The 70,928-nt window shown below is 45.9% G+C and overlaps 5 protein-coding genes across 5 annotated transcripts; 2 read left to right on the forward strand and 3 right to left on the reverse strand.

Annotated features, from left to right (window-relative positions):
- Positions 1-1,164: 1,164 nt before the first annotated feature.
- LOC131258775 (cilia- and flagella-associated protein 58-like) lies at positions 1,165-4,494 on the reverse strand. Its single transcript, XM_058260155.1, has 7 exons — positions 4,372-4,494; positions 3,947-4,296; positions 3,256-3,882; positions 3,064-3,191; positions 2,407-2,984; positions 1,620-2,336; positions 1,165-1,523 (listed from the first exon to the last, which is right to left on the reverse strand). The coding sequence occupies exons 1-7, from the start codon at positions 4,492-4,494 to the stop codon at positions 1,335-1,337; spliced, it is 2,712 nt and encodes a 903-aa protein (XP_058116138.1). The 3' UTR covers positions 1,165-1,334.
- A 504-nt stretch (positions 4,495-4,998) lies between these two features.
- On the reverse strand, positions 4,999-21,363 carry LOC131272236 (lateral signaling target protein 2 homolog). The gene is made up of 4 exons (XM_058273903.1): positions 20,582-21,363; positions 10,193-10,333; positions 7,867-10,124; positions 4,999-7,642 (listed from the first exon to the last, which is right to left on the reverse strand). The coding sequence occupies exons 1-4, from the start codon at positions 20,615-20,617 to the stop codon at positions 6,727-6,729; spliced, it is 3,351 nt and encodes a 1,116-aa protein (XP_058129886.1). The 5' UTR covers positions 20,618-21,363; the 3' UTR covers positions 4,999-6,726.
- A 705-nt stretch (positions 21,364-22,068) lies between these two features.
- LOC131261510 (DNA repair protein RAD50-like) lies at positions 22,069-26,311 on the forward strand. Its single transcript, XM_058263564.1, has 3 exons — positions 22,069-22,137; positions 22,208-22,983; positions 23,053-26,311. Exons 1-3 carry the CDS (start codon positions 22,069-22,071, stop codon positions 26,117-26,119), a joined length of 3,912 nt encoding a protein of 1,303 aa, XP_058119547.1. The 3' UTR covers positions 26,120-26,311.
- A 1,702-nt stretch (positions 26,312-28,013) lies between these two features.
- On the forward strand, positions 28,014-29,007 carry LOC131258834 (pro-corazonin-like). Its single transcript, XM_058260217.1, has 2 exons — positions 28,014-28,201; positions 28,270-29,007. Exons 1-2 carry the CDS (start codon positions 28,014-28,016, stop codon positions 28,556-28,558), a joined length of 477 nt encoding a protein of 158 aa, XP_058116200.1. The 3' UTR covers positions 28,559-29,007.
- Positions 29,008-35,521: 6,514 nt separating this feature from the next.
- Positions 35,522-53,675, reverse strand: LOC131259027 (T-cell leukemia homeobox protein 3). Its single transcript, XM_058260436.1, has 4 exons — positions 53,512-53,675; positions 51,704-52,056; positions 43,805-44,030; positions 35,522-35,723 (listed from the first exon to the last, which is right to left on the reverse strand). Exons 1-4 carry the CDS (start codon positions 53,673-53,675, stop codon positions 35,522-35,524), a joined length of 945 nt encoding a protein of 314 aa, XP_058116419.1.
- Positions 53,676-70,928: the final 17,253 nt, after the last annotated feature.

The following is a 70,928-nucleotide window of genomic DNA, read 5'->3' on the forward strand; positions in this document are numbered from 1 at the left end:
TGTCGAGGAGTTACAAATGCGCTCGTAGAAGTATAATTTTACATTCGATAAGCCGCAATCGGAGAACTACAATCGTTTGCTTGCGGTTGAGGTACAGGTTTTTTTGCAACCCGGAATGATAGCACGGCCACTTTCATCCGATTGGTCCACACACATTCTCAACTACATGCTCACCGAAGGGTGCCTCTTTAACTGGCAACCCCGTCCCTGGGAACCTGCCAACCCACAACACAACAATTGACGCAAGCGAGTCAAGGCTACTTACATCGGGCGGAACGCGGAACGTCCCCAAGAGCGAGGTCCACGACGTCGCATCGTGTGCTTATTTATGACGGGCACTATGACGAATGATATTGCAGGCACTATCTCTTCCGCGAGGACCGTAGTTTGCGCCAGTGCACCAGCAGAGACCTTCGCGAGGGGCAATGAACCGTGGACTTTTCCAAGACGTTCTGGATGCAGCATAAAAAGGAACCTGTTCAACCGGGTCTAAAGCTGGATTTTATTTGCTCCCTGTACCGAATCGAATCCCGCGGTATGGTTGATAAACAACTTTTACTACTTCCACTGCAATCCTTACAATCAATTTACCTACAAGAGGCCGGATAAGGTTAAGAGAATTGCCCTTTTTTGTTACGTCTGGTATAAAACTAAAATAAAGATTTAACTATTTTAATGTTCTCGTCAGGGGTTTTGAAAAAAAAAAACGCAAGGAACAACAACAAAATAATAATGGAAACTTTAGATGACTTCACTACGCAAATGTCAGGATACTACAAAATTGCATTTTTAGATTGTTTGAAAATCCTTCAAAACCATTGCATGGTTAAATTTCTCAATACTTCAACCCATATGCGGGAACCACGTCTTGCATCACTTGGAGAAATGTGCAGACCCGGTATGTAATACTCGAGCGGGACGTTCTAATTTGCATGCAAAAAGGCCGGTCATGTCGGTCCAACTACCGGAAACTCAAGCGACATCACTCCATCGACCACGTGGACACGGCGTTTGACGATTACCACACGGCAGAGCTGACTGGGCATAGTTCTTTCGATTTTCAACTACAACCACTTTTTTGTAGGGTTGGTTACTATTTATTTTTCACACTTCTTGCAACCAAACGGCACACACACACATAGTCAGGGTAGAAGGGATGAAGGCAGGGGGGATGGAAAAATGCAAACAAAACGTAAGTCAATAAAATCAAAGTAAACTGTCGGGCGAGGAGGAACCGTTGCGATTTGTGGTACGACGATGACGTTATGGGATTTGTTTGCCCCTTTTTCTCCTCTCCTTCACGGCGCGGAATTCTACGCCGACGACGGACGTTTTTAGCAGATTGCCCGAAAGCCAGACCCGAGCGTACGATAGCCGGCCGTATGCGCACCCTGGCTGGTCGTGCGAATTACAATAATGTCGCTGGTGGTGGTCGTGGTGGTCGTTGTGGTGGTGCCACCCTGCTGCATACCCTCCAGCCGATGACCGCGGATGTTCTCTACAAGCTTAATTTTCTCACGTTTCTGCAAAACCAATTGGAATCGAATAAGCAGCGCAGTGGAAAATGTCATTACCATAAACAAACGAACGCCACGCCCCGGGGGCGTCCGCGTACGTACCTCTTTGACCAGCTCCTTCTTGGTCTCCAGCAGGGCTTGCTTCAGCTGCTCCAGGGTGCAGTCCTTGGACTTGCTGTCAAGCTCCTTGATGCGTATCTCCGCCGCGAGCGCCTTCAGCTTTCTGGTGCGTGCCGTCAGTGCTCGCTGGGTTGCCGAGAGCCTTTCCTTCACCTTGTGGCTCGGCAGCTTCTCCACCACGCCTTTGAGCGCTTCGTACATCTTCTCCGACTGCTGGAGCGTTTTCTCCTGCTCGGACACGGTCACCGATTGGTAGAGGACGCGACGCTGCAGCGTCTGCACCTTCACGATCAGGTCCATCTTTTCCGGATCTTTGCCACTCAGCTTGCGCCAGCGGTGCACGTTCATCGGGGTTAGCATTTCGTCCTCGAGCGCTCGGGCCTTCACGCGCTCCTGGTTCAGCACGCGATTTAACTGCAACACCTCCTGGCGCATGTCGGCCGTGTTGGCTAGACCGCGCGTCAGCAGGTTGCGTTGCGAGCGCAGATTACTGATTTCGATCTTCAGCAGTCGGATGTCGTCCAACCGATCGCGGTACTGATTCTCCCCTCGGTCGAGGGCCATGTTCAACATGTTCAGCTTCTCCGTCAGGTTGTTGATTTCATCCACGCGCTGCGTCAACTGGACTTTGACCAGGTCCTTTTCATTGATCGCACCCTCGAGTTGCTTCTTCAGGCGCGTCATGTTGGCAGAATCGTCCTGTGCAAAAAACAAAAACAAAGAACAACCAGTGTCACCAAATTGTTGTCACACTTCCAATTCCACCCACCGAAAGTGTCTTATTGAGGCGCGTATTTTCGTTCGTCTTCTCGCTCAGCTCGGACTTGGAGTGCTGCAGCGCGATGCTGATGTTCTGTACGTCCGTCTTGAGCGTTTGCTTTTCCTTCTCCACCTTGTCGATCGTTTTGTTCGCCTTGAAGAGCTCCGCCACCTTGTTGGCATTTTCCTCCTTCAGCTGGTCGACACTCCGGATCGCGTTCTTCAGGCGCTCCTTCAGACCCTCCGTCTCCTTGCTGCACGTCATGAGATCACGCTCGAAAATGTTCCGCTCGCCGCGCGTAATCTCGAGCAAATTTTGACACTGGAACAGCTTGGCTTCGCATTCCTTCAGCTTCTCGCGCAGCTCCCCGACCAGATTCTGCTTGTACAGGAGGTCCTCGTTGAGCTGTTCGATTTTGTCCGAGAGATTTTGCACCTCCTCCGCGTTCCGGTCGCGGTCCTTCTCGACCTTTAGCATGAGTGTTTGCTGCTTTTGAGCGGACGCCAGGTGCGCCTTGATTTCGTTCTCGAGAGTCTTCTGTGCCTTATCGAGGAGGGTCATCTGTTCTGTTTGGTCTCCAATTGTTTCTGAAAGAAATGTAAATATGGACATTGGGAAGGTTTCAACTGTTTGTAAATGGCCAGCAAAACACGTAATGATACGAACTGTTAGCCTTAACGAGATCCTTTCGTACGAGATCCCGTTCCCGAAGGACGGCATCTACTTGTTTCTTTGCAATATCGAATGACTTCTTCGATGCATCACGTTCTTTTTCGAAAGTTACAATAGTGTTCCTGGAAGATAAAAATGGCAGATACATTTGCTGGCTCTCAACAGAATACACATTCCGACACCTACTTCAGTTTGGCCACCTCCTGCTCGAGCGTGGCCTTCGTTTGCTCGATCATTTGGATGCGCTTCTGAAGAACCTCACGTGTTTTCACCAACTTTGCGTTCTCCAGCCGGAACTTGTTGTTCTCGTCCTCCTTCAGCTTCAGGATGTTTACCTTCGTGTTCAGCTCGTTGGTGACCTTCTCCTTCAGCTGGACCATATTGTCAAAGTCCGCCTGCGCCTTCGCTAGCTTCACCTGGGTCAGATTGTTCGTCGTCATGATGCGCTCCAGGTTGGTCCGAACGGCGGCATTCTGCATGGTCAGCTGCACGGAAGCCTTATGGTTCGAGTCGGCCAGCGCTTTGAAATGCTTTGCCTCCTCAGTTTTGATGGCCAGATCCGCCACCAGCTCGGTGTGCTGCGTTTGTAGGCTCTCGAGCTGCCGTTTGTCGCGGAAAGCTTCGTTCGACGTTTCATCCAGCACCTTGTAGAGTTCCTTCACTTTTGTCTCCGCCTCGAAACTCTTTTGCTCCAGTTCTTCCATGTAGAGACGTTGGGTGTGTAAGCGACGGTTCAGTTCTTCCACCTCCGCGTACAGACGATCCCGTTCACGTAAAATACCTTCCTTATGCTTGTTCATCGAGGGACCCACACTGCAAAGGAGAACATGGCTATAACTATCACTGACCCTTTTTGAACGTCATCAACCATTCTTACTCATCATCTCGGTCACCGTAACGATCACCGTCCGAGTGGAGTTTTTCCAACTTTTCCCGCATCTGGTTCATCGCTTCCTGGACGTTCTGTTCGCGAGTTTGAGCGGCATCTGCACGCTTCCAGGCGTCCTGAATTTCCGACTTAAGCGTCTGTATGGTGTCCTGGTCGCGTTGCGAGATCTGCATCGCTTGCGCGACCCGCCCGGAAGCAGCGGACACTTCGTCTTGCATTTTTCCGATCCGGTCCTGCTCTTCAATCAGCTGCTGGCGTAGATTCTGGCCCGTAATGAGCAGCTTCTGGAAATCTTCCGCCAGTCCATACTGTCCGTTTCCTTGCAGGTCCTTCACGGTCTGTGAACGGTTGATAACAGAAGATGAAATTAACTCCTCTAACACGTTCAACTTAAAGACATTTCTTGCACTCACCAGGTTAGCCTTGGAGCAGAGTTCCTCGAAAAACTCATCCGTAATCTCCTTCGGCACCAGATCGTCCTCGAAGGTCGATTCTGGTGCTTGTGAATCTTCACCACTTTCCTCTATTTGGTCCATTTTCACGCCGTTTATCCAAAATGCTTACTTTCTTCACTCCGATTTGTAGTTATTCGCTTCCGGACGGGAAAAGTGCAACCTATAGAATGAAAATTTTCTGTTCCTGTTTTCTACGTACAAACAACACCATGCGACCATGCAGGCTCCATGGAAACCGATGGCTCCGACGGGCAACAATGCACCATGCAATGAGGCCACACGGGTTTTTTTCCTCCGGAATGTGTGTCAACAAAAAGCCGCAGACGTGCAGGGACGCGGCCAAATAGCAACAAGTGTCCCAGCTGGTGAAGGACTTGCTTACTAAGACCGGAGCAATGCTGAACACAACAATATTATATCCTAGAAACCATGACGGGTAGTCCAGCAAATGGTTGCTAAGATAATGATTATTTTTAGGGTGAAAGAAAATGGATAGAACTGTGCTCGTTGTGATAGAACCGTCAACATTTTTGTTATCATTTACTGCACAAGCAAATAAGGACACGCGTGTTCATTCGAAGACGAAGCATAACTCGTCTTTGCGTTTATTGTTTTTTTTTTTCGATTTAACTCTGTGGAATCGTGAACTCAAGCATAAATTTTAATTGTTTATGTTGTTTTTATTTGTTTTCATTTCCGCTCTCCACGTGGATAACAAACGGACCCGACCGTGTAGCACACTGTCCCTACATACTATTGCTCCATGACGTAGTTCCATTGCCTTCGCATCGGATCTTCTAATCCCGTTGTTGTTATTTCTGTTTTTATTTGTCACTGACTTTTGTCGACAATATTTTTGTTTTTACTTTAGTTGTATCAATTTTTAAAAATATATTTATATAGATATCACCCAAATGAAGGTTTCGCGCTTCCTTGCACAAATTACAGTTCGTTCCTGTACGTTTCTCATCGCAATTCATATACACTCGTATCAATATTTCCGTGTTTACGCACGCTTTTACGTTTTGCTGTGGTTTTCATTTGTATTTTTTGCCTGCCGGCCCCTTCGTACATACTTGGTTATTTGTTTTTCTTCTTTCTGGAAACTTTTGAAGCAATAGAAAGAACTAGCCTGTTCAGCTTGCATTCACTAAACGGTACGCTTTTGCTCAACCGTACCAACCACGCGAGCGAGATGGTTCGTTTTTCTATTCGCCCGATCTAGCAGTATGAAGCCACCGGGTAAGCGCCGGCGCGAATATCGTTATCTAGGTAAATTTATTATGATCGCAGGATGGACGAAAATGGTCGAAAAACTTCCTAATCGAATGTAGATAATAATAAAAAAAAGCAACATAAACAACAGAATCACTCAATTTCGATTTAAATTTGCCTGGTCGATTTAAATTTGACTAAATGACTACATTTCTTTGCTTTTCTTTTAATTGTATACACAAACAAAACCACGCACCGTAACCCAAAATGCGAACGATTGGCATGGGTAAGAGAAAAAAAGAGAGAGTTTCTTATAACAAAGTCTTCGCAGTTCATTTAATTGATGCCAAAAGTACAGCAAAAGAAGGAGAGGACTTTTTCACCCTTCGCCCTTGTCCTGGGAATGTGACGCCTATCGTATCGACGTATCGACTTATAGCAGTGGTTCGGTTATTCGTTGGGGGTACTTTTTTCATGTTATGGAATATACGTTTTGATCAAACAACATTTTTCTTCGTCCATTAATTTTCTCTTTTCTTATATTCGATTCCAATCATCAACAGCGAAGGTTTTTTTTGTTTGCCTTTTTATCATTAGATGGGTCTCCCCCGTGGTTTGAGGAGCTGTTTTCTTGGTGTCATGAATTGGTCACATTTTCGCTATCGCATACAATCTGGCCCGGTAGTGGCTGCTGCTGCAGTAACCTCGGGTAATGCCGTCAACTTTTGTGACATGGAACATTTTATACAATTTTATCCGACAGAAGGACACAGAAGACGTGTGGAACAAAATAATAAGTAAAAATCCAACAAACAGAAAACAAGTACAAAGATATTCATAATGAAGAAAACACTTCCACAGCGTGTCAACGCGCAACGGTCAAATAATGGTGAAAGATTATCACAAAACGGTACGAGTAAAAACAATACATTGTTGGACAGTTCTGGGACAATAGTTGAAACACGTGTAGTTTCGACTCGTCAGGGATGTGGTCAAATCGATAGAAAAAAGGGTATTATATAAAACACAATCAACGTCGCGAGGGACAAAATGGGAAGAGCAAATGAGGAAAGACCCCTATGGGGTGTGAATAAGAAATTAAACGCCGACTTCCCGCACGAAACAATCCCGACACACACGGACGGCTTTTGTGAGGCCGTACTTTGGCAGCGGGGCGGACACATTGGAGCAAATGCCACAGAACACTCCGCCACAGTTGCGGCAGTGATGCCGCCTACGGAACGGCGTAAAAGCTGACGCACACGACATGCACCGGGGCGCGTCACAGTCCGGAATCCACCGTGGCGGTTCCTCCGGCATCCTCCGCTGCTGTTCAATGTGCAGTTCCCGTCCAGACGGAGAGGCATGCATCGCGGTGGAGCCCTGATTGCCACTTCCCCCATTGCTATTGCTATTGATTGGACTGTTGGGGCTGCTTCGGCTGCGGCCAAAGTCACCCTTCGACCCGCTGGCACTGTGCCGCCGGGAGGACGCTTTGCTTCCCTCCACCACAATGCACGCTTCGCTCAAACTGACGCTACGCTCCTGTGCCGTACGGGTTCCGCCGGTGCCGGTCGAATGGCCACCGCTTCCTCCGGGCGATGACGTCACAACCGACACGGACACGTTCACGGTAACGTTGCCACTTTCGACGCTGGCCGTACGACGCACCGGGGACGAATCGCCCGACGACGCAAACACCGAATCCTGCTCGGGGTTTGCCTCCTCGGCCGAGTAGATGCTCTGGCTCGAGCCACCGCTGTGGTTCTGGTCGGCCGTGATCACGTCCTGCTCGCTCGCGCGAAACTCGAACAGATCCGACGGATGCTGGCTGTCCTTCGATTCCTCATCACTGCCGCTCGTCTCCGGCGGTTCCTCCGGCTCGGGTGGCGACGAGTTCATGATGAACACGCTCTTCAACATCTTTCGCAGATCGGCCGCAAAGTTTGTCTGCAGCTGATCGGCGACGCCCGCGATACACACGAACAATCGATGCAGAAGGTTCTCCGTTGTCCTGGAAAAATAGAGAAATATTATTAAAACGATGATCTTACAATTACTACAATAATTAGCTACGAAATCACAACCACTCCCAGAAAAGGGTAGTTGGGATCGCCAGCAACCAACGCGATAAAGAATCTTCATTATCCACTTCCTTCCTTATGTTCGATGTCTCTAAAATTTCCTTTCATTCATTACCGCTTCTAAATCATTTCACTCGAACCGAACGACACTTACTTAAACTTATTTCGGCCGGCCGCTCGGATGGCCAACGTCACCTCGTGCGCATCGCTGCATTCACTTTGCGTCGGTGAAGTATCACAGCTGGAGGAGGACACGCATTGCTGCTGCTTCTGATGCGATCGATTGTAACGACCGTTGCCGCCATTGGAGGTGCTGGTGCCGGTCGTTGCAGTGGGCCCGGAAGTCGCAGCAGTACCATCACCAGACGCGGCGTAGGAATGGTGGTGATGATGGTGATGATGATGATGATGGTGATGGGAGGACGATTGGGATTTGCGCGTGGACACCGACGATGACGTCGATGCCCGCGGCCGATGGTGGTGCTGCTTGCGATGGTGATTGTGTTGCGGATGTTTCGTCGTTTGGCCGGATCCAGTCACCAGACCGGAGACATCGTTGGCAGCATTGGGATGAGTTTCTACCGACACGCTTCCCAGCGTCTGCTTCGCTCCCTCCGTCAGACCGTCGTCATCGTCGTCGTCGTCATCGGCATCAACGTCGGCTTCCATCTGCTCATCTTCTTCCTCATCGTCGCTTGAGGACTCGCTTATTTCCGACGGCTTTCGTGCGTCTCTCGACGTCTTCTGTAGGCTTGCACTTCTCGAACGGCGTAGGACTTTCGTGCCGCTCTCTATTGTCGTCGTTACGGCTACAGTTGTTGGAACAACGCCACCAAATACCATCGCCCGTTCGCTTTCCATCTCGGGTGACATGTCGGTGCTGTGGGACGCCGTACCGTGACCCGAGTCCGACTCAACGGTGGGCTGTTGACCGGGTGTGATAGCTGGCGAAACAACACCTACGCCATGGGGGGAAGTCGCTAGCATACTCTCGATGTTTGCACGCGTCGTTGGTGAGGATACTTCGAGCTGAGACACTTCCACAGTGAGCAACCGCAATTCGTCGTCCGTCGCGATAAAACTGTCCGTCAGTGGAGCCTCATTCGTCTGTAGTAGATTGCCAAAGTTGGTGTTCGGTATGAGATACCCGGAGGCACAGTCCGTCATCGCTAGTGGGTTCTTTGGGCTAGCCTCCCCATCCATCTCCTGCTCGTCGTCATCGTCATCATCATCATCGTCGCCCTCGTCGCCGTGGGCTGGATTGTTATTGTCTTCTTCCTCCTTCAAGGCAGCCTCTCGGTGATCGCCCTCGAAGGTGATCGTGGGTAGTGCGCCCTGCGAGGAGGATTGCTGTCTAAGAAGGAGCTGGTTGTTACGATTCCGCGTGCGGTTGTTACTAGTGCTACTGGTACTGCTGCCGCTGCTGCTGGTACCACTGCCACTACTTCCCGTACCGTTCTCACCAACCACACCGAACGATTGACTAACTACGTGAGAGCTCCTATCACCACCGGTCGGGTCGGTTTCTTTGTCACCGGCAACGTCCATTGTCGTCGTGACCGTGGTCGTCGTTACAATGACCACATGCTCGCTGCTTTCACCCATCGGTTCGTGCACGTCTTCGCCCTCCTTCGCACCCCCGGCACGGTCCTCATCACAGATCAACGGGTCGCTCATGTGTATCTCCTCGTTCGTGCAGAGCAACTTCTCCAGCTGGTACAGCTCGTGCTTGGTCAGCGTGTGCAGCAGGTCACGCATCTTGATCAACAGCTTCCGGAACGGACGGAACATCTCGGAGATGTTGTCCGCCGGCTGGTCCATGTTGAGTGGACCATCGCGAAAGATAACCAGCCCCGCGATAATGGCCAACCGTGGAATGGAGAACATTAGAGCCGGATCGTACGAGTCGACCTGCTCCTGCTCGAGCAGGCCCGTCTTCAGTGCACGCTGCAGCGTCTCGGAGAACAGCACGCAGATCAACTCCTGCATCTCGTACTCCTGCTTCGTCTTCACCTGCACCATGGCGCTCACGTACACCAGCTCGAACTCGGCGAACAGCCGGTCGAAGATCTTCAGACTTTCGTACAGCTGCTCGGTGGCTGCGTCGTTAAAGTCGAGCCGTAGCGTCGGACTGTTCGGGATGTTGTTGCGAAGGCACTGCTCCCGGAGCCGGTTGCGCACGATCTCCAGGCTCTTGGTGACCGCTTTCGCCAGCGGGCGCATCTTTGCCGACTCGGCCTCGCGGTTCAGAATCGACGAGCCGGCCGCCAGACACTCCGCGCCGAACCACAGCTGCCCGGCCAGGCTCTCCTGCAGCACCTCCTCGGGGAACTTCACTCGAAAGGCACGCGGTGCGCGATCGTCGCAGAGCAGCTCGTCCATGATCTGATTCGTGATGGCTAGGACACGATCCTGCGGAGGAGGCAAATTGAGGGTTAGTAAAATATAAACCGTGGTGAAAGAGGTGTCTCAGCCCTTACCTGGCCCTGACGAAGACGGCTAACTAGCCGGGTGCATCGTACTGGCTCGGTTCGTCCATCAAAACTGTCCAGCTCGCTGGCGATCGCTGTCAGGGCACGATCCGCATGGTAAAATCGTGCCAGCAGCGATTTGTCGTCGGCCTTTAGGGAAGAAAAGGAACGCGGTAAGTAAAGTTTGATTTTAGAAATATGACGAATGAAATTAACAGGATGGATGGTGTAATGTTTAGAAGAAGGTTATACGATCAATAAATATCAAGTTAAAAATAAAATATTTATAGGTTTGAAATAGGGTCTTTTAAAAATAACTAAACGATTTTTAAAAGACCTAAATACTTGATATGATCATGTCATCGATCATCAGATTTATCTTATCGAAACAAAATAGCATTGAAAGCCTCTTATTCACATATAAAACATCTTTTCGGTCAGAGATGACCAGCCCTGGAGTGATTTCTGTTCACACAATTATCTAATGTTTACTTTGAAACGCTTATAACAACAGAAATGTCGACGGCAAAACCATTACTTAGACGTTGCGATCGATCGGATAATATTGAGCTGTCCAATTACGTACGCATTACAAGTGGATTAAAGGAGCGAAAATGCATTATAGATGAAATGAGGAAGAAAAAAATGGCCATGCATAAAACATAACGTGCTATATAACGGACACCCTGACCACGAAACGCTTCACACGCGGCGGTTTTGAGTATCGAAGCGACTAGTTGCTTGTTCGATCAAAAGTCCTAGTCTCCCGAGGGCCCAATGGATACGTCACACGACGCACTCAGTCAGTGTCGTTGCTGCTTATCATCGCCACTTCCTTGCTGCAGTTGTCACGCCTGCAAACGAGCTTGACGTCTGTCCCAACCCGATATTGGCGAGCGGGGGTTTGTTTTACGTAATTTCCCTCGCCGGAACATGGCGGATGCGCTTCGCCTAGGTGCAATGTTGACGACGGTATTCACGCACGCACGCGCACAACTTTTACATTCCCGGCACATGGCCCACGGCAGTGAGCACGCACGCACGCACCTTGTGTTTCCTCCGGTACAAGCCGGTCGACGGAACGAAGCGCTCCACAACTCGTAATGATGGTGTGTGCAATATGTTGGCCCCAAAAAGTTGCAACCAGTAAAGTGTGGTGATTGCAGGTGAAATTTTCGCCAAAAGAGGCGTAGCGTCTCCACCCTTCCCCCCATCCCCTCCCTTCACCGAAGAAACTCGGTTACTCTAGGGTACAATCAGCGAAGCATTAACCGCGAGCGTCGAGTGGAAGGAAGAAGTCGGGCGAACCGGATGGATGCGCCGGTAAGCCGTTAGTAAACAAACGGTGTTTACGGCCTCCTGGCCCCTCGAAGCCAGTGCACAATAATAAAAATAATAATAATCAACAATCCACCCGTTACGTGTGCGCGCACAGTGAGCGAATCTAATCGAAAAACGGGCCATGCGATTTTCCTCCTTGCAGACCGGCCGGGCCCTGCTTTTGGAGTTACGGAACACATACAACACAGACACACACCTTGGTTGGGTTCCTTTTCACAATTGCCACACCGAACAATTGCTGATGATGGAAAGGATCCATTCAGGGTGATGGGGACCTCGAAACCGGAAGCCAGAAGACGACCCAGGGGTGGGAGAGACTTTCGGGACACAATCGTTTGAAAGGCGACAGACAAACGTCGCATCATTCATCTTCGCAAAACAACGGGACACACAAACGGAACGTGTTACGAAAGTGTAGCTCGGAACAAACAAACCCGTCCGGTCATCAGGCGTCGGAAACGGAACAGACGACGTCTCTGGGTTGCGGAAAAGTGGGTCACCCCCGCACACACACAATCGGGCTGTCGCGAAGACTAATTGTACGTCGGTGGGCAGCTTCCGTTTTACGCCAGTTTTTCCCGTCCCCTTTCAACCGGGAGGAAAGGTCATGCCGGAGATAGGACAAGCAAAACAAAAAGGGACACAGTACCGGCTTTCTTTCTGCTGTCATCACCACAAATGCACACACCCACACACATACACTTGCCCCAACCTCGAAGCAGACGATCAGCTTTAGCAGGAAATAACGCTGAATCATTTCCATTACGATCCGAACGGGTTCAGTGGGTGATCGCGCGGTTTTGCCAACGTTATCTAATGTGTAAAATGCAAGGGAAGTTTGCCATTACCAGGAAACCATATGCAGCCTACACGGTGCATTAATAAGATGCAAAAAAAAGTAGACCACCTCCGGTCGTGGCCACAATCACGTTTGTTTTACACACGTTGCAACTGATCCGCAACGAAAACCGGCGCTTGAAAATTAAATAAACTCAACACTTGCAGCCAACATGTGAACGTCAAAACAACAACCAGCCAATCTGTTTGCCGGTCTTTGGGCACCTGTGTTTTTGATTGCAGTGTTTTAAACACAAGGAAATCGGTGTGGGTCCTAGGACAATATTTTCTGTTTCTTGTTTCTCAAAAAACGTGATGTTTGGTGTGAAAATGAACCAGCGATGGTAAAGGTTACCAGTCTTTCCCCATGTTTACAAACGAAAACAAACGAAATGTTCACCAAGGAAGTGATCCACGCCATACGAAAAGATAAGGCGTTCATCAGGCCAAAAAAGAAACTGGGAATGAGATAACTGCACCAACAAAAAACTTAAAGGTCTCCTCATGTATTTAACGAATTATATCGCACACCTTTTCCGCACATTATCGATGTAGCTTGATATTATGTAAAACAACAAACATTAGCAATTCAAATGAAATTTCTCTTAAACAATTTTTTTTCTACGTTTATTATATTTTTCTTCGTCCCGAATTTATAAATCGACGAGCTATGAGACATTGGAACTTCTTGAATTTTAAATCATAAGAAAGTTATTAAACAGAGAAGAGGTTTCGGGCGCTTTTTGGTAAAATTAATGACCTTAAGAGTCCGATGGAAAATGTGGCTCGTCAAATATGATACATCGAGTGTTCAAACAGAAACGGTTACCACACACTGATAGCGACAACTGGTTAACCTAGACATGGTTATGTGGACGACGGCAACATGCAAATGTGCCAATCGTGACCTCACGGTTTAGACGCGGCCAACCCCTGGCCGCTCCAAAAGGCTTTCGGCTCCAAAGAAGGTGCCGCTTTCGCTCCAATTAGTCGCTAAGGGTTGGTGTGTGTGTGTGCTTCCAACACCGCCAAACAATGCAGTAGAGACGAGAGATAAGATTTATCAGCCGGTCCCGATAAAAGCTGGTCAAGTGTCTCCACGAGGTTTGCGTTCGTCGCCGGGGATTTTCCAACCGCATCGGGAATAGTATCAACGCAAAAAGGAAGTTTTCGCTGTGCTGGTGGTCAGCACGTTCACGACCCACAAAACAACGCCAAAGTCTTCAGAAGCGGCGAAGCGGTACATTGATAAGGCGAGTCGGGCTGCCTTCATCATGCTTTGGAGTCGTCAGTCGAAACTGTCCATGATTGTGTACCCAAACAAAAGAACCCTCCCCGGGGGGACAAATCAGTGTGCGGTTGGTGAAAGTAATTACAAATAGAAAGAAAAAAAAACATGTTCACAACATTTGACCCGTGCGATAAGCGATGATAGGCACGCGCAGCTTTAGTTGTTAACGAAAAATAAATTCAAGCGAAGTTTGCATGAGGCATACTAGCATCTGAGTCTTTCGGATGCTGTTGGCAACGAAAGGAACGGCGCCTAAAATCCTTTCTCTCCCACGAGAGCCATTTTCCCCACTTTCTTGAAGGCCACGCGACTCGCTGTAATGCGAACTGATTCTGATAAGCGTGCATCTACAGCGAGAGAAAATGTGTTTTCGTGTGTTGGTGGCAAGAGGTGGGCTTCGTAAACCCGCCTCGAGGACCCCAACGTGTGGTCGTGAACGCGGTTTTGTGCACTTTCGTTTCACTTTTCACCTCTTCACAAACGTCTGCGAAGATCGAGGTCTGGGGGGGCTGAAGCTGATGTGGGATGGGAAAACTCGTTTTGTATCAGACCATTTCCCATTCGCGCTGGGGAAGAAGGAAAAAATAAAACCGAACGGTGCAAGTCAGATGCAAACCCCCCGCGCGCGTCGCGTCGCGTCGCGAATGGATGAAAAGGAAAGCGATACATTCGCAGCGGAAAGGCAACAGGTGTCCAAGCACCCCAGGAAGGTGTGTCGAGGGAGGGAGCGGAGAGTTACTTTCACCTTTATCCACGACGAGATCCGCGACACCGTCAACCGTCTGCAACTTCGAACCGCTCCAGAAGAAAGAGGCTCGCGGTGGCCAAAGTTGATGGCGCTCCTAACTGAACACACACTTGAACAATCCGATTTTCCGTGGGCTTCCGCGCGCATTAGGAGCCCCACTTTATGGAATGCATTTTCGCGAACAGCTTCCCCTCGGTGTCCGATGTGGCTGGAAGTAATTGGCAACCACTTGACACAATTTCGAGGCGGTGGTCTCTTGAAAATGCATTTCCAACGGGCCGAGCGGACGGGAGGATATAATTGTCCTACAAATTGTCCGTTGCAAGATTGCGCTGGGAAAAGTGGATGACAAATTAATGAAAAAGATGGTTCGCGGGAAGAAATTTATCGCACCAAAGACAGCAAACAATCAGGTCGGTCCACTTATCAGTTTCCACCGGACTGAACGCAACGGTGGCCATTTAATCAAGTAGCTTTTAAGCCCCATCAACGGTAAATGGCAACTCGAGCGGCCTTTTGTTCGACTTTAATCCCCGCAAAGGTAAAGCGCAATTAATCGCGGAATGGAAAAACCGACCGGTTTGTTGGTGAGATGTTTTCAGATAAGTGTGATGGGTTTCTACTAGAAACAATTGTTACTTTGTAGCCAGTACGTTGCTGTCTTACGCGGGAAAAATAAGATCCCCCGGGTCGGGCGGGGGGGTTTTCCAAGCAAAGTTTCCTCCACGCGGTGGAAGATAATCAAGTTCTACCATTGAAGCAGTGATTCACCTTCACTCAATGTCGATTCTGTCCCAGGGAAATACAGAAAATCAGCATACCGGGCCGACAAGTCACGTGTCTGAAGTGCAGCATAGGGTTCGGCTTCAATGTTTTCAATCGACTGAACTGTGGGTTAATTCAATTTGCAATTGCAACCGACGGCGGAGGAAAAAGTGCGGCGCAAAAAACGGGGAGAAATCTTTACCACTGCAGGGAGAGGGAAAACATTGAATACGCAATTAAAAAAGACCCAACAAGACAAGACAAAGGGTGGGTGGGAGGAAGGGGGAAGAAAATCAACCCACCGTTTCCCTCATTAGCGCCCGTGTGTGGTCAACGTTTCGGTTCGAGACTCCTTCTTTTTGGGAGCGGAGCTTATGCACCACCGAAAATCATGCAAATGAGAGTGAAAGTTCATCGCCTACGAAACGTTCATTAAATGTAATCTTCACATTACAGAGCAGTGTGGAACCGTGGGGGGGGAAAAAAGGAAGATACCATCGTGGACTCCACTATCGCCTGGTGGATGTGTTTGTGGCACAAGCATCCGTGAAATTTAGCTAAGGTTTTAGGTGAGGTGAAACACAAGAGGATTGACAGTGGAGCACGGAAATCACTTTCCATTAGGCACAATTATGGTTTTTTGCTTTGGTTTCTCTCTTTACTTCGCACCTCGGAAAAGGATACGGTTAGGAGAGGCGTAAAAAACGACGTGCAGTTCCAGCATCGTGGAATTGGCGTGTCGCGTGTACTGAATGAAGGTGAAGCCACAAGAGCCACGAGGCGCGACTTACACCTTCAGTCGGTGTCAGCGAACACGTGGAGGTTGTTTTTTTTCAGGAGCCCCTGTCGAGACAGACCAACATCGAACTCACAACACAAAGAGGTACGAGAAAACCAAAAAAAAAAGCCTTGCAGTAGTTGTAGCAAAAAAAAAATATAATAATGCCACCATTAGTGCGTCAATGCGTCCGTGGCGCACGTCGGTCGGGGTGACGATTTTCCTCCCCGATCGAACCAATTTAAAAAAGAGGCAGGCCATTTACAGCCAGGCGCCTCAGCGGCCGAAAAAGCGAAACCTGTGTTGCGTCCGGTCGCCGCGAAAGAACCGGAAAATTTACTTCCTTCTTCCTCGATGCGGTCATCCTCGGCATCATTACCATCATCATCATCATCATCATCATCGTCTCCGACCGTCGTCCGCTTCTTCGCCTCAGCGGTCGCCTCGGGCAAGTTCAGTTTCGTCGTATGATTGGCGTCGCGGCCAACCAAGGTCAGTACGCAGGAACTCGTTAGCGGCTACCGTCCGTGAAGGCGACACAATGGAAATTGATCGTCGCCCTTCCGTGCACGTAAGTTTCCCCACTCCCCGTAAAACGCCGTGTCGAGTGAAAGGAGTCTCGTCGTAGGGACCGCGCCACTATACTACAACCTATACACGCGCACATAATACTCGGGTGCCACTCATTTCCCACGTGTGGTGCCTTTCTTTTCCGACCAAAGGGGCGGTACAGAGGCGTTCGTGTGGGGTGGGGCGCTTGGGTGAGAGTATGGCGACATTTACCTTTTAAAATGCTTCGTATGGAAGCAGCTTTCCAGGACAATGCAGAACGTTTAAAGTGTTGTGATTTGCTGACGCCTTTCAGTGATAAAGAAATTGGGCTTCGTGTAGCTTAAGATCTGTTCCCTAACTTCATATTCATATGGTTACATTATTGGCTGTAGTTGAGCCAACCTGGGAATGATTTTTTGACCCAAAGAGGGAACATTCTATCGCCCACTTTTGAACCCTTCTGCCCTAGTCCAAGGTTATGGCTCAAGCATGCAAATGATTTGATAAACATGTTAAAGCATGCAGGGACACTTTGGCGACGCGATACACACACAGACAGCCACAGATTAGCACGACGCACGTGCACGTCACCACTGACCTTAGCGAAGGCAAAGAGGAATAATCTTTGCGGTTTCGTTTTATATTTTTTTTTATACTTTACAACCCAACGCCAGCAGGTATTGGGGACAAAGGGATGCAGAGCACGCGAGATGCGGTCGGGTGGTGTGAGGTGTGAGGTGTGATATCGTCTGGTTCACATTCGCGCTTCCCAGAACGACCTTATTGCGTGCGAGAAACACATGAAGGCTCCGCGCCACGGTGCGACACGGTTCGTCCTTTTCCGTTGGTGGGGAATGAGAAGGATCTGCTGTTTGGGTCCCCAAAAATCGCCCCAAGATGGATAAGACAGCTCTGATTGGGTGTAAGAAGCTGATAGTGGTTTGCCTTACGTTGTGTTTTACTACAACTCAAACACCGCTCAAATCCTTGACGTGACCCAAGGAAAACTGTTCGTTTTTACGAATTATTTTTTCGTACAGCCTTTGCCTTTTTTTATTTCTACAATACAAAGTTGTTGAATTTTAAATGAGGCACGCAAAAAAGATTTACTTCTCGACTGAAACTTCCCGGGCAAAGAACTGGCCCGTTAACCCGAAGAATCAATACAAAAATTAATTCCTCACGATTCTCGGTTCGCTTCCCTCTTTTTATTAGCAGTTTTACTTCCGCACTATTTGCCATAAGAGTCAACTGCCCGCCCGAGTCACAAACAAGTGAATCCGCCATTCTGCTGCCGCAAACCGTTTCTTTGTCCAATAAGAACTCCTCTGTTTGATGAAGAATTACCCACCTTCCGGGAGGGGAGACGGTACGACTCTTCGCTTAAACGATGTGCCGTCTAAGGTAAACTAAGTTTCATTTAAATCCCCACCCGCGGTACGCTCAGATTAAACAGCTACACAACACACGTCCCGGTGGGATAGGCTTTAGGGCGCTACTGTTAGTTTTTTTTTTTGCGGTTAATGCACAGTAAGAACAAGCAAAACGAGCTGGGCGGCGATAAGATGCAGGAGGGAGCAAGGCAGTGCCGGAGGATGAGACAGTGCAGTGTCAAGTGGTGCTTCTGCCGCTCTGCCAATTGCGCCGCAGACCAAGACCTACCTAAACCGTGCCACGTGAAGAGCATAAGTGGTGACCGATGGCGATTGTGGCAAAAGGCAAGTGCAGGCACATTATAAAAGGCTCGTCCGGAGGACGCATCGGCGCTCGCTGGCGCCTTGCTTTCTGCGTTTCTTGCTGTTTTGTTTGGGTACGGCCATTCTTCACATTATCAATTATGGAAGCCGAAAGCGTGTGCGAAGGTTGAATAAGAAATGTACCACCTTGGGGGTGTTGCGTTACATCACCATTATGTATCGGTACGCTCGTCTTGTTCTTCGGTTCATTTGGCAACACTTGGATGTTCGGGCTAAGGGCTACATATTGAACCTAATGTGTTTTTCGTGTCGATACTACCGACATCGGATGATGCCGACGTACGTAAAATAACAATATTCTGGAGTTTTACGCATCCAATAGTTGTCTATGCGTCCACATAGTCTATTCCAAGCATAAAAACCTTTACCGGCTTCGGTTATGATCGTTGCCATAAAGCACACAGCATAATTTCGAATCGGCACGCAGTTTTGTTACGGAACGGTTCCGAGACTAGTTACCGGTGTTTGTGTGCACACGCCCGTACCCCACCGTGATTATATGATCGCACTGGATCGCATTTTCTTGCGACCATCAACTAACGTGAACCATGGGGCATCGGTTGGGTCTTCTTCGCCCCACCGGTCAGACGCTGACTTGACGAAACAACCAGACCAGAAAAGGCCACACACAGACACACTGTGCCCGCCACCGCTGGTTCAGTGGTGGTTCTCGGTGGCCTCCTTCGAAGCAAAACCAGTTCGAATACGACTCTCAATCTCCATCGAGTTGGTGGCGCATGGTTGCGGTCATGGTTTATGGAGCAACAATCGTGGCGTCGAGTTTGCGTCTGCTGCTGCTGCTGCTGGCCAAAGAGCATTATGCTTCATGCACCTCTTCCATGTGGCAATCGGAACAGGGACACGACGTTCCGCCAGCAGTTGTTGCAATGGTTGCGAAATGGAACCGGACTTTGTAAAAATGTAAAAATAGTTCCCACAACAACGAGCACTTCCGAACATGCGAGAACTTATTAAATGCGAAAGCTTCGCCGGTGCGAAATCATCGACGCTAAGTGGCCTCATGAAAGTCAAGCCTGGATTATTGTCATTACCATCCACTATCGACGACGGTGCCTGATTGGCGCAATCTACGGAAGAAGGAAAAAAGTTTACCAACGGCAGCACCGTTACGAGGCCGCGCTAAAATCAATTAACAAAACCGGATTGGACAAATGCAATCCGTACGAACGGAACGATAGCGTTAGCTTATCACGAAACTGCAATGAGATTCATTGACGTAGTATCGGGCTTGTCATCGACCGTATTGCGCATTGCCAGTCGGCGGTCATTCGCACGCAACCTGCGCCACCAAGGCTTCCGTTGCGCATGAGTCACGCGCGGTGCGAATTGTGTAGTTTTGGGCTGGAACTGAATTCTTTTTTGGAAGTATTTCTTCCTTCAGTACAAAATATGTGCGCCATTTGTATAAAGAATTTTTAAAGAGGCCATTGAAATATACAACCATCACCGAGGATTGTTTTGTTTGATACGGCCCAAGACTTTGCTCCAAGCCCTTCCCCGATCAGCTAAGCTAAACAGCATGGGGGACATGCGCGCCACAGGGGCCAAGACAAAGTCGTGGCTGATAAGAAACATAGGCAGATCATTGAATGGCTGCTGTTATTGGCCTGTATAATCCTCTTCGACCGTAGGGACGGCGTAGGAACTCTTCTTGGCCCCACGACACTATTATGTAGGTTATCATCATTCAAATAATCGGTCGATTGTTTGATTGCCCTGAATGAAGCGAACATTTGGGACAAGTTGTTGTTTACCTCAAAATTTCCAGTGCCAGCATTTTGACGCAGCTGTACAATGAAAACATTTTTACCGTGTTTCAAATAGAGCTGCTACGGTAGGAAAACATATGTTTTGCTTTGGAGTTTCAGCAATTGAGCATCCGAGGCATTTTTATTTTCATTCGATTATGCAGTAAAATTACTGAAAGCTTTTTTAGTGTTAAAAGCAAACATCACTGGTTTTTGTTATTGTTATTATGTTCAGTCCATTTTGAACCCAGTGCCGTTCTTTGCACCCAGTTCCGGATCGGTCGCTCTCGGACTTCACACCACTACACATTTGTCGGGCACAGAAAAACAATCGTACATTCAATTCTTGCACGTCGTCTCGGTTTTACTTTACTTTTCCTTTTCCCCTGCCCCAAATAATAAGTCTGCAGCTAGAAAACATGAAATTTCCTTCCTTTCCATGAGACAAATAATCCTGTCGACACAACGCAGCCATGAGATTCAGACGGTTTAACAAGTTTTGGTCACAAGGGCAGCGAGAAGCAAAAAAAAACCTTCGACATGATGTTTTGGCGACTTACCTTTGGTTTGTTCAACCATTTTCGCAACGAATCCATCGCTGAAGCCACCCGTGCCTGGCTGTGACTTATCAATCACACTTATCCGCACAACACGGGTTTCGACGGAAGGTTTTAACCTTTTTCCCGTTCGCACGCAGTGGATGTATGACGAACGAGCAAGACTATTTTCCAATGGCTGACACCGTTCAGCCCGCTCGGCGCCAACAGAACAATACGTTTGTTTTTGATTTCGTCACCACTCGGCCACTAGGTTGATTTGTTGTCACGGAAACTAACATGAACACAAGAAATGCACCGTCGCACCAGGCACGAAAACAAAAACACAACAGTGCTGCTTCGGGTCAGCCCCTCCCCTCAGCCATACATCATCGAAGCTGCCAGCCACGGCAAAATGGCTGCGAACCAATAGATGGGCACACTTCCGGATTCAATCACAATCACCCCAGACGGCTCATGCTTCACCTGCCTCGTAGGAATACAGCGCCCCCCGGGAATGGACGGGTTTTCCCGCTGGCGGAAGATGATTCAGTTATGGTTGCTTCACTTCTTTCTTCCTCCTTCTTCCCACGAACTCAGCACTTTACACACCACGAGAACGGAATCCTGCTCCGGAGACAGCACTCGGGTTTGCAGATAAATTCAGGACAATGGGATCCTCACACGGTCACAGAACAATCAATGCAACGCTGCTGCAGTGGCCACAATGGCTGATTTATTTATTTTCACGCTTCTCTACACTCCACAGCACGCTCGAACGCGTGAACGAACGCACCTGATGCAAGTTTACTTTCGACTGGTCAACATTCGGAGAATTCTGGCACTTTGAACACCTAACCGGTAATAGTACTACCGGTACTATTACCGGTTCAAAGTCCTTGGCCGGAACAAAACCGTCAAACGGTAAAGGTCAAATTCCCGGTTTGCTGTCCCAAATGGAAGCTAGTGGTGGGTTCTTTAAACCTGAACCGAACCTAGTTCCGTATCAAGAAAGAACTAGTAAAATATTTTGCACCAATTCGCTTGGTTCTTTTATATGAGTGATTTTCGTGTAATTATTTAAAGATTTATTATTTTAACATATTCTTCAGGATAGATTTTGAACAGAATTGAAGCTTATTAGTCTTGTGATTCTTTTCAAACCGCATCCGAGTTCCAGTAAACCAAGGTTACTGGAACGAATCATTACTTTTTTAATGAGTTGTGATCGCCAGAGATTTTTATGTGTCTTTGTATGTTTTATTCAATTATTTAGTGTTTTAAAATGAAATTAAAATATTATTTGCAAATGAATCCTTTTGGTTATCGTAATTTCCCACATATAATTGCTGTCAAATTGCTCCATATGACTGAACCTGGTGAAGAACCTTGGTCTGAGCCGCTGTTGTGACGGCAATTTGTCAGTTTGGCGCGCAGTTTGCGTAAATTCATGTATTGTCCAGAATCAAGTCGACTGAGATTTTTGAATAGCTCGTAGAAATATTTTCAAGATGTCCACGGTAAGCAAACTAGAAATACGTGGAATACGCAGCTTTGGAGTCGACAGCGGTGATGTGCAGGTAGGTACGCCATCAAGCTTTAATAAGGTTTACCAATTTTCATAAGTGTGCGCTTATTTATTGCCGGCAGAAAATCAATTTTCGTTCTCCGTTGACGCTAATCGTGGGACAGAACGGTTGTGGTAAGACGACGGTCATAGAATGCTTGAAGTTCGGGCTGACCGGCGAGGTACCGCCGGGGACCAATCGTGGAATCGGGTTTGTGCACGATCCCAAAATCTTCAACACGGTCGAAAGTCTGGGCCAGGTGAAGCTGATGGTGAAGGACGTTACCGGCAACAGCGTGACGGCGATCCGGTCCATGAAGATTACCCACAAGGGGGCCAACCCAAAGTTTGAAACACTCGATTCCACCATAACGATGGAAAATGCGCAGACAAACACCAAAACAACGATGACTCGCTCGAGGGCGGCTGATCTGAACAACGATATGTGCGATGCGATGGGCGTGTCGAAGGCTATCCTGAACAACGTCATCTTTTGCCATCAGGAAGATTCCAACTGGCCACTAGAAGAGCCCAAAGAGCTGAAGAAACGTTTCGATGCCATCTTCGGTACGACTGAGTACAATGTGGCGATTGATAAGTTGATAAAAATGTCCAAGGCGTACACCGAGAGGCAGAAAGAGAAACTCGGGGACTTGAAGTTGCTGCAGCACATCAAGGAGCAGGCGGATGCAAAGCAACTACAGCTGGGCAGTGGCGAACAGAAGCTGAGCAAACTGCGACAGACGGTCACTGATTTGGATAGCGACATTGAACCGATTCAGAAAAAGTTGGAAAAGTTGGCCTTAGTTGAACGAGAGTATTCTTCGCTTATGGCAAAAAAGATTGAATTTTCATCCAAGTAAGTCTTCGTTGACGTTTCCCAATTCATAAAAATAATGTTGTGCAATACATTCTTTTTTCTTTATAGAATCAAGGGCAAACATGAGCAACAACGCCAGTTGAAATCGAAGATCAGCCTACTTTTCGAAGGGTCGTTGGAGGAACTTCAAGCTGAAATAGTACTTTTCCAACAGACTTTCGCATCCAAACGCTCCGACTTGGATATGGAAGAGTCCGCTCTGCAAACGTTGCGATCACAAGAAAAGTCCTTGCAGGGCAAACTTCAGTCAATGGATGGACAAAACATTGAGCTGTTGGAGAAACAGAAACGGGAGCGAGAACTGCAGGCAGACCGCGGGAAAAAAATAGCAACGTTGGGAGAAAAGTTGAAGCTCCAGTTGAAAGATGATTACGGCGGTGCCAACTTGGATGCGGCCCTACGATCCGTTCGTGATGCACTGCGTAAGGAGGAAACTAACGTGCAAACGATGGGCAAAACATTCGACGAAGAGGATGTCAAGGCACAGAAAGCCATCGACAAGCTGCGTGAAACGAAAGCATCCCTCGAGAACGAATGCCAATCGAAGCGACGCCAGATGGAACAGATTGGCAAGGAAAAACAGCGTACGGCGAACGAGTTGGTCGAAATAGAGCGTTCTGCAGAAACTTTGAAGCGGCTTATTGAAGAAATTGATCGGCTCGAACGGGAGTATGAGGTGTACTCGAAGGCTACAGACTTACCGGCGATGAAGAAGGAACTCTCCGTAAAGAAAGAGCTACGCGATAAGTTGCAGGATCAATTGGATCGGCTGGATGAGCGTGTAACTACGTTGAATGAGTTCGCGGTGAAGGACAGAGAGTTGACGTTAAAGGAACAACAGTACACCGGTCGCGAGTCGGATCTTCGAAAGCTGAAGAACAAACATGCCGACAGCCTGCGGCGACTCTTTCCCGATCGAACGATCGAGTCAAACTACAAGCGTAATATGCAAGATTTGTACGATACACTGCAGAAGGACATTAAGACGATGAACGAGAAAATTCGTCGTACGCAGGCGACGGTGACGGAAATGGAAACGACAAGGAAGAGTCAAAAGCAGCAGCTCGAACGTTTGGAGCGCGATTTGGCCGATGCGGAGGAAAAGGTCTACGCCGCTTGTCGTGGAAATCCGTACGAAGACGTGGTAGCAAAGTTGAACGATAAAATCAACAAGAACAACCTCGAACACGGAGAGGCTCGCTCGGCCGTGGTGTTGTATCAAAAGTTCATATCCAACATCGAGAACGATCGTTGCTGTCCGGTGTGCGATAAGGAGATGGGCGGTGATGATGCGCAGGAAATCAGTGGCAAACTTTCGGACGAGATCCGCCGCCTTCCGGAGAAAATTGAAACCCTTGAGCGCACCCTCAAGAAGGATCGCTTGGAGTACGATCGGCTGTTGGCCCTGAAACCCGTTTCGGAGCGCTTGGAGAAGCAAAAGGAGGAACTGCCTCGGCTTAAGCAGCAGCTGCAGGAAACGGAACGTCGTCTCACGACGGCATCGGACGAATTGGAAGAGCATCTGCTGGCGATTTCAGAGCCGACCGGAAATGTGCAGCTCATCAGCACGATCGTGGGCGATATGAGCCTTCTGGATGAGACTAGCAAAGACCTGGAACGAATGAAACGCGGAGTGGAAGAGTTAAAAGCCGAGCTGGCAAACAAAGTTCCGGAAGGTGTCACTATCGAGTCGCTGAAAGCGGAGCGTGACAGTCTGCGAGAGAAGCTGAAAACCGAGCGTCGTTCGGTTGATGAGCTTCAAACCACAATAGACTCGAAAACGGAGAAGCTTAACAATTTACAATCGCGCAACAACCAAATGAAAACGAAAAAGCTTAAGCTTCAGGAATCGGTGCAGACGTTGGAGCAGAAGCGTACCAAGATACGCGAGCTGGAAGAACAAACAACTACACTAGAAAGTGAGCTTCGGGCAGCGGAACAACGTCTGCAACCGGTGAAGGAACAGCTCACCAAAGAACAGGAACAGAAGCAGCGCACGAAAGAATTGAACGGGCAGAAGCTGCAAAAAGCTCGCAAGACACTGGAGGCACTTAACTGGGAAGAAACTGAAATCATCCGGCTTGGTTGCGAGCTGGATGAACTGGCCGTTTTGAATCTAACCACCGAGCTGAACCGTTTAAAGGGCAAGATTGACCAGGTGAAGACTGAGCGCGAGCGAATCGTAGCGTCGATTGAACCCAAAACTAAAAACATCGAGAAGCTCAAGCAGGACATAGCGAATCAGCAGTTGCGAGAGCGTGACCTGCAGGACAATCGCGACTTGAAGCGGTTGATGCGCGAAACTTCGGTCATGGAAAGTGAGCTGGAAACGCTAATGAAGGGTATGGGCGAAATGGAGGTCGGAAATGTGCAGAAAGAACGTAACCGACTGTTGGACCTTCGCGATGGACTGCAGGCTAAGCGCAGCGAACTAAACGGCCAGATCGGAGAACTGGTGCGCCAGTTGAACGATCTTCGGAAGGAGCTCACTAAAAGCGAGTTCCAGAACGCCTTGCGCAACTACAAGAAAACACTCTATGAATCGGTGGTGCTGAAAAAGATCAGTAGCGACATCAAGAAGTACCGTGACGCTCTCGAATGGGCCCTTCGCGAGTACCATACGGAAATGATGAAGACGATCAATCAGTCAATCTATTCACTTTGGCGTGACATTTACCGGGGCAACGATATCGACTACATCCGGATCAACACGGAGGACGATGAGTCGGCGGAGCGGACAGAGCGGCGTCGCGTCTACTCTTACAGGGTGGTACAGGCGAAGAATGACGTCGAAATAGACATGCGAGGTCGTTGCAGTGCCGGTCAAAAGGTCCTCGCCTCGCTCATCATTCGGTTGGCGCTTGCGGAAGCTTTTTGCAGCAAATGCGGCGTCATGGCGCTGGACGAGCCGACGACGAATCTGGACCGGGATAATATCGAATCGCTGTGCGAATCCCTGCGGGACATCGTGACGGAGCGCCAGTACGGGAACTTTTTACTCATTGTCATCACGCACGACGAAGAATTCGTGACGAAGTTGGAGAAGTTCGATACCTACTATCGCATTTCGCGCAATGCCGAGGGTAAATCGGTCATCAAGGAAGAACAGTTGTAATACCCGGATCTTCATTCTTACATTATTTTATATATTTTCGGTATTCAAGAACCTGTTTTACAGGTAATCCTCGCAGGGGTCTGTATTTTCAATGTTAAATTTATGTTATTTCATTTGTTCTTTTATTATTCTTATCATTCCGTTTTCTAATCGGATCTAACGCTACGCTTTGAATTACCAATAAATACTCTAAAAACAACGCAAAGATGAACGTTTTCGACAAAATATAATACATGCTTATCAAATCCGAACCCCTTACCGTTTTATTGAAATGTAATCTTCTCAGGGTAATTTTTTTCCTACCTGGCCAGCATAAACTTACAATGTTTTAATTTCTATTTATTTCATTTATAGATTCAATTTATTTCGATACACAAAACAGCATGTTATATCAAATAATTTAGTGAACTGAAGCTTGTCTGTTCGATGGCGTTAATGGTTCAAAGAGATTAAATTCAATTATTGTTCGCAAAACGAACTTGACCTTGCAATTTATTCCGTGATTGAAGCAACGCTACTTGCCGTATGATAACTACTTGCGTTTTACCATATGCCACAGGTTGAGCAGCAGTACCGTCCGTCCTTATGGACAAACAATACCTCCTTAATTGCTCGTAACTACCATCTTGCTTTTGAGTGGCATCTCCTTGCCCCACAACGATGACGAACGCGTGCCTTGCGTGTGTACCTTCTTATGCAAATGATACACCTTCTTACATGCCGGCCCGAAGATAAGGAACAGTTCCGTGGCGCTCCCATCGTTCGCACGTCAGCGGATCCCGGGAATGTAATTTAGATCCTTTTGTTTTTCAATCTCCCTGAAAGCCCCACACATCGTTCCCGATACCTCTTCAGATCCTTCCGGGCTTTGTAGCGGGCGCGTGATAATAACAAGGATCAAAGATGATACCACACACGACAAAGATGCGCCGCGGGAGATGCTTTCACACGGTGTGGTGGCGTGTTGTGGGTGGTTGTTTGCGTGTGTTTTCCCGCCCGAAGAAATTCACAGCCTTTCATATGGTTCCATACACGCGTGTCGTTCGTCGACGAGCGGCTGTCGATGGTTTTAGGTCTTGGTTGGATGGTTGGCAAAATTTGCATAATTTCAGCTCCCCCCCACAATCCGATTCACTTTAATTGATTGACTTTGATATGCTGATCCGTCCTGTCGGCGGTGGAAGAGTGTTGGAAGAGTTTGGAGGCTGTTTTTTGACTTGCTTCAGTATGCGGTGAATTGAAGGGTGGCGGTTGAGCTCGAGACGGTGCGTGATTTGTAAGTCTCGACAGGACGATATGTTCGGAAGGTGGCCATGGTTTGGAGGATGAACCGCGCTGTCCTATATAAACCTGTCGTTGGCCATGCAGTGCGCAACAGTTGTGAATCGATAATAGACGAGTGAACAGACAGTCATACGGACAGTCGAGAGAAACCGAACGCATGTTTTAGATTTCTAGGTTTAGTGAAAACTTAAACTTTTACTGCAAGTGTTATTGCCATTGGTGATAAGTGTATCTATTAAATTCTTTTGAAAAAGGTATGAAAAAACTTGGGAGATTCTGCCTTTATAAAAGATATTTGTGTTAGCAGAATAGTCGGTGAACTCTTTAAAATAAAGTGAAAATGTTCAAATGGTATTCAAGGATGCTGGAATTGTTTATTAGAAATATTTGTATTCGGAATACTCAAAGACTCCTTCACTTTCTAGGCGCTTAGACTTTTTTCAAAATGAAAAAAAAAAATGCTATTGAAAATAGAAATCAGGACTACATAATGTGAAAATTCCAGTTTAAACAATAATAGAGAAGCTTAAGTGTACGGAAACTTCATTATATACCTAAAATAGGTTATATTACGTTTCTTAGGACACGCCAGGATACCAACTGCTCTATTATGCTGCATACACGCACGATCGCTCTTTTGATGGCGGGTTTGGTGGTGTTGGTGAACGCCCAAACGTTCCAGTACTCTCGTGGATGGACCAACGGCAAACGATCCTCGTCCTCAGACACAACCCCCAATCAGGTCCTGGTTTCACGGATCCCTCCTGGAGGCCTGGATCTGCTGAAGGCTAGTGAGAAGTATGACCGAATTTGTTCCAAATGGTTCTCGAAGACCGAAACCTGATCAGTACGTTTCCATTTTGTAGGGCACTGTTGCGTCGCTTCCTGCGTAATCCATGCGATCTGCGGATAGCCAATCTACTCGCCGGACACCAGAGCAAGGACCTTCTGCAGCTGGGCAACGATTTCGACAGCTCCGAAGCGGCGGGTGCCCCGTTCGTGCTGCCACCGTTCCTAATTGATCCGGACGAGGCTAATGCGGGTGCTGCCAACGGAGCAACCAGCGGAAACCAACTGCTCAACGGTCGAACCACCGGGGACGAATTGCGCTACAAGCGGGAAATCGCCACCGGTACGCACCAGAAGCTCGCCTAAACATCACCAATCTATCCGTCAGACGTCATCACGAGCCGAAAATCAGCGGAAACAGGTGCAGGAAGTAAGGTGGATTATCCACGTGTACATTCGCGGGACTCATCCCGAGGGAACCATACGTAATGAGCCACTCGGGGGAGTGTGATGAGGGAAGGAAACCAATGTAATAACCGGCCTAGCCGGTTGGGAGAGAGGAAGAATATGTAGGAGTAGCGATTATCCAAGTTTGACGTTTGTTGAAGTTTTGACCTTCGGTCCGCAGCTTTCCTTGTCCATCGGTATACACAAAAACGCACGGTTTCCGGTTGTAGTTAACGGTGCTGCGTGAATCACACATTGCTTGTGGGAAGTCATGTTCATATTTACCTCCAGCGAGGGGGACGATCTTTCGCAGGATTGGACCTAAACACGGCGAAAAAAAAGTGTATCATAATTAGAGGATAAAAGATAAGGCATCTTGTCACATTGAAGCAAAATGGGCGTTTTGTTTGTTTCTTTTCGGGCCGGAACTGGAACATTACTCTAGCGACTGAGGTAAGCTACCCGAAGGCACGGATCAAGTTGTCTCTTGCTCTGGTACAAAGGTACCGAAATGAAGTTGTCCCTGCCTAGATCGACCTGATGCACCTCCCGGGGTGCAGATAATTGGATGGATCGGTCGGTCGGTCGGAAAAAGGACAAATTATGGGTTAGACGAGAAGACCCGTCTGCTGCGACGCGGATATCTTCCTTTCCGGCGATAAGCTTGGGTTGTTAGAACGGCTCGCTGCCGTCGATGGTGGCATGCAGCAGTGTCCGGTTTGGAAATGAGTAATTTTAAAAGCATTTTTCGGTCTTGTTTGATACAAAAAAAAATTAAAGTGTTCGGAAGGTAACCAAAGAGACAGATGCATGGCTCAAGGAATGCTGACATTTTCTTTCCTCTGTTAAAATTAATATCGTTTGTTACTTGAATAATCCCAATCTACTCCGAGATGAATGGAAGACATAATAATTTTAATACAATGGGTAGATTAGAATCCTACATTATTTTTTTAAATATATTTTAGTGGTGAGGATATTTGTTGCAGTTAGTTCCTATTTGCAACAACCCTGAAAGGGTGACCTGCACGTTCTATGAGGATCACGTAGCAATTTACTATCTACGGGAAACACTTGTCCTACATGATTGGCAGAGAGAAAAAAAAAATCTAAACATATAGACCTCGCAATTCTGCGTCGAAAACCGGACAATCTGTAATTCGATCGGCGTGGGTACAATCGCGATTTATCTCTTTTGTGTTCCACTCTGTACATGTGCAATCTCCCTTATCCAAGAATAGATCAAAAAAAAGATAGAACCTTGTCATTCGACCGCTGTTGATGTTGCGATCTAATCGAGCACTATATTCTCACTCCCTTCTCGGATTATTGTCCTGCATTGAACGACAAAACTCACGAGGGATCAGGACGCGTGCGAATCAAACACCAAGGGGTAACGAATCGGACAACGATGTTGCCACCGGGATAAGCCAGACACTTCAAAAGAACAGCAGTAATCAAAATAAACATAACCTCACCGTGCTGCCGACTCTTTTCCACGGCATTGGGTCGCTTCCGTTGCGCCAGTTTTTCCGCTATCGCTTCGTGCGTTCGTAGGATAGGGTCCTCCGGGAAACGTTCGGATGCATGTTTGGCATCAGTAGCGGACCCCTTTTTTTCTCGGCAAAAGTACGATGTCCTGTTTTCATCCCGGCCGGTTGCCACCGGTACAGCTTCGTATTACTTTATAATTAATTTATGTGGATGAATGATTGCCTGTCTGCGTGATGAGGAGTTTAGGATGGTTGTTGTTTTTTGGGCACAAATCATTCCCCTGGGTATGTTTCGTTGCTGCCTACCATCAGCGATCAACTGAACCCAACTTCTCGACCGGGAAGCAAATATCATATCAACAAGACTTTGCTTTTCCCGCATGACAAACGGGAGGACACTATTCCGGACATAAGGTTTTCGTGAAAATCTATCTTTTTGTTTTCTTGTTTACTTCATTATTAATTTATTAAAGTCAAATTGAGGTGAGCATGATCTGAAAGAAACCCCATTGCGATAAAACATTTGCTATCTCTCAAAGTCAATACAAAACACGTTAGTTTGCTTAACTTCTAATAACTAAGCCTATTTCTGCAAGAAGACTTTACTGCAGCATGACTTACCTTATACCAAATTTCAGTAATCTCATCTAGCAACTTTACTCCGCTACTTTGGGACCGCTTTGATATACCTAAATTTCTCTTTTTAAACATTTGTTTTTCCTAACAACTGCCCAAGAATCCTCGCAGCCCGAGGTGCTTAACCGTCAGGTGAAATTCATTTATCTTTAAAGAATTCAATTTGCAAGATTTTAATCAACGCTTTCGCGGTGTTACATAGGATTGGGAGACTGCCTTAGAACGTCCGTGCGTACTCCGCGAATTAGAAGATTCGAGCAAAACGTGATGGAGGATGATGCCTCCGGACGGTGAATAATTTATTTGAATTAGTAAAATCCGATGAAAAAGAACCAACGCCGGATTGCATGGGAATGGACATTGATTACCTGAAGAGAAAAAAACTAGAAACAAAGAACGACCTTGTTTTTAATAAATTCCAGACAACCAGTGCCAAGCTCATGAAGAGCTGGCTTAATTTGGCAGCAAGTTAATCGTTAGCCTTCGAGTTTTTCATGTTTCTTACCACGTAGTTGAGATGATAATGGACAAATAAAACATTATTGTGAGTTGGAAGTATGTGCAGAAATGGTTGAAGAGAAATTAAGATAGAAGGAAGTTTTTTAAATAAAATGTTATTTAATAACCTGCTCACTTTTCAACGTTAAAGAATTAAAATAATTTTCATTATTGAAATGTACCATTTTATGTTCTATTTTATAAACGGCAAAACTGCTTCGAAACGAACGATTAATCAACAATTTTCATCAAAGACATTCGGTGCTTCCCAGAAAAGACGATTTCATCAAGATCCTACTGAGCTGGGAGTGCACCAGACGGACGTCACAGTTGTACAGCACTGAAGTGAAAGTGCGTTCAACGTGCGCTCATGAGAAAATAATTCAATTAGCTTGCTCACACGCACCGGGCACCTCCATCACGCTGCGGTGCGTCCAGGGATCCTGGCATCCGACGGGTCTCCAGGGACTCATCGCACCGGAAAAAAGACTCGCTCGAACGGCGCACAACAACCTGACATCTCCATCGGGCATCAGGGTAAGCCACGTGACGATGCGCCCTTCGCTAATCGTTGCCAGCACGATGGGAATTTCATGGGCCCGAGCAGGCGAACCCCCGGGATTAGGGGAAAACCAACACACTTCGCAGGCCCTCGCGAGTGCACTTGTTTTTCCGCGCTGTTGCGGTGCCCCGGGCGTAATTCGTGAGCGATTAATGGGTCGATGAGGCGCACTTTTCGGGCGTTGGCAAGCGTATCGTTTTCGCATGTGATTTTCCCAACCAGGAGGTTTTGCGCAGGGGAAATGATAAACATATTTATAATGTTATTAGGATTGCGAGGCAACGAGGGTGAATCTAGCAGAGTGTCTACTGTTAGCGAACCGTTTACTAACTGGTCCGATTGAAACATTTCGCAGATGCATGGTTGTTTCGGTGGTGGAGTTAATAAATTTATGAAATCAAGCATCCACCAGCAGTTCGCGGGATGCATGAAGCGGAAATCGCTCTTTTCACAGGCAAAAATCGGTTCCCTTCGTGGGAAGGCAGCAAAAAACCAGATGAAATCCAGAAGCCATGTTCCCCCGGGAACCATAGCCGGGAAGAGCATTATTCCTCCGGGACATTCGTTGTTTGATGATTGCTTGAATAGTTTCAAGCGCGGTGCATTCGGATCTGGCGAATGCACTCGGAATTGTTCCGCGCAAGGTGGGTTTTCCTCGATTGGCAATTGTTGCCGTTCAACTCCCTCCGTCAGCGAGACGAGGGTAAGCATGTAAGTGGGAAAATCAAGAATCAACGGCAGTCGGACGGAGGGGTGCGCCGTGAGTCGAAATTGACTTTTCAAGTACCGGATCGGGTCCGTTTAAAATGCACAGCTAAATATTTAATACACCCTTCACGTCAACAACAACAACCGGACCGGGAGGCGCGTCATGGAGCGTGTAACTGGTAGCTACCATCGGACTGGTGTTTTATTTTTCACTGTGAATGTGTATTTGGACGATGTGTTTTAGTCCCGCTCGATGCTACCATTAAGCTCTATAACCTCGGTTTTTTGTTTGGGAGGTAATCGTGAATCTTCGTACACTCCTACCGAAACACCGTTGTGCTGTTTTTTGGGAGGGAGTTTGTGAAAAATTAATTGAGTTAAAATAGAGTGTGAAACTCTGGTTGCCTATCGGACGAACCCAGCCCTGGTTGTTGGTCGATTGGCCACCCGATAGCCTACACGAGAAGTGGAGCGAGAAAAACGGTTGGACACCGAATCATATTGCGTTATTTTTATTGCTTCCCTTTTTTTAGCTTTTGGGCACAAGGGCTGCTGCCGGAATCCAATTCGTTGCCGATCAATTTAATAGGTTTCATCGTGTTTCAGAGTGGCCTTTGGCCCACTGTGAGCTCGGGCCAGAAGTAAATAAATGTACACTCATGTAGCACACCTTTTTTGCATCTCTGATTCGCTTCTCTTCGAAACAAAAGAAGTTCCTTTTTGATAACATTTTTTTAAAATAAAGCTGTGTTCTTTTCCACTACTGGCAAATCGAGAAGTAGACCTACTTTTCTGCCTGCTTTGTATGTGTGAAAATTTCCTGATTCCTCCTTTTTTTTTGAGGATTGCAACTCCCACAAACAGTCGAATTGCTGACCGTTTGAAATAAATGGATCGCCCGACATAAAAAATTCATACACTCGGAGTTTTGATTTTTCCGTTCGTACAAATCGCCGTCCGGAAAGACCGTTCCATTTGTATCCCGTTTTATTTTATTGCAGGAGTGATTTGGGGGCGTCATTTTGCGTTCTTTTTGGATTGAATGTTGACCCCTGGCCAAAAAACCGGACGCCTTCATTTGAGTGCGGAATCGAGGGATATGAACAGGAATGTTGAAAAACTATCTCATTTAAAAGGAAACGAAAGGATATGGCAAAGAGCGATGAAGATTTATTCGTCCAATTGGAGGCTGGATTTGATTTGATTTCCACCATTTCTGTTTTCTAAGTATTTACCGTTGTTAGGCAGTGTTCAAAATGTGTAGCAGGATCTCCACGACTTAACACCCCAAGGTAAAACTCAAAACAGTGTGAAAATACTGATAACAAGGTATAATATACAAAAAAAAAACAATTTAGTTTCAATTTAGCCTCGTTTAATTTTGAGGCGCCACAAGACTATGGAAACCACTCAATATTATCAGCTTGAAAGAAAAAACAAAACCCAATTTCAGCATGACGATACGACAATAATTGCAACCATTTATGATGACGGCACTAGAACGAGCGTTGGTTCCCGCCTGATACACATTTTAGGGACACGCATAAATCAGTCTGCGGTCACACGCGTGAGAAAGGGATTAACTCCCATTCGGCTCGAGTGGCCACATCGCGCCCACAGATAGTCGAAGAAAAGGAAACACTTCCCAGGAGGAGTCCATTCGTGAGAGTTGCGAAGAATAAATCAAACGAACAATTAAATTTAATTTGTTTTTATTTTCCCGTATGATGCGTTTGTTTTTATCTTTTTATAATGATTTTCCGTTTGTAGTATTGCCAATGGTTGCTGTTTTTCTTTGTTTCGTAATTGTTGTTTCTCTTTTTTTTGTTTTGCTTCTGTGATAATAATATTATATTTTTGCGCTTAAAAAGAAGGGCCCATATAACTATAGCTTGGCGTATGCTTTCGATTTTTGCGCGCTGCCGATAATTTAGCTTAACTTACAACTGTTCTGCTTTCGGGCTGTACAATGTGTTTGTTCTGTCGTCGCCTTTCGCTGCCATCGCGAGGGAATGTTCCTCTTGACGGCTTGACTTTTCCCATTTTTTTCTCAGAACATGAAGTATACCGGAATGTAGAACATGTATTTACAGGTTTTTTCATGTCGTTCGCACCCCAAAGACGATTGTGGACCCCAATGACGTGGTTTCTCTATCGTATGTTACAATCTTTACTCTTCTTGTTTCTGAAACATACTAATTGATTTAACGAAAAACAAAATAAATGGAGCTCATAACAAGTTATGTTACAAATAGAAAATAATCCACCCTACTTTCTCGGAAGTAAAAGTAAAAAGAGTATTCATTCCCTGGGTCACAGTGCTCAAGAGCCAGGTCAAAATGCCAGGGTCAATACTGCTGATGTAAAGATGCACTTTTTAGATAGTTTGATAAACTGGTATTTTGCATTCGTTTTAACTCCTGATTTCTACTTCGCACTCTTCAGTACCACTACGCTAGGTCAACATTTCTACGCTAGGTCAATTTACTAATCCGTCTTCATAGCAGTCGATATTGTTATGTTTAATTCATGTTGCTGGGACCGTTGCTCCTATCAGGTTCTATTTATAATGCAACTCCTTTACGATTGCCCTTCACTATTTTACACTTTTAAACAATGTTTCAATGATTTTTTCGCACAATCGCACTGATTATCACTGTTTTCGTTTATAATCTTCTCCAGCAAAACTTCTACCGCAAACGTTCAACACTTTCACCGATTCGATTAAGTACTAGGGGAATTGTAATTTGCTTATTGTTATTAGGTCAAAAAACTGCTCAAGCAACATGTCGTATGCGCGAGTGAAGACTCACTTCCACTTGCTGCTAACACTACCCATATCACAACTCATATTTACAGCCGTCAAACCAAACCCAAACCCGTCAATGAAGCGTGGCTCGCGTGTTCGAAGAAAGTGCTGATTTTCCATCAACGCGATCTGAAACTCGATCAGCTTGTTGCGGTTGCGGCAGCTGGCGAGCGAAATTAGCAGCCGGCGGTATGCGCTTCGGCCCAGGGCTGCAGTCCGTGCAGGGCGGCCAGGGGCGCACCGGGGGTTGGCGCAGTGGGCGGGGCGGCCGACGGTGGTGGTTGACCGAAGCCTTTGCTGAGAGCTTCCGCTTGCAGGGAAAGCATCAGTCGGTTGGCCGCCTGTCGTTCCGCCTCGCGTTCTTCTGCCGTTTGTCGTCTGCGAAAGAGGAAATAAATGAGATGGAAAATTGTAAGAATCTTGTGTTATGTGAATTTTAGCTAAAATATAAATTTCACTCAACATATAACAATTTTTCGGAAGGCATGCCTTCATACAAATACATAGAAATGTAAGTGTTCGATTGCCTTTTATTTGTGAATTTGTCCCTTTCAGCTAACAGCAAATATGCGAACAAGTGAGGATAAAAACTGAAGTTTGAGCGAGTACGAAAGTCATGCAGCCCTCGAGTCATCACGCCAAAAGAACTCCAAGTCGTTGTACCTTTGGCGATGGTATGGCACAAATTCATATAAAAGCTTCTACATAATTTATGCAGCCAAATGCGCCAGGGAAAGTTACACGAGCGAGTGTAAGAAAATGAAAAGAAACAAAACGAGACTTTCAAAAGCAAGAAAAACAAATGTGCACCCACAATGTTTGCCTGCAAATCTAAATTCGCTCCCGTAAACTGTGCAACTGTTCCCAAATCATTTGTTCCGGATCGTGCATGGGCGCCATTCTGTGTTCTAGAATGAACACGGAAAATTACCCCGGCACAAAACGGACGAAATGAAGAAAAATGTAAACTTCTTTAAGTATGTAATTTGACTGATTGGTGCTTTGTTCCCTTGTACGGGTCTGCCCTTCGACAATCCTCATCCTTTATCGTGCGCCCAACAAAAATTAACCTGCCGTAAGCAACTCAATTTGACGAATTGCATGCCCGAGCCGAGTTGTTTGCAAAGTTTTCGCCCCCTTTTTTTCGGCAAACAAATTGGTTTCTCTTGCTCCAGGTTTTGATAACAGGCACGAAAGGAACAGAGAAATCGGGGAGTTCTTTTAAAAAGCATGAAAAGGACCGCGATTGAAAAAGCGAATCGTATCAACTTCTGCTGGAACTAGCTCGAACGAAGGACTACCTGAGTGCGGATGGGGGAAAATAAATCGATCTTTTTAACAAGCCGAAAATCGGTGGCATTTTCCAGGCGGGAAAAAAAGGTTTCCATCCTTCGGCGCCGCCTTTTGCCTTGCCTCCGGGCCAACGGGCATTAAAAATTAATCGAGGCTGCCATCTTTTTAAGCGACTTTCCGGTTACACTGCCCCCGACGGGAAAACGGCACGGCGGAGTGGCAGAATAAAGAGTTTTTCCAGCCTCGAGTGTGGCTTTCCTTCTGCCACTGGTAAGTTCTTACTCTAAGCGGATTGGCCGAGGCCACCGATTCGTGAGACCCATTTGGCATTTCCCTAAAACCCATCGTGCTCTCCACACGGAGGTTGGGAGAACGTCACTTTATTTAAGTAGCATGATTTTTATTTTCCACCACCAACTCAAGGACATCTTTATGAGAGCCGAAACTTTTTTGCAAACAATTTTGTTAGGACCAAGTACCACCCCGCATAAGGAAACGTGCAGAGTATGCGTTTACTTAAGGGTGACAGGAAAAAAAAATGGGAAAAAAGAATACTCGTTTGAACAAAGCAACCACTTTTTAGCCCATCGAATGACGACATGCAGTACGTTCGACTGTTTTATTTTCAGGCTGTTTCCTCTGTTCTTTCCAAAAGTGGAACGAAGGATATCCATGCTGTCAGTTTTATTATTATCACTCTCGTTTTTGTTATTATTTTTTTTTGTGCTCCGATCGTCGTCATCCCTAAAAAAGTTTGGCATGAATATTTGATGACTTCGGTTTATGCTAGACCTCCCCCCGTCGTCGATGGTATCCGTTTCTTAGCATATTTTACGATGCTCCAGCAGAATCTCGTTGCAATATTAAAACCTTCATAATCGTTATGCTGGAAGATGAATCACCGATGTGTCGTGGCGGAAAGGAAAACCAAAATCGCTTGATTGAAGAGAAAATGATAAAACAACCATCATGTGATGTGACGACGGCTTTAAAGGAAATAAGAAAGCACACGCGAACGCGCATTTTCTTCCATATCGGTAGTGAATTCCCGGTTTGAAAAGTGATCATCATATCGATGTGAATTGTTTTACGCGCAGTTTGTAGCATATCGTTATTAATGAAACACGCTGCAATAACATTATACGTTGCGTGGGAAACATAATTGACATCTGTTTTGTTGTAGCTGTCGCAGCATCGCGCCGGAATCGAATTAATCGATTTGACTGTTTCGATATCCATTCGAATCGATCTGTGCTGAATATTTCACAACCACTTCCGATCTCGAACAGGCAATGCATCGGTTTGGCGTGTAATTGAATTACACGTTTCTTTCGTGACTGTTTTGTGTCTTTGCTTTTCCTGACTAAGACGCTGAACCATTTCGGTAAACATATCACATACCGTAGTAGAGGTTTCCTTCTACCTGTTCCAGAGGGGACCGAAAATAAACTCATACGCCATTACTCTTTGTGTCACATCGTCGCTTCTGCCGACACGCGAAGACATTAGGGCGGATTTTCCGTTCCGTAATGCGGTTTTCCGCCTTCCAGGATGGGGCTAGAATAGAGTTTTCCATCGAGAAGAAAGAACAACACTGCCACCGGGTGGTCAAAAAAGTGTCGCAAAGTGAGTCCGTTATTTTCCCGCTCGTTCTGGCGAGGGTGGTGTTATTTAATTATCAAGCAGCAGTTGATTATTTCGCATTTAATCGTGTTCCATTCCGAGAAGAGCGCGTGTATCTTCTTAGGTGAAGGGAAGTGCCACGTGAAGCGTGTGACGCATGTTTTATTGTCACAGTGCATTAAAACCACCGACCCGATGGGGACGCCTGGTGGCGCAAATGATCCCCGGCGAAAGCGAAAGGTAACACATTCATGAATAAGTTAGAAGAAAAGTAGCGGCTCGTTAAATGTAAAAACCTTCCAAGATTGAGCTGTTTACTCTGTGTTGGAAGCAGGGAGCGGGAATCCGTTCGAATAGTAGATAGTAGGAATCGGTGGAGTTGCAGTGGAGACAATTTTCTTAAATCTTTTCACCCACACCGCACACCAATAAGGTTTCTTGGCCTAGGGCACGAGAAACTCCGGGTCCGACGCTAAGAAAACGACACAACGAGCCAGTCACTTTCTAACCAGCTCGAGTTCGATCGAATCATTTATTCATCAGACAACACTCTCCAAACGATTTCGCAATCGATGTCGAGCTCTCGTCGGTTTGAGCTTTAACCACCCGTTTTGCTCGATTTCGAAGCCGTTTTCAGTTCGTTCCGAGGTGAAGAAAATCGGTTTCCCAAGCACCGGGGGTCCAACCATCGGGTGCGGGTGTTCGGAACGATTTTTACAACCACCATCAACGATTGATCTCCCCGGGGGGTTTGGGGCAGGCCGGTGGGAAAGTGGGCTCGGTAGTAATTTCCGCAGGTTCCAGTCCAGTTGTGTCGCATGCGCATGGACTCGAGACCAAACCCACCCACGGGAGGGGCGGTATAGTTTGGTACAGATTTTTATGGGCTTGGTTTGCGTGCTCGTTAAAACACTGCGTGTTCTTTTCGCTGGAAACTCACCGAGCACCGATTGGGTTTCAGCGGACAGGGAGTGTCTTGATCGACCGGAAGGTAAGCGAGTGAAAACAAAGCGTTCGTGCAAAAGATGGAGGTAGAACTAAATTGGAGTCGTGCGTTTCTTTCTTTGCCACGGAATGCTGCATGAATGGACGTAAATTACCCAACATGTCTGGGACAGAAATTTAAATAGTTGAAATAACATTCAAACTCAATAAATCGTAGGTCTTCTACAAACAAATCATCACCGAGGCGAGTAAGAGCAGAACTCGACACAAGGTTTCCCCGAGGGAGTCGGGCTGCGATATTGTAGTCATCGTGTTCCAGTATCAAACGAACTAGTTTTCCCCAAATTGACAACGAACAGGAAAACTCAGCCCTGCTCAATGATTCATTGCGCAGTCGACTATCGCCCCCAATCAAGCAATCGTTTTCCCGCGACATTCGGTGCCTAACTTGCAGTGGAAAGCATTTGTCATGCCCACCGTCGGGCATGCATGAAACAACGGATTACGGATGCATAATTAATCCCGCCTGGCAAACCCGAGCCCGAACAATCCTAACGATCGCACCAATTCCGTGCTCCGCGTTCGGCAAGCGGCAAGTGGAAGGCGGTGCGCTTCATCAATAATTAAAATCTGTAAAATTAATTTCCACCAGTTGGCACGGCGAGTGTCACGAACCCGGTGTGGTCCGCTGAAATTCGACAAACCAACCCGTAACGTATGGCTGTCATCGCGCGATGGCCAAACTATGCTAACCCTGTCGGATTGTTTGGTGGTCGAGGCGATTAGTGCTAGGATGAATGCGCTTTTGCGAACGGCGTCAGCAACCTCCGGCGGGTGCAACGATGGTAATCAAATTTAAATGCGGACTACGGTGAAGCTAATTCGTGAGTTTCGCGGCAATATGGCGGCCGCGAGCTCTATCGCAACGTGCCGAAACATAATCATTCTGCAGCGCTGGATGGTACGGGAGGACATAAATCATGCAGACCGGGCTGTCGGCGCATGAATGGCTGATTGGTGATTTTCATCGAGTGCATGGTTCTGGTCGGAAAATTGGGCTGCAAAACGCGCTGTTGGAGGCAGATAGTGCAGCGGGTGGAGCGTGACGTTAAAACATGCGTATCCACCAGCAACCCGATGGGGGCATAATTCATGAAATTGATTAAATTAAATCCCAACACCATCCATAATGCATTCGAGAATGGTGTGAGTATAACGGCCGAAAATAGTGTTGTGGTAAACCGGCGGCAAACATAATCCGGATCGTTGGCAGATGTATGTTTCCAACCTTGTGGGACGCTTTCCGCTTTGTGAGCTCCACATGACCCGCGCCGTTGTGCTTAGCGGTGGTCTAACATAGTTAGCTAAAATGTGTGCTTTGTGTTGATAATGACGGGTTTTTGGTTGAAAGGGGTTATTAAATTATCGCCATTTGCCAACTGGCGAGCTCTGCACTTCGGTGCTGAAGAGTTTGAGCGGCACGTCTGATCTCCATTTGTTTTTGAGGAGCTGTGGTTCAGCATCTGACGCCACATTTTATGCTGTTTATTGAATTTTTGAATGGAGGGTCAACACCGGAAAATATGTTCATTTCATTTTAATGTATTTTCAAATATCTTATACAAATACACAATAACAAAGTCCATTATTCACACATAGTTCAACATAACTTATATAATTTACTGTGAAATTCAGTATAGTAGACAACGTATCATAAATAATAGTACTATTTAAACCCTAATTTTTCAGACATAAGGTATCACAGTTTAGGAAAAGGCCACCCTGGTGTGTTACAACATGTCAAACTTTTAATATTTTCCCTCCCTTCGTAACACACGTTGGAGGATACAAATTAATCAGTGAAAAATATAATTTATGGCAAAGCGTAATTCGTTCCCAGCCGTTCGCAGTGCTTGTCCTTAAATCGGGTCGAAAAGGGGCTTGAAAACTTTTCCGGCAGGCGCTTCCGGGAAAAGATTAAGTAAATGGAAATGAAGATGAAAATGGCCGCTTGGAGTTAAGCAGTTTATTGGTTGGCATGGAGCAAATAGGAAAAGGAAAAGTTTTCTATTCTTCCGGTCCTATTTTTCACCCAACATGAAGCAAACGTTTTTTCCTTTCTTATTTTGAAACTGGCAGCATGTTTTCTTGCCTTCAAAACGCCTTGCCCCCCCCCTCCCCCCCCTCAGGAGACTGTGTGCGGGCCACTTAGTCTAAGGTTGTTGAAATTTAATGTAATTACCCTGCTATTTAGATAATTAAGTCCCGCGTACCCATGGCGTTATCAATCTGCTCGCCGTTGAGAGCTTGATAACGGACGGAACGGCCGTAAGGACGGCGACGATAAAGATGGCCACCGTCGGTCCTTGCGGGACGGCCCGGAAATGTACGCGCTCCTTTTCGTCGGACGCAGGAATATTAATTGATTTTTAAAGACCCTCCACTAAACCGCAGGCGCACGAGCTCGGAAAATGGGTGGCTTTACGAAGATGAATGGTGCCGGAAGTGCCGCGAGAAAACGGTCAGGATTTAGGGTGATGAATTAGGCGCCGAACGGTGGGTTGGGTCCCGTCATAAAAATGTGACCGGTTTTTATGGTACCGTTTTATCAAAGTCGCTTGCCTGGTCAAATGGTTTTCGGAAGCAAGGAAAGTAAATAAAGTAAAATGAGGACAAAAAAGGTAAAAGTGTATCGAGGAAGAAAAAACGAATGTTGCCGTCGGCTTTTCCCCGTCCGCGGACACTTCACGGCGAAGAAAATGGCCGTCGGCTCCATTGTTTCAATCTTTCTTTCTTTTTTCTGTACAATTTAGGACACATTCCACACCAAGATCTGACGGTAATGAAAGCATGAATTATTCAGCAATCGTAATTAGAAATGTTAATCTAGTAATTGTATGTGCCTCACCTAATTGTTTCGTATAAATTACGTTAAAGGGAGGAAAGTGGAGTCGGCGCAAAAACCAAACGGCGAAAACCAAAAAAAAAAAATCATCATGGCTTCCCGCTTCAGGAACGAGAACCGTCCTAGAGTAGAGGGCAGGATCCGGCGGCCTCATTAATATTCGTTGCCTCGCGAATGGTCAGCGGCAAAAAATGGTACAAACACAACCGCGTGGTCTTACTTGATTCCTTTTACGAGGACCAAACCATTTTGTAATATCCTTTTTGTTGCTCTCGGTATTCTTTTGCCAGTTTGTGGAAGATTTGGGATTAATTTTCCTTCCTTACCTGGGGTGGCGTTCTCGCGAACAAGCAAACCCGGCGGCAAAGTGAAGAAAAAGGCACGTGCTGTTCAATCGGATTCCGTTGCGGTAAATCCGCGATTCGATTATGGTAGAAGGATGTTGTTTTTAATTGAATTTCAATTAGCAAACCTTACCTTAAAAAAAACCCACGGCCTTCAATCCTACCGAATGTACGATGTACGAATTTTCCCGCTTTTCTCTGCCCCTCTTGAAACGCAGCTTTTTTCGCCGGGCCTAGGTGTGTTTTTTAAATAAACAATTACGAACTCTCGTTGCCCCCGAAGTTGGCACACTCGATGGACACTTGGTGCACCGCGAAATCTCGCGAGTGCTTCCAGAAGCCGTGGCGGGGTTTTATTTTGTCTGTTCGACTCTAATTGACACACGGGCACGATGCTTTGATCGAATAAACCGACCGCGGTCTCTTCAGATCTTCCGCTCGGCCGGTTTGGTGTTCCGTGTTCCATCGGTCACCGGCTGCTTTTTTTTTCACTCCCAAACCACTAGCCGAATTTGGAATTGATTACCGATTCGCTTCCGTGGTCCCGCGGTTGCACCGGGAAAGCGAAAGACATCGCGATCCGATCGATCGATGAGACGCCAAGGCGGTTCGATTCTTTTTGCTTCATGTTATCTCGCTGATTGGATACGGTTTCGTACCGTGCCACCGGGATTGTTAGATGTCAGTTTGGCTTGTCTCCGTTGCGGTTGCCGTTGCACAACGGTGTGGAAGGATGCAAAGCGTCCGGGACAATTGCAATTTGAGTTATTGCCTTCTTTGTGCTCGCGTACAAGTTTGTTGATTCATCCATTAGAATCGATGGGAAAACTATACCGATGATGGGATGGATCCAGGTGGTAGCTTTGGAATGGGTTGTGTTTTGTCTTGTTTTCTAGATGTATAGAAAGTGTTTCTAGTTTGTGGTTTTCGTTTTGACCATCCGTAGAACAACGAAGCCCAGATGAAACTAATTCGAAATGTTTGGAATAAACGTGTCATAATTTTGTAAAACTTATACATTTATACATTGTAACTCTTTTTACAAAACTCATCGAAGAGAAAATTAGAATTCAACCGATAATCCTTCTATATCCGTCAGATAGCTCTAGCTATGTTTTGGATATTAATTTCGACTATTCGACCAAAACGACTATTTCATTCGAAACACTTCCCTCTGGCAAACGTTTGTGTAAGTAAGCTGAGCTTTTATTTTTTCGAAAAATCAATTACCTCCCCCCGGGAACGACACCCGCGCAAACGTCGGTGTCACATTCACGAACAGTTTAATTCATCATCCGGCATTTGGTGGACCCTTTTCGAAGGCCAGTGGCAACCCCACCCACACTTACCTCCATTTTGTGCGCCGGTTTTGGAACCAGGTTTTAACCTGAGCGTCGGTCATTTTCAACCCTCGCGCTAGCGCCGCCCGCTCCGCCGACGCCAGGTACTTCTGCTTGTGGAATCGCTTCTCCAGCTCCGCCACCTGGATGCGGGTGAAGGAGGTGCGGGGCTTTTTCCGCTTCGGGGGTGTCCGATTTTGATACGGGTGGCCGATCCGGCGGGCGATGGGAAAAGCTATAAACGAAGGCAAAAAAGAGGGAAACCCCCGGGTCAATATGATTCGAACGCTGGTGCGTGTGTGTGGTTTTTGGATGGAATCGTTTTGGGTGGAAACGAGGGATGCTGAATGTGTTTGTATAAAACACCAAATACATTTCCTATTCGGGACTACCGAGAGGGTTCAGTTGTTTGACAATTTGACAGCCCTATTAAAATATCATTAACTAACGCCACATATGATTTGGTTATAGAGGATGACAAATGGCCGATCGTTCTTCGTGAGCCTTTTTTGGGATACTTTAATTTTTATTTTCCCAACAACTGATGGCCTTTCGTTATCATTACTTTGTTTTTAAGTATTTCGTTATCATTGCAATATGTGTATAACATAATGCGCATATTAAAATAATAAGAGAATAGTAACTAAACACTGGAATGGTGTCGTAAAAACACTAAAAAGCAAGTATAGTGGATAATAAAATCAGGTTTTCAACATTATCAATGTAATGATTTTTTTCAACATTTCTATCTGTTTAATCTTTGCCGGTACCAATTTCGTAAAATGATATTATTATAATTAAAGACACTCGAGACAAAATAAATAATCCCCGTCTTTTGCAGCCCTCAAGTGATTTCTAAGATAATTTATGATACGAAAATAACACAAAAAAAGAGATAAATGTCACTGATGTATTACGAAGAACATTTTTGAATTGTTGTGCTTTTGAAACAAGGGAAGCATTTACGTTTTTGATTCACGAGAACACGGACAAAAGACATGCCAACGCAATATCTCGTTATAATGTTCATCATAACAATTTCGCGGAAGGCTTCCATCACGATCAACTGCGTCCCGCTGGTCCCCCTTCACGCAATCTCTTGTGCATGTGCACGGTAAACGTTATTGCTGTTCATTAGCTGCTACACTGATATATGTGCATTTTATTTCAATGCACCCGGGTTCGACGAAGCCGTCGGACGTCTGGGGGCTTTTAACCATACTCCGTCCCGGTTCGTTGACGATTGCATGTTGTATCAACGTTTAAGTGTATGAATTTAAAATAAATGAGTTCAATTACACATCTCCTGCACATAGTCGCCGCTTGCGTTTCGAGTTTTCCCCTGTGAGGGTTTGTGTTTCGAGATCACTTTGCCTCGTGAAGTCTGCTCGATCTGCCTCGAAGCGATAGTGGTTTCTGGTTTTGATGTATTTCATCAAACCACCTCCAATTATGACAGTAAATACAAACACGTCCAGCAAAGCTCGATAGCCCGAGGTAAGTGCTTGTAAAGTTGAATTTCATCTACCGTCAAGATTAAGAGAAGGGTTACCTTGTCTTAAGTGAGAAATATAAAAAGAAGTTAATGGAAAAGATTGCAGTGACATTTAAAACTCAATTTTCAATTGATACAGCGGTTATTAAGAATTGAGGTAAGGTAACAGCGAAGTATTAAGTTAAGAAGTAATGTGAAACACAAATGGCGGAGTTGAAAACTAATTTCGTAATAATAAATATTGAATTCTTCAAGTTTACAACACAATTAACATTTTTAAAATCTGGTAAGTATGAATAACAGAAACGCATTGCTCAAGCATGTTAGCCCAATTGTGTTGTCAATTGGAAAAATGGCTTCCAACCACTTCAACTCGAATGCTTTGTACCACATGGGGTGTAAATAACGAAGTGCGCAAACATTGCAACGATCGAAAAACTCCATAAACACTTTGCGTGTTAAAAGCGTCGTTTTCTGGTGCGTCGTTCCTCTAAATCCGTAACTTCCCAGTAACAGCTTCGACCATCTCGGTTGCGGTAAGGATCAGAAATCAATTCACTTACTCGCAGACAGCTCACCCTCGCCTTCAGGCGTTAACACCTCCTCGGTCCTTCGGCCGACGATCTAAATGCTCGAATACGATTGAGTTCAATCTCTCTGGTAAAGGGAGCCAACGGCTCGGAGTGGAAGTGAATTGTAAATTTCTCGTTTTTATCGGTGAAATAAAATATATTATTTATAGTTAAAGGATGATAACGCCTGGTGCCTTTGGCAGGGAGTTGGACAGGGTGTCGGGTGAACGGTGTTTACTGTAAGTGTGTGTCGTCTAGCGCACGACCTAATCCCTTCGTATGACCACCACCGGGGGGGATGGTGGCTCAAGGAGAAACCCAAGGGTACAAGCTCATGTACAACTCAATTACGGTCGCACGCAAACCTAGAGAACGCAATCGGAGCAAAAGGTGAGTGGCGAATGGCGTCGTGTCGAAGTGCTGGCAGCAAACTAGCCAAGACTTCCGTAACTCGCCCTCCGAGTTCGGTGTCAATCGTAATGGCGTCGGCGACAAGCGCGTAGGCGAAACTAGGATATCGCGCCCGGCGATAGCGAACATAAGCATAAGCGTAGTGTTAATAGCAAACTTTAAAAGGCCAAGCAGAAGCTGAGACCTTTGAATGGCTGGGAGCTGGTAACAAGTACGGTACACCGAAGCCCGAACAACACTGAGTACTTAATTCCAATTAATTGCCGCTTTCCAAAGTGCGAGAGCGAAAGCACACCCTTCAGTCAACCCAATCCAGGGTGCGCCATTTGTGCGCCACAAATTGGAGCAATATCGTTTAAGGAACCTCCCGCAAATCGTCCCACCTTGGGTGGAAGAAATTGAGAGGCCCATAAAAAAGGGCACGGTGTGTGGGAGGTGAGTGTGCGCCTTCACGGGTTTCCTTAAAAGCGGCCACCCTCCGAAGGCGCGTGTTCGCCTCGAAGGAGGATAATAATAATCTTTTCAATAATCGAGCTCAACCGGAGCTCAAGTTGGGGTTTTGAGCAGCGATAGCCTATTGCCAATATCCCAACGACCCCCCGAAGGCTTCGACGGATGGTTTGAGGTTTCCCTCGGGGAGGGGGAGGTTATTGATTGTTGGTGGAATCGGTTTCGACGGCAGCGTTTTCGAAACCAGGAAAAGGGGAATTGAACGTTTGTGCGCCACAGATTGAAGACGTATGTTTTTTCTCGGCGTGGATTGAACCAGAGTATAGTAATTGATGGTAATACCAAGTGGATATGTGAAAGTAATACTGGTTTTGGTCAATACACGTTGCTCCACGAAAAATAAGTTTCAAATCAAAATTTTGGTTATGAGAAAATATATCTTTAATTTAGTCTATTGTGTGAAAAAATGTTTCAATTGTGAAGTATTTGAATCTACAATCCTTAAATTATTCTCTTGACCTCGTATCAAGCCTGCTATTACCGCATAATTCAACTATCGAATAAACAATCGCAAGGAAGTGAATAAATAGTGGCAACCTCAGAATTCCATCGCGCCTGAATCATGAACGAAAACGGAAACGAAGCCGTGCGCCAGATTGTCCACTTCCGCCGGAATGCGGTATGCGTGCTACCAGGGACGTCGCCAACCGGCACGACACCGAGTCCCAAAATCCCAGGTAGTTTACGGTCCGCTTCTAATCACGAACAGGTCGCGGCTTCTTACGGTCCGGCGTTTGTCCATTCATTCATGCCGGTCCGGACAAAGTTGTCTAAGATTGAGTCAGCTTTCTTGGGATACCTGCACCTTTTTCATTTGTCTTATTCTCTTCGCGTGGCGTTATGTTGCGACACCGCGTTTCGTTTCGAATCTACCACGCGAAGGTAAGCGAAAAGCAACAAACAGGCCACCCGAAAAAAGAGGAGGTCCCGTCTAATCGGGTGATCCTCGAAAATGTTTGTTATTTCGTCGCCGGAACTATTATCGACCGTTCTGGGATTTGGTTCTGGTGTTTCCCTGTTGCGTGGTAGTCTTTTCGTCTTCCGGCCGCCGGCGTCAGTCTGCGTGGACGTGTGCGCAAGATGCCTGTAAATTATACCAGCGAGACTACACTTCCCTCCTCGCCGACACTCCAGATGGAACGCGACCGTGTCGACGATGGTGATGGTTCTCCACTGTCAAACGATCGCGTTGACGGCTTAATGAGTGCCCGGGGGTTGGCATGTCCGTGACACACATCTTGTGTTGGGGGTGCAAATGCAACGCGAACTGCATGCAGGTGCGTGATTAGAGGGCACGGATGCGGCGATCGTGGACGGTTGTTGAAGGTTGAGCAGTCGACTGACACATTTCATCAGAGCCGAAACTTTGCGAAGGGTGCTGCTCGCGATCTGTCGTGTAGAAATGATCCCGACTATAGCAGCTGCAAAGCAAATTTTGAGTGCTTGTTTAGATTTCATATTTTTGCTTTGGCATGTTTTAATTTCGGTCCATTTTATTGTCCCTGTCTGCTCGTCCCATATAATATTTCTGCTTTGTATTTTCATATTTAATCACCAGTATTTTGTGATATAATTGTCCACATTTTGGTCAAATAAATGATTGCTTGTAATCGCTCATTTTCTGGACAAGATGTACTAGCCGACGGACATTTTCTTGCTTCAAATCTTACGCCCTACAATTCACCATAATAATCGTCCCCGACGTCGTTGCGGACGTTTTGCGTTGGTCAGCGTCAAGGCACGTCCTTTGTGTGGAAAGAAAGAAAACAAACACCACCATCGGCTAACAATGGTCCCCCCAATCGGCGCAGGAAAAACGCCTCTCGCGGTACGGGAGGTTGTAATTGTCCCGGGTTTTGTTTTAACAACCATCATTTCGTTCGAGTAATTGCCGCGTAGGGTTGGCCCTAAGAAGATGTCCGGCATGTCTTCAGGTCCGTACTTTTAGCACCGGCATAGCCCCCCGATCGGTGTTTATGCTGTGTAGATCGTATCGCGGTTGTTCGGTTACTTTAAGGTTTTTTTTCGGCAGAAGGCGAAGCCATTTTCTTCGTGTTTGCTCGATTGTTTCTTCCAATCATCTGGGCCAATGGACGAGCCCTCGAGGCAATTACGGGGCGGCATCTTGCAACGGGGTGAGAGCCAATCTTAAGGTGTAAGATCTGCTATCTCGCAGCTACCGGGCTTTAGCTCTCCACCGTTCGTGGAGCGCCAGCGGAAAACGAAAAATCATCGCTTCCCAACCGCGCCGGGAAGGGAAGGAAAGAAAAAGTTAACCGTCGTTTATTTCCCTCCGCTGGGCGCATTAATGACCCGGGGTAGGTGTCCCTGTGTTGCTGTTTGGGTGGCTTGGTTTGCGATAAATTATCGCCAATCTGAAACAAGCACAACAATGCTGAAAAAGGCGGCAATCCCCGCTTAACCGATAGAATAATTATGCAAAAATTCAAACGAATGGAAAACAAAAACAGTATGTTTTCCGAGATATAGTACGAGCCCAAAAGGGGAGGAAGATGACTCCCGTTAAGTGAATCTCAATGAAGCTTGAATGCGGTACAAACTGAACCGAGAGTCAGAGAGAAAAAAAAACCCCTCCACACACAGCCTCAGAGTAAGCCCGGATCGGAAGTTGCGCGTCTACGGCGACAAGGGTCAGCCGCGTCGGTTAATCTTTTAAGTAAAGAAGCTTGTACCAACCACGATAAGGCCGAGCGATGGCTCCGCGGGTGTGCCCTCGACGGGTGAGGCCCCGGATTCGGTATGTTTTTGGCCACACTCCGCTGGCCACCGCCGGTTCCCGTGGAGCACAACATCGTACAACTGGCGGCAAGCCCTGCTGCCGAAAAGGTGCAAAACGATCAACGGAAAATGTCAGCTTAATTGGCTCTTGCTCTTGCTGGGCGCATCCCGGCGGGTGGCAGAATGAATGAGATCCGATTCTGGCGGAGGGCGAAGGAGCTGGGAATGGTTGGAATTTGTCAACATGGTCCCGATTTATCTCTGGTGGCGCTACCACCACGTTCTGCCTTCCTTCGGCTCCTTCCTCGAGGGCGACGTCTCGGGAGAAAGTGTAGACATAAATATGTCAAACGGTTTCCGATGACGTTGCTCCGTTGGTTCTAATTGAATGGAACGCCTACGGCTGAAGGAAAGGCCGAGCCTTTCCGGCTGATATCGGGCTTATCTTTGAGATTCTTAGCCTTTCGATGAGTCATCTTTTCTTTTGGAGAATAGAGAAACTAGAAAATCCCGACTAGGAGACTCTTTTCGTCATCAATTGTGTGTCACTCTTTGTGATTTCCTTCAAAAGTAATTCCTCCAAACAGGTTCGTACTAGATTCCTAAAAGAACATTCCTTCCTCTCTTGTCTTCAACACCTTTCCTTCTCTCACATTCGGAGTGATTAATACCGTTTTAATAAATGTGTCTTCCATCAGATATTGAATTAATTTTTATTGGAATCTCCTCATCGGTGTTTTCGAGGTCGTAAAATGAATCTTTACGATCGGCCGAAAGTCGAACCAACGATCGTCCGAAAACCGGTCTCGCCGGGCATCCTGCGGCTAAAGACGGCGGCGTAGTTCCAAGCGTCGGAGCGATCGCCGATCAACGAGGAGTAAAAGTTTTAACGATCGATTGCCTACAGGAAAGTCGCTGTCTTAAGCTTCCGGAGTTGCTGACGATTGCGTGCACTCTGGAGGTGAAGGCAATAATAAAAAAAACCCGAGAAAACGAACCTGATACCAGCGTTTCCGAGTGAAGCAATAATTAATACTAATAACACCGTGTCGCTTCTGGGCTTCAGGGAGTTGCTGTCGAGATCGCTTGTCTGGTGGCTCGGGATTGGTTTCGGAAGCTTATTGGCGAGTAATTTACGACCAACTCTGCTGGAGCTGGAGCAACATTAGCAACTGCGTATGTCCGATCAACCGACGTTGTCGACAACACGTCGATTCCTTTTAACAATCTTGATACGATTACATCCGCGGGACACGGGGCACGCATGGCACGTTTTTGTTTGCGGCGCGATCGTCAACCGCTACTGGGCTTTACGGGACGATCAAGGTTTGCGCGCGTTTTCAATCGAATCCATTCCGCGCTAAGAGTGCTTTCCCCCGTGGCGAGGGTATTTATTTTCCTTCCCAATTACACGCACGATCTGGTGTGTGCTTTGATTAGACGTTCATCTTGTGTCGGTTTCGAGATCAAGTGGAATGCTGGTAGGAAATTAAATTCATTCATCCTATTAAAGTGATCGTTCGAAGCAAAAGTCAGTCGTAAAAAACGGAACGATCGCATAATAGCATTACCCAACAGGATAAATTTGCTAGGCTCCCATCAAAACACCGTCGTTTTATGGCAGACCATATAAAAAGGATTATGCACAACGGAAGAAAAACATGACTAAGTTCATTCTGTTTAGATTAAATGGCTTAAGACTTCATATCTTAAAGGAATGACGGTTTGATTGGTAAAAGACAATTAGAAAGGTATGTTCAAATTTTACATGCCAACAATTTAAAGCAAGTCGTTCAATTCAATACAGATATTGCTAGAGAAAACAACTCATTACAGACATTCCTGTCTATTGATTAATGTAATAGTTAGTAGCATCACGATTCAACCCTAGCGTTTTAAGCTGATTTCAAATTTACTGTAAATAATCAATTTCTTACTGATTGTTGGATTATGTCACGAGTTGTGAAATTGCAAATAAGTATCTTTGTAATTTATCCATCATGGTTCTATAGAATTTGGCATTTGAAAATTTTAATTTTATTTACAAGGCTTTTTTCCATTTACCTTCATGTCTTCAGAAGTCATTAGTTCCTTTATGTTGTAACTCCCTTTTCTCATATTTGACAGGATTATAGAATTAAAATTAAAAACACAAGTCAAGCTTCCAAGAACATCACTTACCAGCGAGCCGATCTTTGACGGCCTGATGTGCGAGGGCGGCAGGATGCAGGGGCGGTAGGGACCAGGACAGCGGGTTGCAGGGTCCACGCTGGGGAGGCACTCGCAGCACGTGGCCTCCGGGATAGATGGGATAGCTGTAGAGTGCCCCCGCCGCGTACTGCAAACTCCCCGGCGCCCCGGACGTAATGTGATGTCCGGCCTTCAGCAGTCCTTCCGGTCCGGCGTCCTCCGCGATGGCGTCCTTGTCCTTCTGCTCGCGCTCGAACGACTTGGCCAGCAGGCGGGATATGCTGAAGGGAAGATTTTCGTTCGGCGACCGGGTCGTCGGTTCCGCCGGGTGTGTCTGATGGTCGCTGAAAAGAGTTGAGGCAAACGAGCACACACAAACATTCGTTACATCGGCATCCTTCCGGACGGATCCGCTCGAAACACTCTCGGGGACGGGCGGCCACTTCGGGCTGATTGTGTGTCGAGTGGGAGCACCGAGTGTCATAAATCCGATTATTTTACAACCTGTTTTATTGCCCCGCAGCCCCGGCCCTGCGAAGTGGTTTGCAAACAGATTCCATTTGGTTTCGATTTCGGTGGAAAAGCGGGCTGAATATTTCATGAAATATTTTGGTTTTCCTTTCCTCGATTCCCGTAGCTCCCGACGCCTTAGCCGAGGCGTTGGAAGAGGTCAGCCACCAAGGAAGTGGGGAACTCTACCCGGGCGTCTTCGGCAAAGGTGTGGTGAATAATATATAAGATACCCCTTTTTAGTCCCGGCAACATCTTCCGTTTTAAAAACGGTCTCCTTAAATCATATCACTCCTACCGCTCCCGGGGCGACTTTAAGCGTGTTGTTAGGGAATGATTGTGCGGTTGAGTGGCCACGATGCTCGGTGTGCCTGTGCGTAATCGTTTGGTCGGATAAATATGATGGAAGTCGCTCGACAATTCAACCCCCGGTGCGATGAGATAGCGTGCGAGAACGCTGGCGGAAGAGCGAACTAGTTTATTCAAATGACTATTTCTTATGGCATACATTAGAGATTAATTAATTTGTAAACTCGTACCACTCGGCACTCGCTCGGGCAAGAAAACTGTGCGAAACGTCACAATGGCACATCTATGATTTATGGAAGAACGGAGTGGCAAAAGCAATTTGGACTTTTTTTGGAAACAAAGAGGCGAAAAACTAAAACGTGCTTCTCTACGGTGAGCCTCCGTTTAGCGATCTTAATTGGATCCGATAGGCTTGACGGGTGCCATCGTGTCTTCATTAGAATCCATCAAAGGCTTGGCCGGTGAAAGGTGAACCGTACAAATGGCACACAATTAGTGGGATTTATGCTAAAAGGCTCTCCTATAAATACGCAAATCGGGCCGAGCAAATTGCTAACGCGGGCGAATCGTAGAATAGTTTAGCAATGGAAACGTTTTTTTTTTTTTTTGTATTTCGCTACGGTTTACGAGGAACGGTATTAGGCGGTAACTTTCGGTTGGTACATCGATGCGCATATTCATGCAAAATTAACATTTATCACAAATGAGAGAGCAATGGAATTTTGACGACTTTTCGCAAAGCTACTACCGAATGTTGCAAAGCGAAACCGTTATGGATGGGAGATAAGAATTCTTTGCGTAATCGCTCTATTGATTTGCTTAATATTTACATTTCCAATTGCATGATAAAGGTCAACGGGTTTGAATCGTTTTGCATGCTACCTTTCCATTTAAACGGATTCCTCTAAGGAATTTTCATCAATTTCCAGCAATCAAGCAATTTCTTTTATAAACGCACAACACCTGTTTCAGATTTTTACCTAGTAACATCGGATTCCTCGTAACAGGACCCATTGCCATCGCCATCCAGGTCAATGTCCTCGGAGCCACTGTTGTACGACACCCTCGACTGACAGTCCGAGTCCGCATCGACGTTGATCTCCTGATCGAGGTCCTGATCTTCGTCCTCGTGCGGTGAAGACATTATTACCAATGGCGGAATTTTGACTGCTTGTATTTAACTCTCCTTTAAATGATCGATATCCTCCCGATTCCTCAGTGTTCAACGTCAAATTTGTCTCCTTGCTCGGTGACCTGATTCTTGCTGTTCACAGATCTAAATTCAATTTCGGCAACAACAACTTGAATCACTCGGCAATCGAGGCCGGACACATCAAATCAATAAATTCTTCAACGAATGTCGTGTATCGATCGGTTTCCCTTCACACTTCGTCACTCGTTCATTAGAGCGTCCTTTCTCACACACCCGTTCACGCACCGCACTGTCACTTCACTTGAGACGGGATGCTTCCCTTTGGTTCAACAGGACGACCACAAGAGCGCCTCATCATCTTCCAAAGCCACCCGTCATCGAAAGTGCTCTAATCGATAACGACACCGCACTGACAAATATCGAAACGTCATACACGATTGCTTTTCTCCGCACAATCAAACGCAACAAACAGCAGCCGCCAGCGGAAAACCGGGAAAAACTAAGTTGGCTGTGACGTGGTCCAGGTTCGTCGGAATCGTCACGCGCGAACGGAAAACACTTTCGTCGTCGACGAGCGTCACAAGGAAACTGACCACAGCGAGCACGCTGCGATGCTTTTCCGCATCGTCGCTGGTTTGTGAGCCGGTTGTAGCTCCGCCCACTGCGTCCGTTGAACTCGTTTGGCGTTTCTTTTGTTCCTGCGCAGAGCGACGACGCAATTGCAAGCTGCACCGGACGGACGATGGCGATTGGCGAAGGACTGTCATGGCGCTCCAGCACCTGTGTGTGTGTATGTGTTTTTAACAGGGATGCAATGCAAACTGCATCCGTTTGGGGAGCTTTTCTCGTGCCTGGGGCACGTGTGTGTGCGTTCGCTGGGTCTCCATTGTTGTTACATGTGGAGGATGGTTTTTCGCAAAATCGCTCGGACGATGAAAGATAACGTCGCCGTGATTATGTTGCACTGCAGGGCGCGCATTCGAGATGGCCATGTGTACGTAACCGGTTTCGCTTCAATTGCCGCCGCTAGCGTTTTATTTTACCTTTTAAACGAGTGCAAACGGGATGGCGATAGGGGGTTTACAACAGAGCGGCCCTTTCATGAGGACGGTTTGTTATTAGACGGTTCCGTCTGTGCGAGTGATGTTTTTCCATTTTTCTTCGCCAAATGCTTGAACCGAGGCATTTGCAAGAAGAACGTGCTCGCAATAGCACAAAGGGATTATAAAATGCAACTTGAATCAAGGGTGGAAGGCGTCTTAGCGCAGAGATGAACGAGTAAATGTGAGAACATAAGTTTGTTTTTATTTGACGATTAGTTATTGGCGGTTTCAACTGAATCTATTTATTTATATATTTATTTGTTAAAGAAAACGGACCAACATCGTAGAGTTGTAGGAAAGTTTAGACAAAAACGAAACACTTTTATTTCTAATAATAAACAAAACGGGTTTATTTCACTATATTGGTTTGTTGTTGTTTCTACTTACTTAAATAATTTTACATATTCAACAGCTTGAAACGATCGAAAACATCGTTAATTCAACCATCGCTATATTAATTTTAAGCATACACTTCGATTTGAATTCTTTCTTTGCGTAGATTTTAATACAAACTTAAACATAATATACAAACTTATCCAGCAAAACTTCACACCATCATATTTCCGTAAATTGTTCTTGATAGAAGATTTTTCCTTCCGTACAATGCTACTTTTCCAATTATTGCGCAAGGAAATTGACCAATAAATTGGTGGAAAAACAAGAAAGGTAACCGCAACTGTCCGGTGGGACGGGCGAAACGGAAAGGAAATAAAGCACCACCGAAGCCAAATGGCCATCGATCCAACACGAATCCATTCCGAAACAATGTAATGCAAATCGAGGGTAATTGTGCTACAATGTGTCGGTTGTTTCGTGGAAAGACGCTGCCGCAGCAGAGCTCGGGCCGGAAGGAAGGGAGAAGGACGAGGGGATAAGAAATCATGTTCATTCCTTTACCCATTTTACGATGGAGGCCCTGGCTGTTCGTCCTTCCCGCCGAGAAGGCGACCCATATCGCCCGCTTCGTCATATTTTAATCATTTTTATGATGAATATTTTTCCGAGCAATCATCATTTATTTCAATTGCGTCGGGATGATCCGGTCCGTGCAGGGCTGCCTGGCAATTCCGATTGTGATTTGCCGCTGCTGCTGCTACTTCCATCGTCGTCATGTCAAGACAACCGTTCAAGCCTGGACCGTTGTCCCCCGGCTCGAGGGAAGCGTGAGGGAAGGATACGATAATTTGATTCCTTGCGTTCACCTCTGGATTTGCGGTGCGATTCCCTCTGCCGTTTCCCGCAAGCGTCGTGTAATTTCGTAATTTGTGGCTGCTAATTTGAAACAATGTAGTCAAAGATCGAGACAATCGTCCGATACGGAGGGACCCATGGTCGGGAAAAACTCCACCATCGGCATTCCACGAGATCGGGGAACCGCTGCTACCATAGACAGCCGCTCGCCGGACGATGCTGTACGATGAAATAATGTATTCAATTAGGGATCAAATATTCAACCCACCTCCTCCCCTCGCTTTCCGCTGTCCGCACGGCAGTTGTTTTGCATTGACGCTTCATTGCATTTGCCTCGAGTTTGATTGCTTTGCTTATTCGCCGCGTCGGGTTTCAGCAGCAGTTTCCTTTACGCTACCATCGAGCTCCGCAGGTTGGAGATCAACAAGCGTTTGAGTGCGGAAAATGGACGAGTAAAAGGAAGGAGAAGGAAAAATTATCGATACATAAGCCAAGAGCTAACCGAGGAGATAACATTGAACGACGTATGGGTTTATTGAGGTTGGTGGTTGTTGGTAGATAGATAAAAGCTTTCCTTTTTCCACCCCTTGGAGCTCGTCCACGGTCGGGAAAACATTCAAGGGCTGGATATTACACAGGAATGCCTAACTAACACAGCCACTCGGTTGGAAAAAGCTTCGCATTCTAGGTGAGCTTTTGCCCAACTCACACCCCAAACCCATCGACCTCAGCAGGGTTGCTGGAGGAAAGGATAAAACGGTGGAGAAAAACAAGCTTGAAGTTGTGATGCATGTGCAAAAATATCTCCACCTCAGTGTGAGATTGTGTTCGTTCAGCACTCTTCTGGTTGTGTTGGTGTTCGAGCGAATGGATTCCCAGGAAAACCCGGTAAGAGGTGCAAAAATAAGTATGTATGCTAGCAGAAAATGGCTGTAAACGAATCTGTAAAGTGTTATTACGGCAAATGAAGAGTGATATAAGTTTAATTTCGTTTTGCGAGCGAACGAACCGTAGCTTGTGCCTTTGTTCCGCTTCGGAGATGAAAAGGTTGGCTCGAACATGGAATGTTTTATTTTACCCTCGTATTAATTATATATTTCGTTGGCCTTTTCTTTAGGCGTTGGATGTGTTTTTGTATTAAATTGCCATTTATTTAAGGGAAACCTGACGTTTGACATTTTTTTTATCAAATCATGAAGCATGAGGATAAATGAGGAATGAATTTATCCTTTTTCAAAGATTAGTGAAGCAGTTTGAAGAAATTTTTTTCTAGTAAGCCCCGGGGATAAGGCCATAAGGAATACTTAAAGGAAACCCATTCTCAACCATTGTTGCACCGTAATACACCATAGCGTCATATCAATCTCAAACAATCGCTGGGCATCCGAGATAATTTCCCCATTTGTCGAACGAGTTGTGGGTGGGAAAACTCCTGACAAACTAATTCCATCATGATCGAGGTAAGCTCCGTTAATCTTCGGGCGCCCGTAGCCACGATCGGCAGCACCGGAAAGCTCCCATCGGCTATAAACTGCCAATCGCAATAACAATAATTCGTTCGATGAATTATTGATCGTTCGCCACGGTTACGAGTCGCGCGGGAAACAACGCGTCTGTTGCCGGGAGATGAATGTTGTCTTATTCCCACACGACACACTGTGCTATTTCAAGACATTGTACTTGCACTCGCGCACTCGCGGGTATTAACGGTGCTTGGATGGGGCATGCAGGCAGCGGGAGCCATCCGATGCATGTTGATATGGGCAGGAAAATAATTTATTTACGACTGGCTTCTAATCGCAGATACGAATTTATGCTGCCAAATACAACACGAAACACTGGTGTATAAATAACGTTTATATAAGTGCCACGTTCACGGGAATTGGGGGTATTTTGATCTTTTATTTTGCCTTAAAACATGATTGATGTTTGTTTTTGTGAAATATTTACACATCTTAAAGACTACGTGAACTCGTAAGATGTCAAAAATATTCTACAATTACAGCTTATTACTTTTCCCATCAACTCGATGCTCATCCTTTGTGTGGGCCAAGAAGGGCTAAGAAAACAGAGCATTTTCCATCGTCTTTTGCTTTCCCCACACGTGCAAGCATTCGAATAATTGACATCCTTGTCTTTCCCCATGAAAACCCATTAAAATGGACTACCCCGAGGCGAACGAATAGACTATCAATCGGAGCGCAAGAGCTGGCAGGAAAATTCAATCAAAGAACAGAAACAAAGAAACGGCCATCTTTTGGCACGTCCATAGCGACGCGAAGGAAAATGTGGTCGCCGCGAGCCGCAACCGGGTCGGGTGGTGGAGGAACAAAATGGAAATAAAAAGATACTTTGTATGCCGGCATCGTACATACGGTGCAATAAAATAATCCTTCGCTTTGCCGCTCCTATTACTGCCAGTACGATCGGTTCTGTTGAAGACAATGATAAAGTGTGGCCACACAAGGGGGTGTTGGGCGGGAGTCAGTGGTGTTTTTCGCCCCGGGTTCGATTTCTCCTTTCCACAGCCCTTTTTCCCTATCGTTCCTGATCGAGGATTTCTTCACAAAGGTAGGAGAAAACAATATAGCCCTAGAAGTGGGACTTGTTACGTGAAGGCTAGCAAATTAGCGATGTGGTAACTAATGAAAGATTCAGTGCATCCCGCGAATATTGCATTGGCTTCAGTCATTCGCGGGTAGCATGAAAAATTAAAGGATATTAGAGAAACGTAATTATTGTTTTGTATCGAAATTTTATTGAACTGTCGAATAGATTTGAAGCATTTTTGATTAAAACTTGATTTATAAACATGACCATTTTATGAATTCTTAAAAACTTATATCAGCCTCAACAGGTTATCTCCTGCACGAACAATGTGTATCCATAGCTATTTTGCTATTCTATTTTCGCCTAAACTCCACCGGTACAACATTAGCATAAGCAGCCTGCATCGGAACCAGAAAACTTATGCTCAATGCGATGGCATTTCGCTGCAAAAGTCGTTTGCGCCGCAGTTGGAGGGCCACGATTTACCGCACGACAATGGCCGTTTTAAAGGGTTTATGCCCGTGAAAGCAAAGGGCTGTTTTCATTTCAATTTTATAGCCCTTGATTGCAGAGCGATCGTGCTGCTGATGTTGGCGAACCACTGGTTCAGGAAAAAAGGCTCCAGCTCTACCGAACAAGGCTTCCAGCCCGCTTGGAGTCCATCCATGGTGAACGTTCGAGACGGGGTCAGAAGAGGGCGCCCCGTCAGCTCGACACAACATAACAGCCGCGTACCACAAAACCGCCCATTAAAATGTTATCTCGCGTATCGTTGCCTTTTTACTTCGTGCCACTGCTTGCTCGCTTGCCCGTCTCGCCCTCGTGCAATCCTTTTCGAGTGGCAAATGGCGCTGGCTGTTGGTCACTGCTTGCGCACACGAAAACAACACCCGGAGCCAGGGCCTTTTACCGAAACAGTACCACGACGTTAGACGTTCGAGCGCGGAAAATAGGCACCGACCCCGGGGAGCAGGGGAAATCAATTTCGAAATAAATATGCCATTTTTCCCGAAACGCGCCGCGATTTGCGTTCGTGAGCGTTGGCGCTGAAATTACATTTAATCTTTTGCCTGCCTCTAAGCACACGAGCGGCCACGTTGGAAATGCCGGACACGGCGATTTTGCGCCAAGCGGCCATTTTAAGGGACTCATTGTTACGGATTTTGGACGGTAGAACGCCGACGCCGCAGTTGAAGAGTGGATTCCGCGCACGAGGGGGCGACCGGCGGAAACAAATTACGTGCCGGAAATGAGGGCCTGGGCGAAGTATTTCATTTCAAGCTCAACCGAGAAAAGCCTCGAGATCAAGCGTTGGTTTTTCTTTTTAACTAACGGTGTTTTTTGTGTTATTTAAATCTTTTGAAATAGCCCGTAACTGATTTTGACATACTTTGGAAAAATTATCTACCAAAGCATGCAGATTGAGTATTATCAGAGGATATTAATCTTCAAAGTGGGCTCCAATTGCCGTTCGAAAATGTTTATTCTTCACATTGTATTTTTTACTATTCTAAGATTTTTGACAATATTTTAATACTAAGCTTCGAAAAATTATCCTAGTAACCCCATGCAAAAGAGAATGCTACTGTTTAATGAAATAAATATTTAAAAAAAACTGAAGGAGAAAAAAGGTAATACAAATGTTTCTGTTAGGAAGCTTGGTTTTGCATTGCATTGTCGAGTGTTTTGTGCTGTACATTTCCATTGTGGTTAAAGTTGCAAGGAAAAACAATCCCAGAGAAAGTTCGTTTTGTGATCAAATGCTGAGGTTGGCAACATGGATAATAGTGAATGAAATAAATGAGCGGTTGCGTTGATTAATCAAAAGTTTCTGAAACTGTACGTTCGAAAGCAGACTGCTTCCTTGAGTCGGTTTTCATTCTCTAGGACTTGGTTTGTACTTAGAGCACCGTACGGGTTTTCGTAAGACAATAAAATTTTAAAGTTGTGTACCAAATTTGTGTACAAAGTGTCGAAATACTGTTGGTACAAAATGTGCTGTAAAAAACATTTGCTTTAATTTGTCGAGCTTTAAAACGTACTACCTTTCGGCATCATCCACTTTGTTCGGTCTCTGCTAATTTATCGTAAATACGGACATTAACTTAAACAGCGGCAAAGTTTTGGCCGAGCGTAATGATAATCAATTATTGAAATCCAATCGCAAAAACCGATTATTGGCACTGATGCCTCATCTCCCCTTCATCCTTTCGTGGTCAAGAGCAAAACCGCCGTCAAACTGTAAAGCACTTGCGGCGTCAGACCAAACCAGCAATACCTTCTCGATCACGTCCGCCCCGGGTTCATTTCCGTTTGACAATCAATCCGAATGATCGGTTCCGTTCCGGTCGTCCGCCAGCCGGTCGGTCCAATCGGATGATCAAACAAACGATCACGGCCATTAAGCAAATGATCGCGCCGGAGAGGACGAACTATAAATTAGCTACCCTCCGATTATTGCTTTGTTTTTCTCTGTTTTCCCTTTATATGTGTGCATCCTTTTTCAAAGCGCGGTGCGTATCACATAAAAGTTCTAATCAAAAATAAAAGCCTTGAAGGACTGAAACGTGCATTCGCCCGCCGAGTAATGAGAAGGATCCGCCAACCGGTAATGGTAGGGTTTGTATCGGCGTCTGTGCCCGATGGTGTCGGTTGGACGCTTATTTCGCTGTGTGGTAACGACCCGCTAATAGGTGGTCTTTGGCTTCGATTGGACCGTCTCGTGGGCGCTGGGGAGAAAAAGAATTGAACAGAAACCAAGCAAACTATCGATACGAAGAACACGACGCACCGAACCCACGCAGCAATGGAGGAGGCGATGGGCAATCGTCAAAACACGACACTTTTTAAATGCAAATTCATATCCCGTGTGTTCATTTTGTCTCCGCGCCTGTTCTCGGTGGGTCAACATGCGGCAACATGCTCCGTATATGTTAGCTTTTCAGTTCATCGCCGCGGAGTCTCCATCTCAGTCCGCTTTCGGGAAGGCGAAACAAACCATCATGGCTTTCGAAAAGCTTTTCAATTAGCCACTTCAAGCCACCGATAACAAACGTCACATAAATCCATCGGCATTTAATATTCGACACGATCGCCCGAGGAAGAGGCCGATCAAGGGAGACTTTCATGAAGTGAAGATATTTATTATTGTTGTTGCCAGTTTGGGTTTTCGGCGTGACCGGATCGTGCCCCATCTCGAAGGTCGTGGACAGGCGGGCGGGCAGTGATTAATGAACAGCTCAATCCCTTAATCCCTTTCCGTGGGGCGAGATGCAATGATCGGGGCAACGATGGGCATAATGAAACCGCGGGGAGGTGCGAACAATGAATTTGTCCAGCTTCGGGAAAAGAAACCGACGGTTGACGAGACACGAGACATGTAAAACTCACAGTTGCGGCCCGGGTTGAGATGGAGTGGGTTGCAAAAAATCACAAATATGTAACACTATGGAGAACTGGGTGTTGCTTGTCTCCAGGGGCATATAGAACTCTGCTAAACGTCATCATTTGCGAGGGAAATTTGAAATGACCCCTGAACAGAATTTGACGGAAAAAGAATTTTGTTCTCAAAGTTTTCTGTGATTTCTTCTAGATTTGGTTTAAGTAAATTAAGAAAATCGATGTATTGCATTGTAGATATTTGTATAAAACTCAAGACAGAACAACCGAACTTTTCGGCGAACCCACGTTGCAGATTCCGCCGGACGAAGTCAACCGTAGCACATTTATATAATCTCTTGATTTACTCATTAACATTTAAAACACGTGTTGTTTAACGTTAAAAGCTTTCGGGCTGATAGATTAAGCGATGGACGCAACGCCTCGGCCGTGCCAACAAAAACGTTCGCCGCTCGTGCCGAATCGAGCCAGCATCAGGCGAGCAAGAAGAAAAGCGACGGAAAAATGGAGAACGAAAGAGATACAGGTCTGGTTCAGCTTCGAAGTAGCTCGATGTGGTTTTGGGTTTTGAAGCGTTTCGGTTTGGGGACTGCGAGCCCGATTTCGATTTCCGCCCGTCCGACCTCGAGAGCCTGTCATCGGGAGTATTTGTCTCGACGCAGTATCGCACTCGTAAGAAGTTGGAAATGGGCGATCGTTTTTCCCGTTTGCCGTCGTTTGATCTACCGAGCGGCCAGCACCGGATAATTACGGTCACCAATCGGACACATCAAGCGAGAGGTAATTTATGGGAAATGGCACCGAGCGACCGGTTGTACATCGTGTCCGGCGGCACCTCGAGCAATGGGAATTATGACATTAAATAAATGGCCATGCCGTGCCTCCCTTCTGCACCATTTGGTCGCCCGAGAACGGTTTCCTTCGGAAATCCAAACCTGGGTGGCGTGCTCCTGCCAGTTCATTCATCAATTTTAATTATATTTCCTTCCGTACGCTTCGGTGGGGCAAGATCGCTGTTTGTTTTCCCTCTTGCAGCGACCCTCGCCTTAGAATCGCACTCAAGACTGTGGGTTTTTAAAAACGATCCCAGCAAAACGTTTGATGGGCTCGTATTTATTTCACTCCATAATTAGCCCGCCCGCAAACCCGCGGAAACAACAGTCAAACAAAATAGGAATAAAATGGTCTGACGATGGATACAGCCGTTTGGTTCTTGGGTAGGAAATGGGTTCACTTCCGGAGCTTAAAGATTTGATTTTTCCACGGCTGTAATTTAGTACTTGAGTGATGAAGTAACAGAACATTCAAGTGAAGAACAATCATAAACACCGTGTCCACGTAGTTTGTACATGGACAATTTTTATGGAACATTGATGTTGAAGAGGATATTTTTTAAAAGAAATTGAATGAAGAATTCAGAAACAAATTATTCTTTTACTGAAATGGATAATGAAATGCACAAAATACTTGACTCATTTTATTATTGAATGTTAACAACAGATTGTTATTTTTATTTTGAAAAATTAAAATGTTGATGGAAACAAAAAAAATATATTTAAATCAAAATGAAAAATACAAGACTTAAAGTGGCTACCGAGGAATTCCCTCCAACGGAAAGCATTTTGCAAAAGAAAACTACTCGTCGAAGAAACATCGTTTGGTGACAAACTGAACGGCGAGAATGAAAACATTAAATCGATCGGTTCTTATCGGTGCCATTCCGGAACGGTCGGGTGGTTGCGAGGTGAGGGCTAAATTATTATTACTTTGTCTTCGGCATCACCACCAGCCATAGCCTTAAATCGTGAAGAAACTGGTCAAAAGCGTCTGGAGCGAGAGAGGAGACAATCACGGAGGGATGCAAGTTTCACTAGACAACCAATTTAAGCATTAGTGTCACGCTTATCGCAAACTCGTCCGCACATCCCGAGCCTACTCCCCTTGCTTATCTTCCTCTGCCTTTACCGTTCCCCACAGCGAATTGTCACGGATGGATGAGTCGTTAATTTACCGGTTTTTGAGTCTCCGCCACTCGACGCGCAGTCGTGCTTTATTTTTGCTCCTTTTTGGGCCAGAATCCTTTTCCCGGCCTTCGTGTATGCAGTGGAGGAGATTTTGTTTTCTCTTTTTCTCTTTCTCTTCCTCTGTCACACACACTATCCTTCGATTGTTACTCTTTACGGATGAAGCATGGAAAACGGTAAAACAGGTAAATGAAAAGAATGTCTTCTGATAAGGGCAACACGACTGAGAAGGGCTTCCCGAGGTATAGGTTTTGTTTTTCAATACAGATTTTGTTATTTGGAACTTCTGTGGTACGTGCCATTTGGTGGTGGCCCACCTAGGAATGTTAAAAGCATTTCCAGCTCTCGAATCGAACCGAATCCGTCGGAATGGTAGTACTTCTGTGTTACGCAGCGGAGGTCACCATGGCAAACCTGTTTGAAAGCGGGAGAGTTCGATCGGGAAAGTCGATCGCCAAGGAACGGTTCGACAGCCAATGAAGGCTTTAAAGCGTAAGTAATTGAATATAAACCGACCGATAAGATAAGAACCCACCATGCGAAAAGGGACCGGATGGGAGTGTTTTCCTTCAACACGATTTTGCGGAATAATTAAAATACCGTGCGTGTATCCGCTCCGTCCGCAAGCGTCGATAAGGTGGAGTAAAAAGTCCGACGGACATTGTGGGCCAAGCTTTGAGCCCGGACCGGGTCTCGGACATGCGGCATGGAAGTTCGAGAAAGTAAGGAGCCCACCAAACGTGCGCCGACGACGCCGATCGGCATCGAGTTAACGACGAGCGGGACGATTTGTAAACATTTCAATTGCAGCTTCCGCAGCGCGCCATTCGACCGCCACAGACGACGTTAATGGACGTTCGATGTACGATCGCACACGTGGAGCCCTCGTCGGTTGGAGGTTGATTAGAATTTTGATCATGCCGAAGACCGATGCTCGTGTGTCGGCATGTTCCGCACGGCGTGTTGTTCGCTCGTTAGGCATTATGCTAAAGTGTTCACAACACAAAGCAGGGAGCGAAATGAGCTCCAGGTTCCCCAGGATGGTTGAAGCGCACGAGCCGAAGACGCGCATAATTTGCATATTCCGAAATCTGTTCCGTGCTGGCTAATAAATACGAAATTCATTAGGGTGATGACTGTTTCCCTGGGGAGGGGGGATTTGCGGACGCATAGACGTTCCGCACGAGCTGGTACTTATTTGTGTGTGTTTGGGTAAAGCAGCACAATCATCTGACGGAAAACCCAACGGAAAACAAAAAATAACAAATTAAAAAGTTTAAAAACACAGATCAATCTCCGCTCAAACCCGAGCTAAAGCTCATAGCACGCAATGTTATACTTGGATGGAACTTGCGTGGAAGGTCGACAAGAGCTTTCCTTTCTACTTCCGTCGGAAGTATCACGATACCATGCTTGTAACGGACAGCTGATGAGAAACACAGGAAATAGGACAGGATATTTATTATAATTTATTAAAAGTTCTCTGAACAGTTGTAAGTTGTTCCATCGAAGCATTATACGTATTTATCTTTTGGTAAAAAGCACCTCAAACATTTGACACCTACACATCATTTCATTCTCTATTTTTGGAAGCCTTGAAGATGCCCATGCGTCGATTACCAAATACACTGTATATTACGAGATGCCGAACATTGTAGTTGTTGTGTTGTTGATTGATTGTCGCATTGATGAAGTCGTTAAACATTTGTCTTTGTGTTGTTTTGCTATGTGTAGATTTTTGGCAGTGTCTTTTGCCCCACCAATGTGATAAAAGGAATTGTGAAGAGCGAGCCGGTCTTAAGCTGATGACTATGAATCTTTATAATGAATTCGACTCATGGAATTGATGAAATAACCAGCAAACCGGTTTACCCTCTTGTACTGCGCTGGTGTGAATTTTTATATCGTAAAAAGATCACGGACACAACATTCGAACGTTGCTCGTTCACTGGTGTAGATGTTACCACTGGGTAGTGTTGTTGCCAGATAGTGAAAAAATGCGGTGTTTTAAAATATTACCACCGTCAAATTACAAGTTTCTATACGCCGGTGCTCTATGGCTGTGGTTCCTCATTTTATTTCTGACACTCAGTGCACAATTGTCTCTATGTTATGGCCACACCATTCCGCCGTCTAGTGGAAAGAGCAAAAGAAGCATCGTACCCCTTATTTACAACGGTATGCAAGCGGACCATGGAAATTGGCCATGGCATGCAACGTTATTTAGTGTCTTTGAGAACAGTTACTTTTGCGGAGGATCTATTATTGACAGCAACACTATCCTCACAGGTAACTATATTGTCCGTACTTATAGGCACACAACCAAAAACTTCACCTTTTTCTGTTAAACATTTTCAGCTGCTCATTGTTTCGTTTACCAAACGGCTGGAGATTATCGCGTAGCAAGCAAGAACAACATTTTAGTGCGCGGTGGTGTCAAATATGTGGATGCAAGTACTCCAGGTGTTCAACAGTCAAATTTGGCTCAAATTATAGTCCATCCGGACTATAATCAATCGACTTTAGCAAACGATATAGCAATTCTCAAGTCAACGGATGATTTTAATACAACAACGTTCGTCCAACCTGTGCCCATTTGGAGTGCGGAGAAAGATGAGAATCTCATTATTGGAATAAATGGGACCATCATAGGATTTGGATTGAACAAGTACGATGAAATATCGGATACGCTGCAATTGGCATCGCTAACCGTATTAGATCGTAAAGCATGTCTGGAATACGATCCGAAAACGTACGGACGCCATTTAACCAGTAGCATGTATTGCGCAGGAGGAAAAAACAATGTCAGTGCATGCAATGGAGATAGTGGAGGAGGCATGTTTTTCAACATTGACGAAACGTGGTACTTGCGGGGAATAGTGTCTTTCAGCCCGAGCAGACCAAATGTTAAAATTCCTGTGTGCGACCCTACCAAACCAACGGTGTTCACTGATGTGAGGAAATACTCCAAATGGATTGCAAGGTACACTAACACGACAAAGTGGCTGAAGGAGTTGAAACCGTGTGAGAAAGATATTATTCTCGGAAAGGACACCGAATGCAACGCTGCGAGTCGTTATGACCATGGATATTTGTTTCTTGGCATGGATCACAGTATCACCCGGGTGCCGGTGAATGGAGAGAAACCTTTTCACGTTCGTGAAGAAATCCGACCGCTTGGAGTAGATTATGATTGTGTAGAGGGTCGGCTCTACTGGAGTGATTCTATTACTCGTTCGATTTTCAGCGTGAAGTACGATGGGACGGATGAGAAGCCTCTCATCACGAAGGATCTCGAAATCCCACAGCATGTTGCAGTGGACTGGATCTCTCGCCGCCTGTACTGGGTGGACTACGAAAAGGAAACCGTGGAGGTAGCGAGTTTGGAAAATCCGGACTTGCGGACAACGGTAACGACGAATGTCGTGGACTATGATCGAATCGCTGTCGACCCGGTGCAAGGTAAACTGTACCGGATTCATCAATATGTCGGGATCGAGTGGTCGAACCTCGATGGATCGGAAGCGGAAATATTGCTACATACTCCCCGGGTTAAAGAAATTAAGGTTTCCATAGTCACCGGGGAGCTTTGCTACGAAGAACCAAACAAGATCGCGTGTATCGATACTCGCAGCATGCGGATTCGCACGATTGTAACCAATCTTACCGACCCATTTGCATTGGCTTTGACGGATAAGATGGTGTACTGGATGGAACGTAACAGGTAAATATGTTTTAAATCCAAACGAACATCAGTCTACCAATTCATCTTATTCATATTTTTATTTCTCAGGAGCGCGATCGAAAGCATAGATCACCATGGATTGCGTCAACAGTCGATTCAATACAATAGAACGAGCATCGTTAAATCACTTAATGCGGTATCAGATATGTGTCCGGTATTCCATAGCCCGTGTGCCATCAAGAATGGCAACTGTCCAAAAAACACGCTTTGCCTTCTCCATCCTCGTGCGCAGTTTGGGAAAATCTGCAAAAGTACCAGTTCAGACTTCGTTGACCAAATCGATCCATCGACAATTATTAAAACAAAATCGTTCCCGACTATTCACAACAGCATGAAAGCCAACCAAATGAAATGGCCTTGGCATACCGCATTATACAGAAGGATGAACAACAAAATTGCCTATTTGTGCGGCGGATCTATCGTGGACAGCAACACTATCATTACTGGTAATAACTGTTTGATTTTATCTTTGCACGATCAGATCTGCACGGTTCTAACATTTCAATTCTGCTTAATATATTTCAGCTGCTCATAGTTTGTACCATAATACCTCTAAGGGTTTCCGCGTTTTGCGAGAAAATGAGTTATCAGTCCGCGCTGGAAGCAAATATTTGGATGGAATTACTGACGTTACCCAAGTGCTGCATGTAGCGCAAATTATTATTCATCCCGAGTACAACCACACTAGCTTAGCGAACGATATTGCGATTGTAAAATTATCTTCTCACTTCGATATAACTAATGTCGTTCGACCTGTGCCTATTTGGAGTGTGGATAGCGATCAGGATCAAAACGGAACCGTGATTGGATTCGGTTTGAATGAAAACGGAGAACCATATGATTTGCTTCGGGAGGCATCGGTTACTGTACTGGATGCTCAAACATGTTTAGGATACGATAATGTGACGTACGAAACATTATTAACGTACAACATGTACTGCAGTAGAAGTAACAGTGACAGTGCTTGTCTCGGCGACAGAGCAGGAGGAATGGTTTTGGATGTTAACGGCACGTGGTACTTGCGAGGAGTTGTTTCATTTAGTCCAGTGAAACCTAATACAACTGTCCCGGTATGTGACAGCTCTAAGCCTGCAGTGTTCACAGATGTAACCAAATACCGCAACTGGGTTCTACAGTACACTAACACGACACAGTGGCTGAAAGATCTTAAACCTTGCAAGGACAGTATGGTTGGCAATGAAACTGATTGCAACGTACAAAATCCCTTTGATGATGGTTTTTTGATTGCTCGAGCTGGAAATAACATCATTCGGATGCCGGTTAATGGTGAGCCAGCTTCCATTGTTCAAGAAGATACCAGCCTGAACGATCGAGGTGGAATAGATTACGATTGCGTCGAGGGCAGATTCTACTGGGTCGAATCTGGAACTCGCGCGATTTTCAGTGCAAAGCACGATGGCACGGATAAGAAATCATTCATCACGAAGGATATAGACCCAGGGCATGTTGCAGTGGACTGGATCTCACGTCATCTGTATTGGGTGGACTATGGAAAAAAGACGATTGAGGTCGCAAGTTTAGAAAATCCGGAGTTGCGTACGACGGTGAGGACCAACGTTGTTTACTTTAACAGAATCGCCGTCGATCCACTGCAAGGTAAACTGTACCGGTCACGAAGAATACACGGCATCAGTTTGTCCAATCTTGACGGATCGGAATCAGAACGGTTGTTGGATTCGAATGCAGTACCGATAAGCGATATAAAGATTTCCATGGTCACCGGAGAACTCTGCTATGTCGTAGAATGCAATTTCAAGATCGAGTGCATCGATACACGCAGCAAGCGGATCCGGACGATCGTCTCTAATCTTACCAATCCCGATAAATTAGCCGTAACAGATGATTTATTCTTCTGGTCGGAAGACAACAGGTCAGTATGAATATGAGGTACACTTTTGCCAACTTAACCAACTTTCCAATTTACATTTGATAGTGGCATGATCGAAGGCATCGATCGTTACGGAGCGCGTCAAACACCAATCCGGTACAATAAAACGGACAATATTATTTCACTGAATGCAGTAACCAGTATGTGCCCGAGGTTCTACAGTCCGTGCGCTATCAGCAACGGCAACTGCCCTGAGCACACAATCTGCCTTCTCAATCCTCGTGCTCAGGGAGGCAAAATATGCAAATGCACCAAAAATTGTAACGACACAAATCTTGAAAGTTAAATGATCCATCAATGTAACAAAAGCTTCAGATTTATGTGGTGGTACACATCATTGTTTGCTATTCCTTTAATAAACACGCTGGCAGTAGTAGTTTATTGAAGGTTTAATGTTAGTTTAAAATTGCTAACAAATGATAAGAGGAAATCTTAAGTTTTTTAAGGCATTTGGTTGTTGGTATGAATCAGTTTTTATTAAAATATTAAAATTAAACGAAGTGGTGTTGTGCAAACACTACATATTGCATGAATTTTTTTGAAAAATATAAACAATCCTCAGTTGCAGTTTAGCGTTCAAAACTCTTTATGCGTATTTTTAACATAACATTTAAAAAAAATGTTTTTTAGTATAAACGATTCGGAAACTCCCAGTTTTCTTGTAATTTGCAATTTGCATGATGCATGATTTGTTATATTTTGGGGGAATTATTTGCTGAAATGTTGTATTCTTTTCCATTTTAAACTCGACTCGTGCGGATTTATGTAGAAGCCACAACAAAAGTGGCTGTACACTAGGGGAACCAGAGTTTATACAAGCCTCCCAAATTATGAACATATTTTTATAAATTTTTTAAAAAACTTGTTGTGCATTTTTACCCCATTGTATCTTTTGTTACCATCAAAGACCACCTTTTCATTCCTTGTTTTGTTTTATTACTTACCTTGAAAATCAACAAATGATTGAAAACACAGGCAGGAGATCGTCACCAATAGTATTGTATTTGTGTTATTTTGATGTGATCATCCGGTATATTGAATTGATGAGGCAACGAACCGACTGGTAAAACCAGTTATACGCATAGTTTTTAACAGAAAAGTGTGATCTGGGCTCTCTAACATGCAAGATCAAGGCGACACCATTCGTGTATTGTGTTTCAACTCGTGCAGATCTGTGTGTTGTGCTAGTTCGATGGACAACGATGAGGTTTTTAGAAATATGTAAATTTTACAAAAGCGACTATGGCTTTTGGAGACAGTTCGTGATTTGGCATATGGTAGCCAGCGTCTATTTTTCGGAAATCGATGGAACAACTGAAAGTG

The sequence above is a fragment of the Anopheles coustani genome, chromosome 3 (assembly GCF_943734705.1).
Source record: "Anopheles coustani chromosome 3, idAnoCousDA_361_x.2, whole genome shotgun sequence".
NCBI classification, from domain to species: domain Eukaryota; kingdom Metazoa; phylum Arthropoda; class Insecta; order Diptera; family Culicidae; genus Anopheles; species Anopheles coustani.

Bases quoted from the DNA above. Each gene is read 5' to 3' on its own strand.
- LOC131258775 (XM_058260155.1), bottom strand. From the start codon at position 4,494: ATGGACCAAATAGAGGAAAGTGGTGAAGATTCACAAGCACCAGAATCG. The intron at 3,883-3,946 runs GTAAGAATGGTT...TCTCCTTTGCAG, and splicing joins TACGGTGACCGAGATGATGA to TGTGGGTCCCTCGATGAACA. The intron at 3,192-3,255 runs GTAGGTGTCGGA...TTTATCTTCCAG, and splicing joins CAGGAGGTGGCCAAACTGAA to GAACACTATTGTAACTTTCG.
- LOC131272236 (XM_058273903.1), bottom strand. From the start codon at position 20,617: ATGGATTCGTTGCGAAAATGGTTGAACAAACCAAAG. The intron at 10,334-20,581 runs GTAAGTCGCCAA...TCTTCCCTAAAG, and splicing joins AATGGTTGAACAAACCAAAG to GCCGACGACAAATCGCTGCT. The intron at 10,125-10,192 runs GTAAGGGCTGAG...CCTCCTCCGCAG, and splicing joins GCCGTCTTCGTCAGGGCCAG to GATCGTGTCCTAGCCATCAC.
- LOC131261510 (XM_058263564.1), top strand. From the start codon at position 22,069: ATGTCCACGGTAAGCAAACTAGAAATACGTGGAATACGCAGCTTTGGA. The intron at 22,138-22,207 runs GTAGGTACGCCA...TATTGCCGGCAG, and splicing joins TCGACAGCGGTGATGTGCAG to AAAATCAATTTTCGTTCTCC. The intron at 22,984-23,052 runs GTAAGTCTTCGT...TTTTCTTTATAG, and splicing joins AAGATTGAATTTTCATCCAA to AATCAAGGGCAAACATGAGC.
- LOC131258834 (XM_058260217.1), top strand. From the start codon at position 28,014: ATGCTGCATACACGCACGATCGCTCTTTTGATGGCGGGTTTGGTGGTG. The intron at 28,202-28,269 runs GTATGACCGAAT...TCCATTTTGTAG, and splicing joins CTGCTGAAGGCTAGTGAGAA to GGCACTGTTGCGTCGCTTCC.
- LOC131259027 (XM_058260436.1), bottom strand. From the start codon at position 53,675: ATGTCTTCACCGCACGAGGACGAAGATCAGGACCTCGATCAGGAGATC. The intron at 52,057-53,511 runs GTAAAAATCTGA...AACTCTTTTCAG, and splicing joins GAGGAATCCGATGTTACTAG to CGACCATCAGACACACCCGG. The intron at 44,031-51,703 runs GTAAGTGATGTT...CTTCGTTTATAG, and splicing joins CGTCAAAGATCGGCTCGCTG to CTTTTCCCATCGCCCGCCGG.